Raw genomic sequence first — 72089 nt, forward strand, 5'->3', positions numbered from 1 at the left:
CAGTATGCACTTGAGTGTCTAGAGCCAAAAGTATTCAACTGGTGTGAGGTCTTGCTTTCTTCGCTGACATAACATCTGACCAAGGTAAAAAGTGGTAAGATGAAGTTATATTGTTTGATATTAATCACTTTTACCTTAGAGAGAATCCCATTGATGCAACCACAGCATGTATCACTGGGTGTAGCCGGTCCTAGAGATCCACTTATGCAGAGGTGGGTCGAATTGATGGCTCGACATGCGGTTCAGTCAAAAATCATTTTTTCCATTGCATTCTTCAGTTGGCTCGATCGACAAAACCTTATCATCGAGGAGCATCCATACTCACGAATGGATTTCCGTGGAGATCCATACTTGATTCTACCAATTGGAGCACAATGGGGTGCTATAGCTAAATTGTTTGACCAAAGTGTTTTTTTTTTATTTTTCAAGTTTCTACATGTTTTTGTGTTTTTTTAATGTTTCCAAGACTAAACTAAAATCATTCTCATGCTCGCAAATGTGGGTACTATTCGACCTGTGGGACACCAAAAAGGTGCAGGTGGGCCAGTGCCAAGAAACATTGGGAGAGCAATTCTCTAAGACTTGGATTTGGCCGAGACTTTGGCAAAGTTGCAGGATCACATAGAGGGATTAACCCTTGGTATTTCAGATGTCCAGATGGAGGAGTTACCTATGAGGCTGCAGCACCACACTATTGGTGTTCCTAGCCACTGGATTGGGGTCTTGTGCATGATAGCACAGGCTGTGACCTATTATCATGAACATCACTAAGTCTACTTAGGATATTTTGCATGCATTTTGAGTTTTTGGGTCAGATGACCAAACTTGTCTTGGACACAAATTTTGTAAAAACCTTTAAAACACCTATCTATTTTACTTTCAGAGTTTTCTATGGTTATGTGCAATCTTATTCAACTGATGATGTGAATTGAAAATATTACTTTTACATGTGTTGCAAATGTCTATTTAACACATAATTTTCTATAGAATCAATTAATGTGTTAAAGTTTCTGGAAATATGTTGATATTGAATGTATTCAAAATGTCTTTCCAAAATATGAACTCTAAGGAACATACAAAGAATTGTTGGGTTTCAAACGGTATACACACTTGTAAGTTGTAGTACAACGAGTTGTGAGTCTAGCCTAACGATGATTCGATGAATTCCAAGTGAAATGGCATCAGAGAGAAGTTCGATCAATGCGCTATACTCAGCGATGTTGTTCATTGATCGACCGATACAAATCCCTTGAAAACTCACTAACTCGCCACTTGGAGCGAAAATAACCCATGCTGCAGAAGATAGGTTCTGCGTACTACGACTAGCACCATCGGCGTAACCAACAAATGGTTCTGAAGATTCCAACATCTACAACAAATGCAAAGCGGATTACTAACCAGATAAAAAACTCTAAAAGACACACACTGACACACACACATGCAATGAAAGCATATATATAATGAGTTTTACTACACTCAATTAAGCATAGTAATGTTTGAGGTATAGCCCGTTTTGTGGCTGCGACAATGGAATCCCATCACAATATACTAACTCGTAGGCTCCTTTTGCCAAAACACGCTTGACAATATAAGGACCCATCCACATCGATTCAAATTTCCCTACTCCAAATTTATCAGGTTCCTGATCATAAAGCAAGACCAGGTCTCCTTCTGAGAAGATACAATGCTTGACATTTCTATCATGTTTCCCCTTTATTCATTTCTTGTGCGCTTTGTTAGCCAATGTGGCATCGCGACGGGTTTCATCCAGATGGATAAGTTCTAATAAACGTGATTCTTCTTCAGAAGTGTCAGGTAACAGGTCAATCGCGAGTTTAAGAGATGAAATTTCGCAATGTATCAGTAAGATTGCTTCTAATCCGTACACCAACTGAAAGGGTGTGAATCCAGTCGCATTTCTTGTCGAGGTTCGGTATGCCCACAAAGTAGAGTACAAGATTAAATGCCAGTTTCGTTTATGAACCCCTATCATTCTTTGCAACATCCGCTTCAAGACTTTGTTGATGGCCTCAACCTGTCGATTCACTTGTGGGTAATAAGGGGTAGAACTATCATGTGACAGTCCTAACTTAGCAGTCAACTCAGCCATCATGTGATTCCGAAAATGCAACCCATGATCTGTAACTATGGCTTTTGGTACACCGAACCGAGCAACCCCATGGTTAAAAAATAAAAGAGCAGTCGTTTCACCACTATTGTTTAATGTTGGCATTGCCTCGTCCCATTTGGAAAAATAGTCAACGACGACTATAATATGCCCATGGCCCCTAGCTGAGGTGGGGTTACATGTCATGAAGTCAATGCCCCATTTGGCGAATGGTCCAACAGCAACGACTGGATGCAATGGTGCAGGTGGCAATCTAGTTTTGCAGTCATAGGTCTGGCATGCATGACAGATTCTAATGGCAATAATACAATTTGGCCAGAAGTAACCGGCATGGAGAATTCTCTGTGCAGTAGCATATCCAGATAAGTGTCCACCACAAACAGCTGAATGGAAATCATTCAATGCTTTCTCAGCTTCCTCATATGTGAGGCACCTTCATAAAATCATATCAATACCACGACGGTAAAGAGTGTCACTAATGATCAGATAATCTTTGGCTTGGTATCGAATACGTCATTTTTTCAAGCAAGAAGTATGAGGCCGGAAAGTTTGGGTCTGGAGATAGATCAGTATATCTCCATACCATGGGTCAGATGATGATACCAGAAACAGGGACTCATCCAAAATCGATGGTTCATATGTTGAATCAATGAAGGTTGAGGGAAGGTCACAAAGTAGCTCAGCGAAAATGAGAAATTTCTTTGATTTCAAATTAATGAATTCCAGATCAAACTCCTACAAAATGACTATCCATTTTGAGTATTCCCCCCAGCAATTGACGTGACAAAATGTATGTGATAGTGTTGCAATCTGAAATGATGGTGGTCTTCTGGAGTAGGATGTAGTGGCGAAATCTCTGAAAAGCTTGCACAGCAGCCAAAGCAAATTTCTCGACATAAGAGTACTTACTTTCTGTATCATTAAGATTACGACTCAAATCATATGTCAGATGTTTAATCCCATTTTCCTCTTGGACTAAAACCATGCCAATGGTTGTATCTACAGCGGCGAGATACATGTAATATTCGTTTTGATAATTCAGAGAATACATTAATGACGCCCTAATCAAGGTATCTTTAAGAGCATTAAAGGAAGCTTGTGCAACCTGATCCCAATGGAAGGGTATCCCCTTTCTCAAAAGACATGTAAAACCTTTAGCCATTTCAGCATAATTGGGAATGAACCTCCTTAGAAAGTTAGCCTTCCCTTGGAGTCTTTGTAACTATAAAAGAATTGAAGGTGGAGGCAAGTCAAGAATTTCCTGAACCTTTAATGGATCGAGTCGAATTCCATCTCTAGATAATACGAATCCAAGAAATCGTCTAGAACCAACATAAAACACACATTTATGTGGATTGAGTCGTATCTTGTAGTGTCGGCGCCGTAAAAATGTAGCTCTCAAATGTTGCAGGTGATCAGTCCACTTTCGTGAATCAGCAGGTAAATCATCAAACTAAGGTTGAACAATGTGCTAGATGTCATGGAAGGCATAGTTCATTTCCATCTGAAATGTAGCCCCTGCATTCTTCAAACCGAATGGGAGTTTCCTATATGCGAATGTGCCCCATGAACAAATAAAATTTGTTTTATATTGGTCCTGTGGGTAGATATTGATTTGATTGTAGCTGGAAAATCCATCCATAAATGAGAATATTTCACATCCGGCACATTCATCAATAATTTGGTCGATAAAAGGAGTAGGATAATTGTCCTTCGGATAGGCCTGATTTACATCCCTATAATCGACGCACACATGAATTGTCCCTTGTTTCTTCATGACAAGAACAATTTTGGAAACCAAATTAATAAGAGGTATAGGGTAAATGAAACTAGCATACAGAAGCTTTTCAACTTCTGCTTTAATGGCAAGCGCTTTCTTTGGATGAACAGGTCGAAGCCGTTGTCATACTAGTTTGACATCAGGATACATTTTGATTTCATGTTCAACAATACTAGAGTCAATGCCTGGCATCTCCTCATATGACCATGCAAATATATCTTGAAATTCACAAAAGAGAGTATGGTAACTAACAAGTTCCGATGGAGAACAAGATTTGCCGACATGAATGTTTTCTACAACATTAGGTTTGGTCGAAATATTAATAGAATTCGTTTCTTCAATATTTGATAGGTTTTTCTCGGAATCCACTGTGTCTATGAAAACATAATTAGAAAGGAAATCAACAACTGAAGGGTGGTTAAGTTCATTTGAATAATCTTCTTTTTCATCTAGAAGATGGGAATTATGATGATAATCTTCCCAAGGTTCTTCTCCTATCATCATTGATTGGACGATTCCTTCATTCGTAGAAAATATACGTGAAAGAGGATCTGAAGAAGTACCATATTCTAATGAACAGTCAACCCATACAATTGGTGAAAGTGGATTTGGGTTTGCTGCACAATCCAGAAAATAAATAAATAAATAAATAAAAATAAAATAAATAAAATAAATAATAAAATAAAATAAAATAAAATAAAATAAATAAAATAAATAAATAAATAATAAATAAATAAAATAAAATAAAATATAAAATATAAATATAAATATAAATATAAAAATAAAAATAAAAAAATATAAAATATAAAATATATATATATATATATATATATATATATTTCAATGCAAGCTTAATGGGGATTAGCGGCATAACTTCAGTATTACTATCAACTTCAGAATCATTGGTAATGCTCCTGAAATCAGATGAGGTGGAGGAAATCATGTTGCAAGTCTCTACTCTTGCCACTTCTGCCAAATCAGATGGTGATGATAGCATAAGAATACCCATTAGGGAAGGATCTTTAAAGAGACCTACATCAACACTTTGAAGTGACAACAGGGGTCTGTGTACCAATGGAATGCTTCTTGTAGCCTGAGAACTAGATGCAAAGAAGGCAATTTGATCAATAACTGTGATCCCACCTTTATGAGGGTATGCAATCATACGTAAGTATGTGGAAACCACAACTACCATAGCATATACCCATGGCCTTCCCAGTAAAATGTTGTAGTCGAGGGGTACCTCAACTTTAACAGTAACTATTTTCCCCCTAGTTCAATTTGCAGGTTAACCAAAATCCCACAAGGCATATATGTTCATCTATCGAAAGCTTTTAACGTTGTTGGTGATCGTGACAATGGCGGTGAACCAAGTGTTTTCCAGCAGCTCATTGACATAATGCAAGTGGATGCCCCCTCGTCAATAATAGTTCGATGAACATTCTTATGGAGAGCCTTTACTTGAATTAGGAAAGCTAATTGTGCCGGTAACTATGGTGTATATCCCGCATGGTTAAAAACCACAAGATTGGAATCTGTAGGGTCTATTCCACCAATTGTTGATAGTAAATCCTGCTTCCGGGAGGGACAGTTTTGTAATACCTCAAGCGTTGACATAGCAGAAGGTGATTGAGAAAGGTCTTCTACTATGTTATAGTTCTGAGCTGCTCGAGCTCGAGGTTTAAATGTCGATTTATGCATAACTCCCTTTGGTGGTTTTATTATTAATTATGACGCAATAGGTGGTGGAATATTTTCAGATGAAGTCGAAGTCAAAGGATTAGGTTGATTAGTGGCCTGATTATTCAATGATGATGGTGGATTTCCATAATCTTTGTTTCGTGTTGACACCAAAACTTCATTTTGAGGCTTTTTAACGGATAGCATAAGTACTTGGGATGTGGAAGCATGGTCTGTCGCAACCAAATGTGTCTTTGGGTTTGGAAACAGATCAGTCAACAATGCAGATGTGTTAGAAGTCTTTAAAATCTTAGAGACTTCCGAGCGGTGTGGACAATCTCTTGTAAAATTCTCTTCATTATAGATTAGACATGGATGATGAGGTTTCCTTGCCGAAGTAGAGGAATCAGATGATTTCTCTTGAGGGGGATTATCTTGTTTTTTCTTGTTTTTCCCCTTCTTCTTGCCTCCTAGTTTCTTTGGATTCTTGCCTTTGTCAGATGACAAGGCATTGACTTCAGAAGCAAGAGTGTTTTCTGATGCATTGGTAGTTTTATTAGAAATGGCAAGAATTTTACCAGATGGTCTACCTACCATTTGTGTGCTTGAAGAACCAATCACACTATCGCCAGCATGAGAGTCCTTAATCAATTGTGGAGGAGGAGGAACAGTGAAAGTTGGTTGGGGTGCATTTGTAATCTTGTCGTAGAGCATGCCAGATTGTGTATATATCAAATCCAAATATTGGGCATGAGCAATTAGTTGCTCTTCTGTGACAACTCCACCTTTCACCACATCCTCGGTGATTGATGGCAATAAGGATTTTATGAACCACTCAGCCAAAAGATGATCAGGAACATAAGTCTTAACCATTCGATGACGACACCACCACTCATGAATGTGATCTGATATATGAGTAGTAGTAGTCTGTTTAAAGTTGGTTAGGAGTTCTGTTCCAATCTCATATCTGATAGGTAACTAGAAGTGGGTCAGAAATGTGGTGAATAAAGTCATAAAGTTGTCGATAGAAGCTCATGGTAATTCAATGTACCACTTTACAGCTAAACTAGTAAGCATTCTTTGGAAAAGACGAAATCTAACTGAGACATCATTTAAGGATTTTGATGAACACCACAAATGAAATTTCATGACATGATTCGATGGGACTTCTCTGGGATTTCCATTGAATTTCGAAATGTTAGAAGGTAACTTATGCAGAATTACCGGCCACCAAGGTGCATATAAGATTGGATCATTAGTGAGCCAATTTAAATATGGTAATTCAAGAGTTGCTACAAATGGCAACCGTCGATTCAAGTCAGGTTGAGCATACCTAGGATATGATGGAATTTCCTGAGCAATAGGTCTTTCCATACCAACATAGGGCATCTACATTTGGTAACCTTGATAAGGTGGTTGTGGAACAAATCCGACATAAGGTGGTTGTTGATAACCAGGTTGAATTTGGGGTTGTCCATAACCAACAAAGCCATGTTGGCCAGGACCTTGGTAAGCTTGATATTGTCCAAACCCAGGTTAAGCTTGTACGACATGTCTAAATTGGGGTTGGAATTGCTGGAATTGCTGGAATTGAGGTTGTTGATCTTGGGGCTACCACAGTTGTTGAATCAACTGTTATTGTTGTTGGTACAACTATTGTTGATTTAATGGTTGTTGTTGCCCAGCAATGTAAGGTTAACTAGGTTGTGAATAAACTATACCAGTGTAAGCCTGAGTCGCTCTGGATAAAGGTATACTAACCTGAGGTTTTTGGACCCCAGACACAAGTGGTTGTTGTATAATAGCTTAAGAAACTTGGACCTTGTTAGATACCTATAGTAATAGGTTTCATATTTCATGATTGATTATTGAAAATCCAAATATGCTCTGCTTTGCTACTACAAAGATCCCATATTTCCAGAAAATCAGAGGTGTGTGAAATATTTCAAATATTGAGGACCTTATTACAATTTTTTGGGTGATTCAACAGTTCAAACTGGATCATGCCATGTTTCAATTTTGAGTTGTAGAATAGAGAAAGAAGTCTGTCCAAACAGCTTAATCTTGGCAGACAAATAGTTCAGGTAGAGAAACAAAGGTTCCCAAAAGTCTAATCTGGGACCTTGGAAGAGATAAGGGTAGAAGTAGATAGGGAGAAAAGGAAAAAAGCCAAAGAAAAGAAAAGGCAATTGAGGGTTGCAAGTCCAAGTGCCTCTCCAAGAAGAAACAAAAAATGTTAGGGGAAATAGTTGGGTAGGCAGTTGTGGTTGCAGAAAGGACATGTTCACCATTACATAGTGGTCAAAGATGTTTTGCCAAGGCAATGGATATATTAGCAAAAAGGTGGTGAAATTCATGGTCTCACAGCAGAGCATCACTAACTTCTCTCTTCCCCCCTACTCCATTGCTAACACCCCCTTTCTGAATCCCCCACCTTCACTTATACTAACTCCTAATTCTACTATTTAGCTCCCCTATTTTACCCCTACCCCTAATAATACTAACACTAAGGTGTATAAAGCCCCAAATTTTATGTATATTCCCTCCCCTAGGCATAATAGCCATGCATTTTCAAAAGGGACCAAATGGCACCTGGCCACTTTGGTGAACCTTTTCCACCCCTTTCCCCTCTGCTGCAAGTTATTTTACCCTCAAATTCACCTCTGCATGGGCAAAACCCCTCTCCAAGACCCTTTAGCCTACAAAAATCTTTGCAAAAGTCCCTAAGGTAAAAAACCCGCCTCTGGCACGTTTCCCAATCCCACCACATTACGGGTTAAGCGAGAAAAGATGAAAAACCATTCAAAACCCACTAACCTATAGTTTTGCGCCCAAATATTAAATGGAATATTTTATTCCGCTGGCGGGACCCTTCCCCAACATGCTCGACCAGTCGGGAGGCCCGCCAGCCGTCAGATCTCCAGCGCCCAGATCTAAGGGTGGGCGGTCAATTTCAGATCTCGATGTGCCGACATTTAGCGTCCGGGGAAAGCGGTTTTACCTATCCCGTACAATGGACGCGTGGCAGGCAGTAAGGTTGTTCGGAGCCCTCCTCCCACTTACCGCCTTTGCCCAAAGGTGGTGCGGGGAACCCACTTGCCGCCACCCCGTATACCGCTACCCCACACGTCATGCCTACACGTCATGTCCACGCCGCTCTGACGTCACCCCGCCGGTGCCCGCCCCATCGTCCCTTGGTCCTCCACGCGGGCCCGCCTTTGCGCCCGCCCGCCACCGTGTCCTGCCGACCTGGCTAACACCTCAGCATCCACGTCACCCCTCACCTGGGCCCCGCCATGACGTCATGCTGACGTCATCGGCGGAAAAGCGCCAAATTCATACTTTTGCCAAATTTACCGATTTAAACGGCTAAACGCATATTTTTCGCTTATTTTGCATGCGAAGCTGAACTAGCCGTTGTCAAGCCTGCTGCCGCGAAATCTTGCATTCAGCCATCAAATTCGACAAGTAAACCGTTCAAAGTTCGAGGCTTGACTGCATTAAGCCTTTGCAACCCAGCCCGCAAGCTTCCAGGTCGATTTGCCAGGTATTTTGCCGTCTTCTCCCATTCTGCCCGTGAATTCCAATTTTCTGCAAAATCACCATTAAAGTCTGCTAAAAACTCTAAATTTAGCTCTACCTAAGCACCCAAATCAGACATAAGCAACCTGTGTCATCCATTAGCCCCAATTTAGCTCTGTACAAACCAGCTCGCGGGTTAAAACTGCAGAAATCGCCCTGAAGTACCCGGCATTGTTCCTTTTTGCCAAGTACTGGTTACCTACACTCTTCCTGTACAAATACTAATACCTCAGTAAGCATTCCCTTAGACAATCCACATTCCTGAAAATCATCAGTACTTTGCTAGCTTCAGAACAACTTCACACCAGAAGAAGACATCACACCAATTGCACCTACCTGCTGCTCAAAGTCTTCAAGAGATTCATCAAAGCTCTGCATCCTACTGCACACTTTCAGACTGTATCATGGCAGCATCTGCATCCTCCTCCCTCAGTGTCACTCCACTGAGTCAAACCAATAAGGAACTGGAAGCTATGCCATTAGTTGACAAAGACTGTCTCATAAATGATTTTGAGGGAAACAGAAACTTTTTGAAGACCTTCACCACATTAAGGGAAGACTATAAGGCAGGACTTGGTACAGATGGGATATGGGAGTCAAACCTGCCCTATTACTGCCTCCCAGCTGTGAATGTTTTCCCTGAAATCATTCACTTATGTGCTCAAAATTATGATCAGGAGCACAGAGCTGTCAACACTCAACTAGGGAGGATTTTGTTCTATATAAACGCTGACACCATCAACAAAATGCTGCACTTTGAACAGACAGAGTTATTAGTCCCTTTCTCCATGAGATCTTTAATGGAAGCAGGTGAGAAGATGACCAGTGAAGAGCTGCAGAAGGTCACCAGGAACTACATGTGGCCTGAGAACCAGCCTACAGGGCCACCTCCTTATCCACATGAGCACTTCAATGACTCAGGCAGGCTGCTCCTGGACATGATAGCCTATGTGCTAGGCTACCAGAACAGCAAGCATGTGGATCTAGCCATGCTCGTAATGCTATCTGCCTACAGCCCACGACAACCCCCTGCCCGAAAGTACAACTTTGCCAAGTTCATAGCCAATAGGATCCATGATCAATTGTGCAAATTGGACAGACAAGGAGTCTTTAGATATTTAGCATACATCTACCACCTGTTCATGTATCATCACTCTGAAGCTTTCCCATGCTACATCAGAAGGCTGGACAACAAAGGGGAGAGAAGATCAGTCATATTCTGGACCTCAGTCTATCATGAAATCACAAATTCACCCTACAGCTATTGTGAATTTGTAGATCAGTTTGTATACCCAGTCTCCAGCATACTTATGAAATCCCCTCCACCTAGAATATCAAATGAGATCAAGAAAGCTTTACAGCTTTCTAAGAAGTACAAAATAGGTGATTGGTACCTATATGAACACCACACTGTGTTCAGAGTGTATGGGTGTGAGCTCTGTCCATACAGACTACCCAAGTATGTTCCCATGAGATTATTTGCCTTGGAATATTACAGGCAATTAATCCAGTCAGACCTCACTCACTTCCACAGCTCAAAGAAAAAAGCACACCTTAACTTCAAAAATGAGCTGGGCCCTTTTATCATGAATAAGAAGGAAGGATGGGAGGCTGCAGATTTGATCCTAAAAGACAAATATAAGTTATCTTACAGTTTCCGGTGGGTCCCATATGACCCTCAAGGTTTCATCACTGCCAGGAGAACAAAGTACAGACTCCTAGCCATCAAACACTGCCACTATCCACATCTAGAACAGTATGCAAACTTACAAGAGTGGCAGTTGGATACCCTTGTTGAGAGCTTGTCTGAAGAGGAAAAAATAGCTAAAAATATGAAAGAACTTGAAAAAACTATTGACCTGGACTATGTGATCCAGGTACCTTTCAGGCTGCCTCAAACATCAGGAGGAGGAACCTCAGTTACCAGGACAGCGCCGCCAACAACAGCACCAGGCTTGGATAAGGGAAAGGGAAAAATGGACGCTGAAGATGAAGCAAAAAAGCAGCAGTCAGAGCAGGGAAAGCAACAACCAGAGCAAGAAACAGGGCAGCAAGAAGAACAAACCGGTCTGCCACAAACTGGGCTGCCAGAAACCACCTTATTGCAGACACCACCCCCTCAAGTGGAGCCCCTAACCACTTCAATTTTACAGACCCCGGCACATGAAGAAAGGGGGACCAAAAGACAAAGAGAAGAGTCCACTCCCCTCAGTGGATCCTCCCAACAACCAGAAGCTAAAAGGCAGAGGGCAGACTCCCCAGAAGTAGAAGACATTACTGAAGATGTCTTCAATGATACAGCCAAGGATAGGGAGGGCAGCCAACACACAGGGACTAGCTCCTTTCAGCAGGAGCAGAATTTACAACTTGGCTTGGAGGTATCATCTTCTTCTCAACAAAGCCAGAAGCTCAAAGGTGCTAAGGCCACCTTCAAAGAAATCAAGGCAGCAAATGAACTATTGAGGGCTGAGGTTTACAAGCAATTTATAGATGCCACTCCAGCCCAACAAGAAAGATTGATGTCGGTCTACGACTTCAAAGAGGAGAAGATGATATTCAGCCATTTCAAACCTAAGGGGCCCAACCCAATGTCCACTGTTGATTTCATCAAAACAAGGGTGGAGGTCTTGGCCAAAGACATACATCCTATGGACCAAATTGAGCTCCATAAGCAGACTGGAGAAATGGTCTATGCCACCTTGGTAGATAAGGCCACATTAGCTCATGAGCTGAAAGAATCCTTGAAGCACACAAATACTCAACTGGATTTTGAGAGATTGTCTTCCAGGGCCAAGGATAACAGGATAAAATCTCTTGAAGAGATTATTGTTGATCTAGGGCATAACCCTAGTGACCCAACCGGGGTAAAAGCCCTCCTGAAGAAAAAAGAGGATGATCTCAATGCCATGAAGAGGAGATTGAAGCTGTCACCTACAGAACATCCTCAGACAGCTGAACTGCAAAAAGAAAAACAAGTTGATCAACAACTTGATCTACTATTGCAGCAGGATCAAAGGATCCAAGAGCTAGAGGAGGAGCTGGAGAAGTCATTACAGGACAAACAGGGAGAATCCACACTACCAACTCCCCCAACAGATTCTACAGCAGCAACAGGCTCTGGGGCAGCAGTGGCCCCTACAACAGCAAATACAGTTGACCAGCCCAGCATAGAAGAACTAACTAAGGCTGTTAAGCAAATGGAGCTACAAGCAGATGAGATAAGGAAGGCAAAAGAAAAACTGGCAGAGATAGATGCCAAGTATGACCAGTCTAAAATGACAGTGGCAGAACAGGGCAGACAGATCAAGACCCAAAAGGACAGAATCAAAGCCCTGGAGAAAGAGCTTGATCTCAAAAACACCATGGCTGAGATCAAGAGGATCTTATGGAATAAAATCACCCAAAGCATGATTAAACAGTGGAAATCACTCAAAACAATCCATGAACATATGGATTTAATTGTGCAAGCTCAGATAGATATCCAGAGGGCTAAGACAGCACTAGGAAATAGACCTGAACAAGCTAGCCAACTGATAGACTTTCTGAACAGGCAAGACAAAGATGAGCTGGCAGCAGTTGGAATCACCAACAGAACGGAGGCCATCCTTATGACCAAAAAGGTGCTAACGCTCAGAGGATATGTGCAGACAGCAGAAAGGAGGAGCTATGAGATACAGACTGAAGTTGAAGACTTCAAGCTCAGAATGGGGATGCTACAGGCAAGAGGAATGCCTAGCCTATTGAGCGGTACAGGGAAATTGATCAACAGAGATCAATTTACAAATAGGATGGCCGCGTACATAGAAAATCAAATCACTGCATCCAGCAGTGCTTCTGAAGAAACTGTTCCTCCTACAGGACAGAGTTTGTACACTCAGCTTGAAGGGTCATTTTTTATTGAAAATGAAGTTAATCATCTATTTGAAACTCCTCCCAGTTTTTTCAAATACACAGAGCTTGATGAGACATTGATTAAAATGCGAAGGCATCAAATGCCCAAGGAGGACTGGTGGCAAGCCATGCTCCAGATTCTGCCACAGTAGTTTCAAAACTCCAGGTCAAAAGCCAGCTCAGGTCACCGCAAGACAAGTATAAAGTGGTCGGTGACTGGAAAATATCTAAAAAGTGATTCATCACTAACAGTGACAGCTAGCCACATTTTGAAACACACGCCTTCAGCCGACTACAACTGCTACAAATTCAACAGCATCTGACAGATTTTGACAGCTAAAGGACTAAGAGCTATTACTGCATTTACTTCTTCATTTACTTCTTTGGCTACTGCTCACTAGCAGTTGGCAGCATATTTATGAGGCATTTACTCTTCTTTCAGATATTTTTCCAAATGTAAATCTGTATATATACCCCCCTTAGTAACGCATAAGGGGTTGCTGGAATTTTCTCTTGGATAACTTCCATCTGCTGTAATATTTTCAGAGAATTAATACAAAGGAGGAATGGAACTTCCAGAAGTTTGGTGTATTTGATGTCTGGTGGTGAAGGATGCATGTTACAGGATTCCATGGGTGTTGCATAAAACTATAAGTATTTTCAAATCTTCTGTTATGTGTTTTTTTGAGTCTTTTGTTCTCTTTGGTTGTTTAAATGTCTTACACTTGATAGTAAGGTGAAAGAATAGTTTCAGGATTTAATCAAGCATTACCCTGAACTCAAACCTGAACTGTCATCTATGTTTTCTTCAGAAACAGTAATAGAAATTGCAATTCTTAACTGCTGCACTTCAATCTGTCTCTTTGCTGTAACAGACTATTCCCAGGGATTCAAATTATTGCCCCTGTGACCTCTGTTTTCTGCTCCAAATTCTGTCACGTGGAAATATGTAAACAATAAGTGGAAATTCTTAAATGCTTTCACTTCGTGCTGCCTGTTTCCTGTCACTTAGCCAAAATATGTTTTAACAAAGCACTCAAAAGGCCCTGTAAGTTCCATCTTTCATCTCACAGATTCAAACACATTAAGCCACAGACTCCATTGCCCAATGATATTCAACATATCTAAAAACTACATCACTGAAGTCTAAGGGAATTTCATCAACCGAAACACAAACATAACCTGTACTCAATACCTAGCCTAAAACACCATCACTGTAGATATAAATCATAAAGAGAGAGCCCTCTCTGATCACTGTTTGGCTAGAAACAGTGATTAAAAGATTGGTTAGTGGTTACCCCGGCCGTATTCCCTTGGGAGTCATAGGGAACAACCTGGGTGTTAACAGACCTCTTGACCTAAAACTTGTGGTTGTGAGGTAGAAGGAACAACTTGTATAGGTTGAGATACAACTATTTGAACTTGTGAATGTGGTACAGTGGTAACAACATTTGTAGTAGGAATAGTTGATACAGTTTGCATTAGTTGTGTTGGATACACAAGGCTTGGTTGAACTAGAATTATTGGTTTCCATTGATAGACTCACATTCCAGGCTGACCTGAATATTGTGGGATACTACCATATGATGGTCCTCCAGGATATGGATGATAAGGTGAACAAGCATATTGCTCTCCATATGGTGGAAATCTAGTATGTAATGGATACATAGGTCGTTGTTGACTAGATTGCCCAGTTTGATATTGATATGCGAGGTCAAACTATTGCGTTCCCATTAATGAAGAACCATCTAAAATTCTGGTTGAGGACATGGGTGATGACCATGGTGTAGAAGCAACCCCTGATTGGGTTCCAGATAAAGATTGATAACCAACCTAGATGGAGGATTCACCATATAGGTGTGACTCAAGAGTAGTAGAAAACATTGAAGAGGTTGCAATAGAAGATTCTGCCACAACTGCATCAGATGATACGGTCTGGGATGTTGATGGTTGTTCAGCCATAGTTAACTAACCCAATAGATGTCCAAAAGAATCAACGGGTACTTGAAAAGAAGCAAGATCAAAAGGAGCAGTAAAATAAGGAGTATAAGGATAAAGATAAAGCCCGGTTCCAAAATGGAATGGGGTTCCAAGTGTAGAATCTTCTTCAACTTCTTCCTCAACAGCAATTAAACCAGGTGGAAGAACTTCACCGTCTAGTCCATAATAGACTTCTGGTGTTGATAAAGTGGGAGTTTCAGTAATTACTGATGTCTGAGGGTTAATTGGTTGATCGTATTCTGGTAAAGTAACAACTTCTCAATGTTCAAATTCAAAGTCCAGATGTTCTGGTAAAAGAACAACAATTTCAGGGAGACATTCCTGAATAGCTTCAAGTTCAGAAGTAACTTTTGTTTGAACTGTGATAGCTTCTGGATTAACTTCTGGTTGAACTGATGCAAGTTTATAAGTAATTTCTTGTTGAGAAATTTCAAGTTGAGGATCAACTTGTTGTTGAACAACTTTGGTTACTGTTTCACTAGTATCAGTTATAGTGTCCTCAGGTAATTGTGAAACTTCTTCTTCAATAACGGACGTACCAGAAATAGTTGGAGTAACTGGAGTCTCAGTACTTATTGAAATTGATGATTCTGGTAATTCAAATGAAGAACCAAGAGCTCTTGATGTACTTGACTTAGTTAAGCGAGACCAATTTTACTGAATAGGTGTAGCCTCAGTGGGCAAAAGTGGTTTACTCATTGTTCTCTGTGAACAACGGGGTAAGGGTTGATGTTCCTCCATGATTGCTAATTAATTTTATTACAAAAAAGAAATAAACAAAAATGAGTAAGCTATGCAAAAGGTTTACCAAGCAACTGTGAACTGTAAAATACCTCTTGGCGAACCAAGAAGTACGGGCAGACAATCTCCCCGAATGTTGTGTTTAGTGTATCACATTGTACAAGGCGGCTGACTCGGTTACCTAAGAATGGATAGAAACCTAGTTTTTTCCTCCCATATATACCCGAAAGTATGTGGAGGCCCAATCCGTATAAGCGATGTCTAATGCAAAACCGCATAGTGAGAGCATTCCCATAAACTTTACGTACTGTAACATCGCCATATATACCCGAAGGTACATGGACAAGCTATGATATACTCACATATGTGGAATGAGGTGTCACACTTGGGATGTATTGTAGACAAGTTAGCGACAGCTGCTTTATTTTACGATGTCGGAACTTGTCTCTAGCCTAGAACTAGTAAATGTTTTTCATTAATGACAATGCCCCATTAGGTAAATTGATGTTAATTTTAAGTTGATATTGCTTAGGAATTTTCCTTTCAAGTTCACCACGTGATGTATTCTGAAATTCTTAGGAATGAAAATATTATGATAATCATTCTTTCCATTCAATTTAACAATGAAAATCTTAACTACTAGGGATAGAGCAATCAGATTTTTTTCAATCAAAGAGCAAAGAGCACAATCTAATGCAATTTCCCTAAACTATTCCTATGAGCACACACAAAATTTTTCAATGCAACATTCATGTATTTCTTTTCAATTTCCTTGATGTGAATGTGAACAAAAAGGAAACTAACGCACATACAATCAGTCAATCTTTAAAAAGAATTGAAGACTTTACGACAGTTCTGTTTCGAAATAAAAGAAGAACTTTACGACACTTTCTTTCGAACAAAGATTAATCGACTATAATCTAACTTTGACTATGGATCGATAATGACAAAGGAAATATTTAAGAAACATTAATCAGCCATGTCAAAGTAGGGCTAGAAAAGGAGATAGAAACTTGTTTTCTGATACATGACATTCATTGATCAATCAACAAGCAAACAAACACAGGAAAGTTGGCAAAAACTCAATCCAAAGGTTGGAAATTGACCCTAGGAGGATCAGCATAGCCCTAAATGGGAGAGAGTGCACTTCAGAGCTCTATCCCTAAGCCAAGGGTGCTTTGCAGCACACTGTGTCCCTCTCAAGCCTGCGTTGGTGACAGTGAGCCATTTCAAAAGGCAATTTGGCATAGTTTTGACCAAAATTCAATGCTAAAAAGCTTAAATACAATCAATAAACACATGTAGGGTTTGCAAGAGTGTCCTAGGAGGTGGATAAGCTACTAGGAAGGATGATCTTCCCCCAGTATGGTCACCAATTTGTTTTGGAGAATTTGGTATCTATGGATAAATACTAATTCCCTAGATAAGTAGCCATATCTAGAACAACATTTTAAAGCACTTTAGCCTTTTCCTATAAGAAATAGATAAGACAAAGAAGATGAGAAGACCTGCTTGTAGTTTCACTTTCCTCTTGTCCCCTTTGTATCGATCCTGTCGCTCTTTCCCATACTTAACATGCTTGAGAAGTACCAGTAAACACAAACAGAAGACAAAGAACCGATCAAAGCAAAAGATCTATTGAATACAAGTAAAAGGAATTAGATACATTCACACATATAAGCATCATATAACAAGATAAGTATATGGGAAAAAAGTTCAAATACTTTATTGAATAGAACAAGGAATTACAACCATCAAATCTGATTCGAAGTCACTCCTCCAGCTTGGATCCCATCCACATCACATCAAAAGAATGACAAACTTGTAGCATAACAATACTTGTCTCAAAGCCAATTCTCATAGCAACATTATCTCCTTACAATTCAACATAGTCCATCTCCTGATCACTTAGATGAGTGTTCAATTTATAACACGATGAAGGAGGATATGTCATAAATGGGGGTATTGAATGGCATTCCATACTTAGAATTAGTTCTGTTATCACCAAAATAGGACCCTGATAGGCTTCTGATCAGACTATCTTGGTGTAACTATTTCAAACCAATCTTTTAGCTAAGGCTTAGCCTCCTCAACCTGAGAGGGCTCTCTCAAAGGGTTAATGATTTAGATTAAAGATGTGAATAGATGGCTAACTCTATGGTTTGTAATTGTATATGTTTATAGGTTGAAAGATGATGGCTGGCTACCATTGGGCTATGGAGTCAAAGTATGTTTCAGTACCACATCAAGATCAGCTTAACATGAAGTCAGGGCATAGAGAGTTTTTATGCATCAACAAAACAAAGATACAATGCAAGGAAACACAGTTTATAAATACATGAAGGAAGTTAGAGCATGATTGATGAGTTCTAAGTAACATGTTTTCATACCACTACAAGTAAGTGAAAGAGGAAAGCCATGAGACAATATGACATTAAAAACTCGCTTTGAATCCTGAATAGTGAAGCCAAAGCATTCTACCTAGCATGGAAGTCAAGGCATTATAGAGTTCAAGTGCAGAAATGAAAATACAAAAGAGTGAAACATAGTTAGTTTATCTATGAAGGAAGTCAGAGAATCATTGATGAGTTCTAAGTATCATAACTAAACACCACTGCAATGTAATTATTGGAAGATGCCATCATAACAAGAACATACAAGAACTATTCATGAATCTTGAGTTGTCTAAGTAGAAATCTGCATTAGGTTAAAAATATACACAGTTTGCACATAGAGTAGCAGCTGAGCCAAAAAGTCTCCAACCCCTAGTAATTCGACCTCTTGCTATATATGAAGCATTTACAATTATGATTCCATCATCCCTCATCAAGAGAATTCGAATTTGCCATCAGTGACACCTATTCTAACCATTAATTAGAACTAGCTGTTAACTAGGAGTGCTAGTGACCTAATACAACTAGGAGTGTAACTTCTTATCATGATTACAACAAACTTATCTTAGAATTTAAACCATTATTTGACAACTTGAAACCTCAAGAAGTCGAATTTGATGAGGCCTCCCACGTGGTCATCTGATTGCTGAAGACAAACCCTAGAAATTAGGGAACATGTTTCCCTATTTTTAGGTTTAGGATCCCTGAAAATGGCACGTGGGACAAAGCCTTTATCTCCTCATCCATGACACATTTTTCTAAACTGAAGGCATTTTTTGTAGTCCATGATGTCTAGAACAAAAACCTCTCTTGGTTTTCTAAAATACTTTTCCAGTTGTCCCGAATCTATCCTTGAAAAACACATGTCAAACAGGAAAAATCCGTTCTCTGAATTTTGGGTTTCAAAGAAAGCTTATTATCTCCCAACTGAAAACACTTATGAAGAAAGTGAGATAGGTTATTTTATCTGGAGAGTTTATGAATAGAAAATTCCTTCATAATTCAAAAATAACTTTTCATGTGACCAAAAACTGATCTTGAAAAAGACTGCTAAAACCAAAAGACTAAGCTTGACTTTCAGCAGTTTCGTAGCGCAAGTTTAACCATAAATTCCTCCCAGCTCAGAATGAATTTGAAGAAACTGAAAGAGGTTTTGTAGTTCAGAATGGTAGGAAGAAAAGCCTCTTTCAGTTTTCAAAATTGAGTTCTCAGCTACTCAAGAAACCTTCTGGAAGTTAACTAGTAAAAACAGTTTTTCTGCTAAAACAGGCTGCTTCAAGGGTTTCGTAGCGCGCTACAAAAACTCCTAGTTCAGTGATTTCATAGCGCAAAACTGGTTTTTTACACTGTTTGCGCTACGAAAACACCTAGAGTGATTTTTTCACTATGAAAACCTTGACACAAGTTTGACACATGGAATTTTAGGTGATGTGGGACCAGTGATGGGCAAGAACGGAGTGTTGACCCTATTTGACCATACCAACAAGACTCTTTTATAGATCTTAGACACGAAAACAACCATGGAAAGACTAGACCAAGACTAACATGAATCCTTTGGAATCAAACTGATGTCAGAACACATGGTGAGGCTTTTAGGACATGGAATGAGGCTATGAAACTTTTTGGAAAAGAGAATGACACTTTTTGAGATGAGATGACTCAAAACCTATAAGACTATGACTAGAAACAAGGCAAACTTTCCAAAGCTTAGAAACAAAAATTTTAGGGTGATAACAGTGGCTCCACTAGGGATAGTGTGCCCTTATGGTATACTAAGAACTTGTAGCTCCAATGCCGCTATCCATCCTCTAGAATAAAACTATGAACGTATGCCCAATCTGCTCCTCAAGCCTTTAATGATTTCTAAAAATAGAATTCAAACTGCACCTACTGAAACAGATGCTCAATCAACCTACCTTGAGCTTATTTGCACATTCCTACCCACCCTATCAGCTGCAATCTCCACTTGTAGCTCAAGGAACATGAAACTGCCAATGAAGCCAGTCGTCAATCTAATCTGACACTTGAATCTCTTCACTGTGCTTGAAGCAAAAATAAGCAAGATACTGAAATAACCAAGGCAGCATGAGGTGTAACTGTTCTTCAAGATGAAAATATAACTGGAAGGCTGAACAGTAAATCTTTTCCATGTAGTCAACTATAGGGTCAGAAAACACATGGTTAGTTTGATGATTCCCATAACATTCTATATCTTCAAACAATTGATCCTCAACTACACAACATTTATTTGACAAGCTATCCAACTGCTTTTCTGAATGATTCCAACAAACAATGTAATTTTCCTCATTATTATCATCATTCTTTGGTGTAAGATGCTGCAAGGAATTACAAAAATGAACAACCTTTTCCTCTACCTGAGGGTCATAAAAAATTTCTTCCAGCATTTCTTCTTGGTGTTTGTAATCATGTTCATCTTGATAATGATCCGAAGACTGACAAGTCTGCTGCATCTCTACATCAATCTCAGAGGATGTAATATGATTTTCATAAGTAAACCCCTGCTGATCTTCATGCTGCATTTCATGGGATGTTATAGTTTCTTCTTGGTGTTGAAATGTATTGTTATGAAGAGCCTCTAAAATTTCTTCATCCTTAAATTCATCATCATCATAACAATCCTCCAAATACTGAATAAGACTTAAAGAATGTTTACAGCAATCTTTGAGCAGCAATAAGGAAGGATGAAATTCTTTATACATCTCATAGAATTCATCATGAAAATTAGCAAGCGAATATATTGAACCATTTTCCAAACTTTTATACCAAGACCATGCTTTTCCTTCTAAAGTGGTCATAAACATCCTCATGAGACAATCTTCAGGAAACTGAACCTTAAGATTGCGTACATGCATATGAAACCTAAGCAAAGGAAGAGCATCATTGTCTTTCTTTTCATCTTTGAATATCGGAAGATCCTCTAACCAATCAACCTTTGGCATAGGATTTGGAAAACCAGGGATATGAGACCGATTCATAGGAGCATACTTGGCATTCATTCTTGCAGTGGAACTCATCTTGAAACTTCATCAAGCTACTGATCTTCTAGTAGTGGAGTCACCTTCCAATTTCTTATTCGATGTGTGGAGTCGCCAAGGTAGTTTTGAAGCCTCAAAAATATGTCTGAGCTCCTGCTACCTTCAGAAGTTCAGCCTCTTAATTTCGGGAATGAATAGACTTCAGGCTCCCGGCAGACGCACCAAAATGTTATCACCAAAATAGGACCGTGATAGGCTACTGATCAGACTATCTTGGTGTAACTATTTTAAACCAATCTTTTAGCTAAGGCTTAGCCTCCTCAGCCTGAGAGGGCTCTCTCAAAGGGTTAATGATTTACATTAAAGATATGAATAGATGGCTAACTCTATGGTTTGTAATTGTATATGTTTATAGGTTGAAAGATGAAGGCTGGCTACCATTGGGCTATGGAGTCAAAGTATGTTTCAGTACCACATCAAGATCATATTAACATGAAGTCAGGGCATAGAGAGTTTTTATGCATCAACAAAACAAAGATACAATGCAAGGAAACATGGTTTATAAATACATGAAGGAAGTTAGAGCATGATTGATGAGTTCTAAGTAACATGTATTCATACCACTGCAAGTAAGTGAAAGAGGAAAGCCATGAGACAATATGGCATTAAAAACTCTCTTTGAATCCTGAATAGTGAAGCCAAAGCATTCTACCTAGCATGGAAGTCAAGGCATTATAGAGTTCAAGTGCAGAAATGAAAATACAAAGCAGTGAAACATAGTTAGTTTATCTATGAAGGAAGTCAGAGCATCATTGATGAGTTCTGAGTATCATAACTAAACACCACTGCAATGTAAGTATTGGAAGATGCCATCATAACAAGAATATACAAGAACACTTCATTAATCTTGAGTTGTCTAAGTAGAAATCTGCATTAGGTTAAAAATATACACAATCTACACATAGAGCAACAGTTGAGCCAAAATGTCTCCAACCCCTGGTAATTCGACATCTTGCTATATATAAAGCATTTAAAATTAGGATTCCATCATCCCTCATCAAGAGAATTCGAATTTTCCATCAGTGACACCTATTCTAACCATAAAACAAACCATTAATTAGAACTAGTTGTTAACTAGGAGTGCTAGTGACCTAATACAACTAGGAGTGTAACTTCTTATCATGATTGCAACAACCTTATCTAAGAATTTAAAGCATTATTTGACAACTTGAAACCTCAAGAAGTCGAATTTGATGAGGCCTCCCACGTGGTCATCTGACTGCTGAAGACAAACCCTAGAAATTAGGGAACATGTTTCCCTGTTTTTAGGTTTAGGATCCCTAAAACTGGCACATGGGACAGAGCCTTTATCTCCTCATCCATGACACATTTGTCGAAACTGAAGGAGGTTTTTATAGTCCATGATGTCTATAACAAAAAAATCTCTTGGTTTTTTAAAATACTTTTCCACTTGTCCCAAATCTATCCTTGAAAAACACGTGTCAAACAGGAAAAATCCGTTCTCTGAATTTTGGGTTTCAAAGAAAGCTTATTATCTCCCAACTGAAAACACTTATGAAGAAAGTGAGATAGGTTATTTTATCTGGAGATTTGATGAATAGAAAAATCGTTCATAATTCCAAAATACCTTTTCATGTGACCAGAAACTGATCTTGAAAAAGACTGCTAAAACCAAAAGACCAAGCTTGACTTTCAGCAGTTTCGTAGCTCAAGTTTAACCATAAATTCCTCCCACCTAAGAATGAATTTGAAGAAAATGAAAGAGGTTTTTATAGTTTAGAATGTTAGGAAGAAAAGCCTCTTTCAATTTTGAAAATTGAGTTCTCAACTGCTCAGGAAACCTTCTGGAAGTTAACTATTAAAAACAGTTTTCCTGCTTAAACAGGCTGCTTCAGGGGTTTCGTAGCGCGCTACGAAAACTCCTAGTTCAGTGATTTCGTAGCGCAAAAATGGTTTTTTACACTGTTTGCACTACGAAAACACCTAGATTGATTTTTTCACTATGAAAACCTTGACACAAGTTTGACACATGGAATTTTAGGTGATGTGGGACCAGTGATGGGAAAGAACGCAGTGTTGACCCTATTTGACCATACCAAAAAGACTCTTTTATAGATCTTAGACACGAAAACAACCATGGAAAGACTAGACCAAGACTAACATGAATCCCTTGGAATCAAACTAATGTTAAAACACATGGTGAGGCTTTTAGGACATGGAATGAGGGTATGAAACTTTTTGGAAAAGAGAATGACATTTATTGAGATGAGATGACTCAAAACCTATAAGACTATGACTAGAAAAAAGGCAAACTTTCCAAATCTTAGAAACAAAAATTTTAGGGTGATAACAAGTTCCATGGATGAAGGGATGAGAGGATAGGATGCATATTAGCTCATTCCTCGTCCATTTTCGAGCTCATAGGAGTTGATAAGTGAGGGAAACTTCTAGATGACTCCAAAAGATAAGAATATTCCCCAAACCCTATGTGAATTTCACTCAATCTCGCCTAGCATAGGTGAAAGAGGGCCTAAGTTCTCTGCATAGCACCCTAGCATGGACTCAACTACTCTACAACGCACCCTTACATGGGCCTACCTATGCTGATCCCCTTTAAGGTCATTTCAGGATGTCTTCATGTCATGAAACTATCTGGGAATGAGGCATTCAAAAGGATGACTTGTTTAGGGCATGTAGCAACTAAAATTAAGGTTTAATGAGCCCTAAAACACTAATCTAGATGATGGGAGTGATGTGCCCAAATGGATCTGTAACAATCCTTCCATTCATTGTCCAAGGATTCCTAGGCCCACTAAGTTACAAAAAATCATGCTTTAATGCAACCCATGATTTGTTTCAAGGGTTACTAGGCTAAGGCTTTACCACAATCCATAGTCCGATTCAGGGATCACTAGGCCATGTGTTCTTTCTTTCAAATACCACCTCACTCAGTTTCTAATCCATTCGGAAATCTAGCTCAACCAAAAACATGATAACCCCATCACACCATGGCTATCCAGAAATGGAAAGGTTAGGTTGAAATACACTATCACACTTAGAAAAGCCCATGCCAAGGACAAAAAGAGAACCAAATACATGTACCATGCATTCCAAATATAGCAAGGAAATCACACTTATAAATCAATAGCTGCAAATAATCTCGTTGTAGCTGCTTGATCATGCTCTTCCTAGCTTGATCTTCGCTTTCCTTTGCCTTCTTGGTCTTTCCTTTTCTTTCCTTGATCCAATGATAGAGTTCTCCAAGAATTATCTAAGTTTCCAAGAGTGAGAGAGAGAGAGAGAGAGAGAGCTCCAAAATTGAACAGACAAAAGAGGTACCGATTGATCCTCTAAATCCTTTTTATTAATGAGGCCTCTATTTTCTTCAATTTTCCATTATTTTCCTTCATTTTCCTCCTCACATGTAACCTTTGACCTTTCACCTTCCTTTTCTCCTAATTTCCACTACTTTCATAAATAAAATGTCAATTAATTCCTCATTCCTTTCCAAATACTTTTCCATTTCCTTTGCCAATTTCCTTAGCCATAATAAACCAAATGAACACCCACACTAGGATGTGTTTCCCAACATTCAACTTGGAATAAGTGTCCCATAACCATGGCTATTATTTTACCTTAATTAACTTTTATTTACATGGACTTTTCACCGGGGTTATTATAGAACCCTCCCCCTTGGGGGAACACTATCCTTGGTGTTGAATGACACCTACAACCAGCAAGAGTGTTGAAAGAAAAACATACTACCCATGGAGCTTTATAACTTAGCTCGATGCAGTATTTACAATGATCAACCTGTTGAGAAGAAAACCAACATAACACATAACAACATAATAACCATAACAACTTGACACCCATACCACTTATTCGAGCTTTATAACACATCTCGTGGTGGTATTTGTATCCAAATACATATGTACATATACCAAAAACATCACACCAAAACATATGCCAAAAATATTTGCTTAACCAACGAATAGAGAAGGATACATAGCCCGCATTTGATCTTCCATCTCCAATGTAGCTTCATTAGCCCAAAGTGCTTCCACTTCACTTTAACCTACTCGATTTCTCAGTTCTGAAGCATGAGCATATTTCTCTGCAATATACATTGAGGTTCCATCTAGAATTCTCCTTCTGGATCCACCTGCAATACTTATCAGTCAATCACATCATTAACATCTTTAACATGCTTCTTAAGCAATGACACATGGAAAACATCATGGACTTCCACTGTCAAAGGTAGTGCAATTCACTATGCTACTAGTCCAATCCTATCAAGAGTATTCAAAGGTCTACAAAATCAAGGTGCCATCTTGGCACATGATCCAACCCTTAAGGTGCTCTTCTTCGACTTGATGCACAAGTACACATGTTCCCCAACCTTAAAATCCTTAAGCAACATGTTCTGATCTGCATAAATTTTGTACCTATCCTATGCTACTTTTAGATACTACTTGATTACCTACATTTCCTGTTCCATCTCTGCCAACATGTTCGGTCCAATAAACACCATGTTTACTAGCACTCCAATGGATGGGAGTACTATAACTCCGACCATATAGTCCCTCAAACAAACTCATACTCAATGAATCCTAGTACCCATTGTTGTAAGGAAACTCAACCAACGGAAGGTACTCTTCCTAGATCCTCTATTGATGCATCACATACATCCTTAACATGTCCTCCAGTATCCTATTGACCCTCTCTATCTTTCCATTTGTCTGCAGATGATAGGATATACTGAAGGCCGGCATTGTACCTAAACCTGCAAATAACTCTTTCCAGAACCTAGAAGTGAATTTAGCATCCCTGTCTGACACAATATTCCTTGGAACACCATATAGCCTCACTACATCTCTAATGAATACCTGTTCCAGATCACTAGATGAATACGTAGACTTCACAGTAATGAATTTTTCTACCTTTGTCAACCTATCCACCACAACCATGATGGAATCATATTGTCTAGATGTCCTCGACATACTTGTGATAAAATCCATGTAAATTACCTCCCACTTCCACTCTAGAATAAGAATTAGCTATAGTATTCCACCTAGATTCTTACACTCTGCCTTTGCCCATTGGTAGTCCAAACACCTAGCCACAAACTTTGCTACCTCCTTCTTCAGATTCATCCAATGATATAACTTCTTCACTATTGTCAATGTATTTTGTTATCCTAAGAAACCTAAATATGGTTTTTCATGAAACCCTCTTAAGATAGTCTTCTTGAGCTCACAATTGTCTGACACATATATCATGTCCCTATACCCTGTTGTAACCTATGCATAAGCTCCATGTACCTGACATCCTATTGTCCTCCCTATAAGATTTGATCATGTAAGTTTGTCCAATAAGAACTCATAGCTTCTATGTGATTTACCTATACTTCCCTGCTAAGAGCATGTGCAACCCTGTTCTCATTACCCTTGATGTACCTTATCTCAAAGTCAAACTCACTAATCATGGCCAACCATCTAGATTATCTGGCATTTAGATTCAGTTGATCAAATAGATACCTCAATCCATTGTGATCACTCATCAATAAAAACCTCCTGCCAAGAAGATAGTCCCTCCACATCTTCAAAGCATGGATGATCGTTGCTAACTCAAGATCATGTGTCAAATAATTCTGCTCATGCTCATTCAGTTTTTGTGACTCATAACATACTACTTGTCCTTCCTGCATAAGGACTCCACCAAGTCCTCTCTTGCAAGCATATGTACATATCACAAACTCTTTGTCTTGATCTACAATATTTAACACTATAGCATTTGTCAACAACTGCTTCAATTGCTCAAAACTTGTTGCACCTCTATCTATTCAAATTTCTTGCCTTGCCTCTGTAGTGATGTAACAGGATATGCAATCCAAGAGAAGTTCCTGATGAACCTCCTATAATGGCCTGCTAGCCCCATGAATGATCTTACCTCATCCACATTTCTAGGAGTTTCCATTCCATGATAGCTATTATCTTTTTTGGATCCACTATTATGCCTTCCTTGGAAACAACATGTGCCAAGTAATGTACCTTCATCTAAAAGATACTACATTTGCTAAGATTAGCATACAACTGATTCTCTCTTAGCAATCTCAACACTGCCACTAAATTCTTGGCATGCTCTTCATAATTATTAGAATATATAAAGATGTCATCAATGAATACAATAACAAACTTTTCTAGATAAGGACACAACACACTATTCATCAAGCACATAAAGTTGGTTGGAGCATTATTCAATTCAAATTGAACTACAACAAACTTGTAATGCACGTACCTGGTCTAGAAAACGGTCTTGTATATGTCCTCTTCCTTGATGCGTACCTAATGATATCCTGATCTCATATCAATCTTCAAGAACATTGTTGCTACCTTCAACTGATTGAAAAAGTCAGCAATCCTCGGAAATAGATACATGTTCTTGATGGTTACCATGTTCAATTTCCTATAATCAATGCATAGCCTAAGAGTACCATCCTTCTTCTTCACAAAAAACTGCGGTTCACCCCAAGGTGATACACTTGGCCTAATGTATCCCTTTTCAAGCATTTCCTTCAACTGTAACTTCAACTCTATTAACTCTAGAGTGCTCATCATATAAGGTGCCTTTGATGTTGGTGCTGCCCCTAGTACCAACTCAATGGAAAATTCCACTTCGCTGTGAGGTGGAAACTCTAAAATATTTGTTGGAAACACATTGTGGAACTGCTACAAGATCAGGTACTTGCTCAATACCTCTGCATCCTCAACATCCTTACTTTTATCACTATAAATATGCACTACAAATAACACACACACTTTTCTGTGATTGTGTTTCACCTGCATTGTTGTCACCATTCTAACTAATGTTGCCTTCTTCTTACCCTGCAACATTCTATGTTCTCCATTATCATCCAAACATTCAATGGCATTATCATGAAATTTCACCTTAGTCCTGTGAAGATACAACTATTCCATACCTAAAAGCATAATATATGATCCTAGTGGATATACATTTAGATGTGCTGAGGTATTTATACCATTCAACTTGAATGCACAAGCTATTATCCAGTGATACACTCTCTTCTTTGTACCTATAGCCAACTGCACTAACCAGGATTTTTCATGCATTTTTTAATTCAAACCACATGTATCCATTAGATCAGAACTAACATAACTATAATTATATCCAAGGTCAATCAAAATGGAAACAATTTGATCACAAAGCTTACGTCCATCTCGATAACAATTTCTTGATTCTCCTTCTGCTTGTCATCCAGTGCTACATAAATTCATGGAATGCTCTTCCCAACATCCCCAACTATATGTGCTTCTTGTGTACTATAAATATGATGCCTACCACCCAAATTCTATGGAAAATCCCTCTTAATATACTCTGTACCACATGTCCAACACTGCAATTGTCCTGTACCATCACCTTTATTTTGTTTCCCTCCATGTTGTGACCCATTAAACTTCTTATAAGGTGCAACATTTTCTTTCTCACCTGCATCCTGAGGCCTTGTTCTTTTCGAATACCATTTACACTTAGCCTTTTATATCCCTTTCCAACATTTTTGAGATTTTGTCTTACGGTTTGATTACTCATAACATTGTTTCAATTTCCCCATAACTTCCTCAAGTGGACGAGGCTTGTCATACTCAATATGTTCTTTAAAAAGTAATTGAAATCCACTGACAAATCTGTAAAGGCTTTAACTTTCTCACCCTTAATATATAGTACATACCTCAATAACTCTAAGAAATTAGTTGCATGCTCCGCATTTGTCACCTACCCTATATTTAGCTCATATAATTCCTTGGATTTGTTGTCATAATACCTTTCTGACAAGTATTTCTTCTTGAAAAGTCTCTTGAATTAGTGACAACTCAAGTCTTATGTACTGATGTCTCTAACCCATTTTACATGGTCCCACCAGATGTAGTCTTTCCCTTTGAGGCTAAAGATGGCTATTCTGGCCTTCATATTCTCTGTCTATTCATGCAACTCAAGGAATTTCTTCATCCAAGTAGTCATGCTTTTGCATCCTCTAGTTTCTTCAAATCTCCATCAAAGGTAGGTGGCTTAGCTTTCTTGAACTCATCTAGAAAGTATTCCCTGTCACTCCTCCTCTAAGGGTGAAAATGATGACGATAATAGTGCCCATTAGAACTATAATAGTACATGTGTCCATCACCTCTTGTATCCAGAGTATCCAATAGTTTTCCATCTCTAACTGTGTCATCCCTATTCGATGTGAGCCCACCATGAGATCTACTTCCATATGCCGCATTAGTTATGTCCTCCTGCCCCTAGCTGAGTTTAAATGGTCCCTGTCTCTGTAACTCTAACAAACTCTGAAGGATTAGTGCATTGACTTCTACTTGTTTCTCTTATTCCTGCATGATTCTGTCATTGTCTTCCTTGCAACTTCTTATTTCTTCCTTCAAAATTCTCAATGTGTCTGCTAAGTCAAAAGAATACCCAACGCCACATTGCTCATCTGATCCATAGGGAGAGTCTCATGAATTTTAGTCTACCATCTTACTAGTCATCTTTGATATCTTTCCTGCAAGTACACCATGTTAGCTAAAACAAAAACCTAACATAATCAACATAACTCGATATAGTTTAGGGAGGATATTTCATCTACAAGATCAACCATATTAGCACAATATATGTATAAACATAATCATAATAGCATATAGACATCATCCTAACTATACTCCAGTCATCAATGCATGACCATATTGACCACACATCCTGACCTCATGCATGACAACTATAACCATATCAATGTATGCTTAACTACATGTAAACATTGTCGTGCATAAATAATTCCTAACCGACATATAATCATGATGACACATGCAACAACAACACCATCAAATTTCACATCGAGACACAACTGCAAACATCATCAACACCATACATATGCAACAAGCACATAGACCACAAGCATAGAGAGCACATATATGTAATTGGCATGAATGCATGATGAACACACACCGGTCATCCTATCCAAGGGGTGAACCCTGCCCTGATACCACTCTGTAACACCCTCCTCCCACATTTACCCAAGCTACTCAGTCCACTCAGGTAAACATGTGAAGAGAGTCTACTATGATCTGATTCAACTCTCCATGTACAGTTAAGGAAGTGGAACTGACAAAACACAACTAGTCTAACCTTCTACACATGTTACAGAACCTTGAGGAGCCAACCAATGAATTGCAGGTAACCAACCCCTGAGGTAACTTGACATTTTAATAACCTAGAGCCTCAGTCACTCCCATGACATGGACATGCATGTGACTAGGACCCTCCAATCACTCCCACGACAAGGGCATGCTGGCGGTTGCGGACTTTTTCAGGTCATTTCTAGCCAACAACCCTAGATTTTATGCCACTTTTATAGGGCTAGGTCTCGAGCCACTGCCCAGAACTTCATAAAACTTCCAGAAATAAAAAATAACATCAAAAAAATGATACTAATGCAAATATTTGAACGAATACTTGATATGAACCCTACTAGACACGACAGAAATTTCATCAAACATGTCACAAATATGCAGTCCATAGGTCATAACAATAGATCTAAGCATAGGGTTCTCATACTTATCTAAGAATCATTAAGAAGAATTAATGCCTTATCACATTAGTTGCATTATCATCAATTAGGTAATATATTCATTGTTCATTGCTTTACTAATAAAAACATGATGAGAGCCATAAATTATCATTTTCATAAAACATACTCATAACCAGCATATAAACAATATAAAGGACAAGTATACAACAACCATAAATTCCACATATAAACTAGTACATTTACACACGAAATATCGAGGAGAAAGATATATTATTAATGAGTTTAAAATCAAACCAAGTTCGAGACTTCAACATACCACCCGACCATATATTGGTTGAACCAGATATTTATTTCATCCAATCACCCCCATGCCATATTCCAAGCATGAATGTGGGACTCATAGCCAAAAATCAACCAGGGCTTCCCAAGGCTAAACCACCTCACCCTTATCAATAGAACCAAGAGCTACCACAATCCCACCAGATCACTAGGCCCTAAAAAATCATGGATGCCACCAGATTTATCCACCTACACCATGATAAATTTACCTGTCTCCTAATCTCTAGGATTTACCATACATCCTGCCATACAATGTTCGAGGATCCCTAGGTCTAATCAAAACTCCACCCACAAGGATTTACCATATATCTTGTCATTCACTGGTCAAGGATTCCTAGGCCTAATCGAGGGCACCCACCTCTAGGATTTGTTGTATATCCTGCCATTCACTGGTTGAGGATTCCTAGGCCCACTAAGGTACAAAAAATTTGGCTTTGCCACAACCCACAATCTAGTTCAGCAGATATTAGGCCAAGGCTTTACCACAATCCACAGTCTAATTCAGAGATCACTGGGCCATGTGTTCCTTCTTTTAGAGAACACCTCACTTAGTTTTGAATCCATCTAGCAATCTAGCTCAACCAAAAACATGAGAACCCCATCACACCATGGCTATCCAAAAATGCAAAGGCTAGGCTAAAATACACACTCACACCTAGAAAAACCCATGCTAAGGACAGCAAGAGAACCAAATGCACACATGCACGTACCATACATGCCAAATCTAGTAGGGAAATCACACATCAAAATCGATACTTGCAAATAATCACATTGTAGTTGCTTGATCCTGCTCTTCCTTGCTTGATCTTTGCTTTCCTTTGCCTTCTTATTCATTCCTTTGATTTCCTTGATCCAATTCTAGAGTGCTCCAAGAATGCTTTAAGTTTCCAAGAGTGTGAGAGAGAGCTCCAAAACTTAAATAACAAAAAAGGTACCAACTGATCCTCAGAAGCCTTTTTATTGATGAGGCCTCTATTTTCTTCAATCTTCCATTATTTTCCTTCATTTTCTTGCTCACATGCAACTTGTGACCTTTCACATTCCTTTTCTCCTAATTTCCATTATTTTCATAAATATAATTTCAATTAATGCCTCATGCCTTTCCAAATCCTTTTCCACTGCCTTTTCCAATTTCCTTAGCCATAATAAACCAAATGAACACTGACACTAGGATTTTGTTTCCCAAAATTCAACTTATAATAAGTGTCCCATAACCGTGGTTATTACTTTTCCTTTATTAATTTTTATTTACATTGAATTTTCCCTAGGGTTGTTACATTTATCCACCCTAAAAGGATCAAGATGGATGAAAACAAATATAATTATCCAATACATATCATATATTCCAATTTTTTGAGGTTTTTGGTCCCTAACGCCTTTTACTAAATGAGGCGAGGAAAATTTTCCTCTACCCTCTCCTTGGAGTACCATTTAGCCTTGCCTAGAAATTATCCTTTCAACCCAATCTACCAAAGTTGATGCTACCTCTATCTTGTAGTTCTAGACTTCTTGTACAAAAGTATATCTTCTATAAATTCTTCTTAATAATATAGAGCTAAGTTCTCATGGAAGGTAGGACTTTCTCATCTTCCTAATCCAACATGGATGGCTCATAGAGTTTTATATTTTCCACATTCATCATTGAGTAAATTCACATGTATGGGGGTAGAATGATTCTATATAAATTATCTCCCTTTTCCAGCATATAAAAATAACCATATTGAATTATATGGTTTCACTTTAGGTAGGTAATCAATCAATTGGAGTTTAGTTAGTGGAATGGTTTGGTTGGGAAACACTAGTTAGAACAAACCTCGACAAATCTGGTCGGGAACAAATAAAATAGGAAGACAATTCAATAGTCAATTTGATAGTTCAATAATAAAGTAAGAGGATAATTTACCTCAATTGAAGCCAATGGGTAGTCAAGAAGCCAATAAAATTTTATAGCTGACTGGAATAGTCGAATGAATTGTAGTTAAGTGCAAGCACGTAGTCAACTTAGACTAATGGTTGAAAATAAATTGACTATAATAAAAAATGGTTATGAATCCAGAGATTCATGATATCTTTCCCAGTCATATTCATCCAATTGTATTGATTTGATATGCTCTTAATTATGGTTTCACTCTCCCTATAAATAGACCATGATGTGAGGCTAATGAGAGATGCTAAAATGTTGAAAAATTTAGATATGTATGAATGCATTAGCCTTAGGTGTAGACTCTAATTGTAGATTGGTTGTAATATTTAGTTGAGAATATAATATCAGTGGATCTAAAAGGTTAGTTGGTTTTCATGGTTAAGGGTTTCCAACAAAAAATCCCTTTGTGCCATGTAATTCTTTATGGTGTGCCATTGTTATTTTATCTTTGAATTCTTTCATGATATTTAAATGTTTATGTCAATTGATTTTCTAGTTTGGTTTAGATGTCTAGTCATCTATGTAATTGAACTTGTGTATATATAGTATAAATCAAGTTCCTTAAGCCTAGCATTTGGTTTTAGAGCTCATTTTGACTATAAAGGGACATCTCTATTGTCAAAGATTGAGGATAATTAACCTATATCTATTCAATAATGTAATTCCTGATTAGATCTAAGATCAACCTATTTGATTGGGAGTCATAAGACCAAAATTAATTTAAAGAAAGGTGGATAGCATAAGAATATTCAATATTAAAGAGTTTATTGGCCAGAATTTTGAGCTTTAGAAGCTTAAATTGGAAGATCTCCTCATAGATTGAGAACAACAAATCCTTGTCCATCTTGAAACACCTTCAACTCGAATGTTGATGGAGGATTTGGAGAAACTTAAAAGAAATTGAGGATTATAATTTAAATTTGTCTTGCATATTTGGTGTTGCTAAATGTCTTAGGGAAATACACTTCCAAGAAACTATGGGATAAGTTAGAAAACTTACAAGAGTCGAAATCATTGGTAAATAAATTGTTTCTTCAAAATAAAATTTACCTTTTAAGGGTAAGAGAAGATGATTAGGTTAGAGAACACCTTCATACATTTAATATGTGGCCAATCAATTATTGAGTGTGGATATATGTGTTACAAAACAAGAAAAGCGTATCATTTTGTTGTGCTCTTTTCCAAACTCATGGGATAGTCTAGTCATTCCCATTAGGAGGAAAAAACCACAGTAGCTCATGATTTGTGGTGGCATATCTATTATTAGAGAATATGAGGGAAAGGAATATGGAAGGATTGACCAAATATGCTCTAGAAGTGAGAGTTCGATTGGTTGAAAAAGGTGAAGTGAATTTTCCAAAGGAATATCTAGATCAAAAGGAAGATCTAAGTCTCTAGATAACTTGACAAGAATATGCTAGAAAAGTGGCAAATTAGGACATTATAAAAGAGAGTGAAAGTTGAATATTGCTAAGAAAATCAAGGGGTATGATAAGTAGTTTACCAAAGAGAGAACTTATTCATATGAAGGAGAAGATGTGTGTTTAGCTTCGACAAGTACATAATCAGGTCATGAGGCATGGTTGATTGACTCAAAAGCATCCTATAATATGACACTTTATGGGAAGTGGTTATGAAGGTATGAAGAATATAATGAAGGGTATTTATATCTAGGGAATTACTCGACAACTAGGATAGTCTATTGAGGTTGAGTTCAACTAGTGTTGAAGGATAGTGAAAGTAGAAGTAAAACATTTTTGTAGGTACTACACATTCCAATTTTGGTGAGAACCCTAATATCTATCACTTGAATGGGTGATGTGGGTGTGCATATCATATTCAAGAAGGATTCATGAAAAATGGTTCATCAGGTGATGGTATTGATGAGAAGTGTTCATATTAGGACATTGTACAATGTATTGGGGCATAGAAACATGAGTGGATGCAATAGTGCATTCATCTCTAAAACTAATGGATCAGCCTCTTGTTTAGTCAATTAAGCCATGCTGTGGCTTAAAAGAGTGGGATACATTGGAGATAAAGGACTTAAATATATGAAAATAAAAGGTATGGTCAAATATCTACCTGGTAAATCTCTGGAATTCAATTTTTATGAACATTATGTTCATGGGAAATAGAATCATATTAGAATCCCATCCAGCTCTACAAGGGAAAAAATAATTTTGGAGCTAATTCATAATGATTTATTTGGGCCATCACCAATTTAGTAACTAGGTGACTCCTATATGTTGTGTATGCTTAATTGATGATTTCTCTAGGATGAACTGGATAATTTTTCAAGAAGTTTGGGGACTTCAAATCTCTTTTGGAGAACCAAAAATATAGGAAGAGAAAGGTGTTGAGAACTAACAATGGAGGAGAATTATGTGGTAAAGAGGTTTAGAATTTTTTCAAACAACATGGGATAGTATGCCATACAACTACTCTATACACTCCTCAACGAAATGAGTTATAGAAAAAATGAATAAGACATTGATGGACAAGGAAGGGAGCATGCTCAGTAGTGTGAGATCAACACAATAGTTCTAGGTGGAGATATCCAACACTACATGCTACTTGGTGAATATATCTCCATAATAAACATTGATCCAAAAAATCCATATGAAGCATGGTTTGGTAAAATTACATCACTTACACAACTCAAAGCCTTTGGCTCTGAGGATTTTTTCCATATCCCAAAGGATAAAATGACATAGCTAGATAGTAAGGAAGTCAAGTGTATTTTCATTGGCTACAAGGATGGAATGAAAGGATATAGGTTGTGGGATATAGTGACAAGGAAGATAGTTTATATTCAAGATGTGAATCTTCAAGGAAATTAAGTGTACTTCCAGGACTGAAGAGACTCTAGAAAAGGAGAAAAGAAAACAAAAGTTGATGTTTGACTTGAAGTTAGAAGAAAGTGACTCAGGTGAGTCAACTAAGTCATATAAAGAGGTGAAAATTAGTATTTTTTTTTCTAAGGAGGTCTAGTCAAGTAAGGAAATAACTTGAAAGATATTCCCCATCCAATTTCCTATATAATTTTTCATTTTCTACAAACAATGATGGACCTAGGTTAGTCGAGGAGGTAGTGGACTTGACAAAGGGTAAAATCTGGTTGAAATCCATCAAGCAAGAAATGGATTCTTTGCACAAGAATGAGTCATAAAATTTGGTAAAAATACCTAGTGGAAGGAAGCCTATTGGTTGCAAGTGGGTGTTCAATAAAAATTTGAATGCAATAGGCCAATTCAAGAAGTACAAGGTTCATATAGAAACAAAAGCTTATTCCTAAGTTGAGGAAGTTGATTTTGACGATATGTTTTCCTTTGTTGAAAAATTAACCTCCATTAGAGTACTAATTTTTATAGCTAAGACATTTAATTTATAAATATTGAAAATGGATGTAAAGACAAAATTTATGCATGGTGATTTCGAAGGAGAAATCTACATGCAAAAATATGAAGGATTTGTAGTAAAGGGAAAGGAGAAGTTGGTCTGAAAGTTGAGGAAGTCCCTTTCTTGTCCAAAGCAGTCACCTAGGATGTGGTACTAGAATTTCAAAAATTTCATCCAAGGATTGGGATTTGTGAGAAGCCAACCTACACAATGTGTGAATCTCAAGTTAGAAGGCAAGTGCTTCATATATGTAGTGATTTATTTCAATGACATGTTTCTAGTTAGAAAGTTACAACATAGGTGTAATAAAAGAGGTGAATATGCAGCTCATTTCTAATATCTTACAGTCACACATTTCATTCTTGTAATGGATTAGGAGAGACCACGTAGTTAGGAAACTTTAGATAAATTAAATGAAGTAAATTGAAATAATTCTAAAGTGTTTCAACACGTAGGATTCTAAATCAGTGAAGGTACTAATTCCTACCAGGGAAAGACTTATTTTTTAATAGTGTTCAAATACATGGTAAGAAATAGAGGACATGGACCATGTTCCATATGCAAGTGTAGTAGGTATTATAATGTATGTTATGGCTTACACTTGGCTGGATATTGCTCATGTAATTTGAGTATTGAGAAGATACATGAATACACCTGGAAAAGAGCACTAGTATGTTTTTAGGAAAGTAATTAAGTATTTTTATGGCACAAGTAATCATTTGATATGTTATCATGATGGGCCTGAGGATAATAGTGAAGTAGATGTACAAGGATTTGTCAATGTTGACTATATTGGTGATCTGGGTAGAAGAAGGTTGACTAGAGGATATGTGTTCAATTTTTTCTACAGAGATATTAGATGGATGAGTAAGTGGTAGTTGGTTTTTTCACTATTGAAAATGAAGGATGAATACATGGAAGCCACTCATGCACGTAATGAAGAAATTTTCTTACAACTATTTGTGTTTAGAGATTGGATTTGCTCAATAAGAAATAAGGATATGTTGTGATAGTTAAAGTGAGATCTTCCTGGAAAAGAAATTGGATTACCATTCAAGGACAAAACATATTGATGTATAGTACCATTTCATCAGAGACATGGTGGAAAGCAAGAAGATGTTGCTAGTAAAAGTACACATAATGAAGAATGTTGCTAACTTTTTAACAAAAATGGTTAGTACGGGTAAATTCTCTTCATACAAAAAGGAGTTGGGCTTAAGAGACGTAGTTCACTAAAATCATAGCATTAATAATTCATAAAAAGAAGGAAACAAGTGGGATAATTTTGAGGTATTGTACTCTTTGCATATAATTAATCAACTAGAGTTTGGTTAACCAAATGGGTTGCTTAGGCAACATGACTAGGAATGAACCTCAACAAATCTAGTTGGGAACAAATTGACTAGGAAGATAAGTCTACAATCAAATTTATAGGTCAATAGTCAAGTTGGAAGATTAGTTACATTTGTTTAATTTAATAAACAATTGAGAAATTTATGGAAGTCGGTAGTCAACTGGAGAAATCGAAAGGATAAAAATCAAGCACAAACGCACAATTGATTTAGAGTAATGGTTTAAAGTGAATCAACTATAGCTAGAAAATAGTTATGAATCATGATATTCCTAGGATCCTATCCAATCATCTCCATCCATCTATACCAATTCAATATGCTTTTCATTATGGTTTTCATATGCCTATAAAGATAATATGATGTAAGGATGATGAGAGATGTTGAGATAATAAAAGGTTGCAAGATGTATGAGTGCATTACTCTTAAGTGTGTACTAAGGTTGGAATTCATTATATATTAGTTGTAATATTCAATTGAGCATATCAAGGTGGTGGAGCTCAAATATTAGTTGGTTTTCTTGGTTTAAGGTTTCTAAGGTAAAATCTCTCTTTGTTGTGTAATTCTTTATGGTGTGCCATTTGTTTATTTTCTGGTCTATAATTTCTCTCATCATATTTGAAGGTTTATGTTAATAGAGCTTCTAGTAAGGTTTAAATGTCTAATCATATCTTTATTTGAATTTTTTGTACATGGAGTGTAACTCAAGAACTTTAAGCCTAACATTGAAAAGCCTTGATTTTCTTACTATGACCTTATAGCCTTTCCTTGTTCAACTATAATCATACGATGTCTCCTACTATGAATAGCTTCTCCATTATTGTTATCAAGAAATCTAGTGTCTATGCAGAGTTGCTAGTCCCACTAAGATGGGTAGCTATCTTAGAAACAAACAGATTAAACTTACTTTCATTTTCCTTTATGAGAAGTAGATAGGAGAGGGTCAAAGAATACCAACCTCGATCTTTCGCTCGATTCTTTGCTTGTTCCTTCTCCTCACTGACAGGTCTTTACCGCTTCTCCCTTGACCACTCCACTTCAAAGAGTACCTGTAAAGTCAAAGCAGCATAATACCTTCAAAGTGCAAAGATCTACAATCATAAGCAATATAGGACCAGATATATATTGACCACAAAAATGCATATATTATCAGATATACAAGAATGTGGAGGAAAACATGAATAGCTTTATTGATATAAAGATTAGAAGAGAGGATTACAACCCATTGATCTGACCCAGCATCGTCCTCCTAGCATGAAAGCCCTTCTTCACTTCATGAAAAGCTTAGATCACCCAACACTATGATATTCCACCAAGAAACCAACAGCACTTCCTTACAATATACAAAATTCCAACCTCTGGATCTCTGGGATGAGGGATCCATATATAGATGATTGCAGGGAGGTGAGTCAACTTCTGGGATTTTGATTAGTGTCTTCTCTCTGATAGTTCTTGATTCCACTTGGAGATTGATGATCTCTTACTCATCCCTAGGCAAATTCAGAGAGGCAAGTGTCACAGGAGAAGTTTCTGGAAGATTCCATGATCATCCACCTCACAAACTGTCTCTGCCATTTGTCCATTCTCACCCATCGCACCCTACAGAAGGGCTTTCTAGTATGCATCTCACCTTTTACACTGGGCAGGTGAGATTCATCGTACCCTTGGCACTGAGCAACTTATATGGTCAAGTTTTGACCAGTTCTGAGCAGTTTTCTATGGAGAACTTCTGGGAGATGATGTAATTAGCTGACATTGTTCCTTTAGGGCATGAAACAACACTTTTAGGGACTCAGGAGCCCTTGGTTTATGGACATATATGATTGGGGTTGTAGTGCCCAAAAATGTCTATAACAGTTGCCCCCTAAAGCATGAGGTTGTTAATCTTTTGATGTCAGGCGAAATTCTGTATCATGAGGATCCGAGGTCTTTTGAACCAGAAGGCAACCTGTAATAAGATACAATGCAATACTTATCTTCATAATATTTTCATGATCTAGCTGAGACGGGCATTTCCATGCTCAGCTTTATAAATTCATTTTCATGTACATGGGACAGACAACTGTCTTTTTGGCAGACTAATGATTCTGATAGATCCGTCATCCTTTGATTCGGATGATCATCTGTGAAGCAATGATGTACATTTGATGTCTTTATTTTCCTGAATAGATTGCGGCCTGGATGGATGAAAATACTCCCTTTGGTGCCTTTATCTTTAGTTCAAGAATGATGGGTGGCACAACTTCGGTCGAAGTTGTTGTCGAACTACTAGGTTGATCATTAGCCTTATTGTCCGACAGCTGTGGATTCCCGTAATCTTTATTCCTTGTCGATATCAAAGCATCATTTTGTTGCTTCGAAACAGACAACATTAGCACTTGGGATGGGGAGGCATCGTTACTAGCAACCAGATTTGTTCCTGGATTTGTAAACGAATCAGTCAATACCACCAAGGTTTTTGAATTCTTAAAGAATTATCTAAGCTCAGCTTTATGTGGACAATCTTTTGTCCAATGATCCTCATCACATATGAAGCATGGATGACTTGGTTTCCTATATTCACAAGGGCTTGCAGAAGATTTTCTAGGAGACGACTCCTCCTGTTTTTTCTTCTTCCCTTTCTTTTTCTTCTTGCCCCTTGGTTTCTTTGGTTCTTTTCCTTTGTCAGTCGACACGGCATTTATCTCTGAGGTGAGAAGCTCCTCATTTGAATTTTGACTCGAAACCGTACGAGCCTTCTTTGATGTAGCTTTTATGGTTTTCGTACTAGTTGCACCTATCACGCCATCACCACCATGAGAGTCTTTGCTTGATTTAGGAGGGGGAGGAACGGAGAATTCCGGTCTAGGAGCATCGGGGATTTTATCATAGAGCGTGCCAGACTGAGTATATATCAGTTCTAGATATTGCGCATGAGAAATGACTTGCTCTTCAGTGACGACTCCTCCCTTTGCCACATCTTCTGTAACAGACGGTAATAATGACTTAATAAACCATTCAGCTAGCAGCTGATCAGGGACATATGTTTTCACTATTCTACGACGACGTTGCCACTCATGAATATGATCAGATATGTGAGTAGCCGTTGTCTATTTGAAATTGGTAAGAAGCTTTGTTCCTATTTCGTACCTTATGGGTAACTGAAAATGGGTTAAAAAGGTTGTGGCTAGGGTGCTGAAGTTATCGAATGAAGCTCTAGGCAATTCGATATACCATTTTGCTGCCAGACCAGTTAACGTTCACTGAAAAACGCAAAGCCTAATCGAATCATCATTTAGAGTGTTAGATGAACACCACAGATGAAAGGTCATCACATGATTCAATGGGGCTTCACCCGGATTTCAATTAAATTTAGGAATATCTGACGAAAGTTTATGTGGAATCGCTGACCACCAAGGGGCATAAGCAATTGGATCATTTCTCAGCCGATTTAGATCTGGTAACTCTAAAGTTGCCACAAAGGGCAACTGTCGATTCAGGTTCGATGAAGCATACCCAGGTGTTGATGCCCCGAAAATCGTTGTATCAACATTGGGGGATAACCACCCGGTCCGGACCTTAATACCACTCCTCTGTTTGGAATGGTGGCTCCGACTGGGTATAATGGGACCAGTTTCCCAATAATGAATAAAAGGGGTGGATGAACGATTGATTATCTAATCTAACGATAGGTGAATAACTTAATCTATCAGCGAAAAATAAAAGAACTACTACTAATCCCGGGAACTATTATTCTTTGAAATGTAGTGCTTGATGATCTTTCTTTATTGACAGGAATATAGATGACTCTATCTAATAAACATAGACACTTATTCATTCAATGATTACTTTGTTTAAATAGTTAAACAAAGTGATTAACACAATATTGCTACACTTATCATTTATATTATCGATACATATATGATCAAAAGAAAAGCATACTGTAAACATCCAATAGTGGAAGGAATAAATAATGCTGTTAAAAACACATGCATATATCCTATAATAGCAAAAGCGATCAAATGACAATTCATATAAAAAGAATGAACTCAGACACAGATAATAGTACCATATGAGCTGCTAATCACTCCCAATATCAATCGCTATTTGAAATTCTTCTTCCGACTCAGAAATACTTTCAAACAAAGACAGTAGTGCACATTCGCATAAAAGCTTCTTTGTCAAAATCAGAATGATTGGCCCAGTTTTATAAAATAATATGCCTGAAGTATAGTAGTGAAACTTCAGGTTTTAAGTCATATACAAAACTTACGACTCTTTCTAAATACATGAAAGGGTCTATAAATACTTCAATAAGCTAACTACCTATGAAACGAAAATCCTACTTAATTGGTATAACTTGATTCTGAATATCTCCTTCACAGAAATCTAGCAGTCGACGGCATGAATCATCACTTAGGCTGTTTGCCTTTAAACCTAAGCTGGCATATCGCAAGCATTGGTTCCACTTCTGGTGGTCTGTTGAGACGAGAATTGAGTTGGGCAGCATAGGTGGCATCCTGTATATCGGGAATGATATACCCGATTGCATCTGTGAGGCATTTGAGGGCAGCTCTCTGGTTGTATGGTTTGACTAAGAAAAACCAATAGGTGTCCCATGTCAAACTGTTAATTCCTGTGATTAATCTCCCATTTTTCTCTAGTTTCAGATAACATGACTGCTCCAATGTTTTGGCCGCTGTCAATTTACCTGGGGTACATTGAGAAATCATGTTAGAAAAGTAGAGAGTATCATTAACCAATTCAACCAAATTACTTGTGGTTAATTTGCATCTTGAAATTACTCTCTCTGCTTTCATTAACTGGGACTGACATTCCGTAAATAATATCTCCTTATGTGATTCTAGGATTTTTGGCAAATTAGCCGCCTGTCCCTCATCGGTGTCTTGCCACTCAAGAAAATTAGTTAGTGTTTCATCGGCTTGATCCAAGTCTGTTCTAGCTTTTTCCGATCTTTCACCTATTGATGTCATCAAATCACATAAAGGTTCCGCCTGGGCGATTTGTTGACATAAAAGCTTTATCTGTGTTATCAATGCCTTGTTTATCTGTAATGCCTCTGCTCTGAATTCAGCTAGCTGTGGAAGATTCTTTGTTTTCTATAGTTGGGCTGATAGTTGAGCAATTTGCTCATCTTTCGACTTCAGCATTTGTTCATTTGCTTCTTTTAGTTGTGCCAATGCCTCAGACAGCTCTTTCTGCTTTTGAACTGCACTGTAATCAATCCTCTATTTCTCTTCCTGCAATTTTTTAGTCAATTGATTATTTATTTGTTGTTGTGTAAACAATTGCCGTTCTGCTTGCTCTGCCTTCTGTTGTGCCTCCGATAGTTGTGCTTGTAGCGAAAAGATCTCGTGGTGTTTTCCTTTTAATAAATTACTCACCTCTGATGCCTTGTCTATTGTAGCTGCCGAATAGGCTCCAGCATATTGGGATAGTTTTGTTAGGTCATCAAGGGATCAAATTCCTCTTTCCAAACCACGTTGCCTGTCACTGTTTGTTCAGGGAATAGGGAAGGTTGATCAGTCCTTCTCCTTTTCCGTTGTCGTTTTACCACAGCCTTGTGTCTTGGGCTGTAAAAGACATCTAAGGGAGGAATTTCTTCTACTTGCAAAATAATCTGATCGGAGGGATCCTTAGGGATTATCTCTACTTCTTTACAACTGGGTAGGCCACTGGTTCCACTTGGAACGTGTTTTGAAGTTGTCACCTGCATGTCAGCCGCTTTTGATGTTTTGGCTTCCTTCGAGCACTCAAGATTGCTGATGATTGAGTCGAATTGCTGCCATTCCTGGAGCAATTTCGGGTCAATATGGGCATCTACATTCACCTCTGTGTTGCTCTGTTCCTGCTCTTTTGTCTGGGCTTCCTCTTGTTTTTTCATATGCACTTCCTCTTGTTTTTTCATATGCACTTCTTCTTGTTCTTTTGATGTAACAGGAGGTTCCTTAGTGAGTCGCTACTCAGGCTCACTTGATTCTGTCGTTGGGGTTGTTGCTAACAGATCTAGAGGCAGAGTTTGCAACCTCTGTTCTCTAAGTCTGTTGAATTCAACTAACCGGTCATCTTTATATTCCATTCTGGCCAGCGATTTAACTTGGGAAATTGACTCGGCTGAGGAGAACAGGTCATCAAACTTATCTTCTTTATGATCAAACTTTGTCAATTTTGCCTGTTCAAGTGCATTATAGGTGACTTTGTTTGGATCAAATCGCCTATTAGGAAGAGTTGCTAGACTTAATGCCTTCATTTTTTCAGCTTCTTTCTCTGCATGTTTAAAGTCATGCAAAGCGTAGACACCGCATCTTAGAGGAAAAGAGGGCCAAACCTACTTCTTTTTGTTCTTTAGAGTTTGTGTAACTCCTTCGGACATAATCTGATAGGCTATCTCCCTAGCCAACAGTTTATCAGGTACGTACAAAGGGAGGACATGAGGTTTGGCTTGGCTGCCGAAAATTCTTATATAAGTAAATTTTTCCTCTCTGAACCATCTTCCTATGGATGTCAAATCAACCCCTGCTTGGTAGGAAATCTTAGGAGCAAGTTTATCAAAAATAGAGTAGTGAATGGGTAACATAAAACCATTGCAGACTTGATATAAATGGTGCTTATAGTAAGTTTTCCACAACTTCTGATGGTATATATGAATGGGGATGGGGTCTTGTGGAGTCCACCTCCATCCAAGCACAGGAAATTCAGAATTAAAACACAGGGTGTCCAAGATATAAGCATTGTAGTAGAATGGGGGAATAAACCTTTCAGTGATGCGGGTTTTACTTCTAAAATCAAGAACTGCGATTGCTAGCTTATCTGACAGTACAGTTGCCCAATCCATTATTTCACTATTACATGCCACCTCCATCAGAGGAACCATTTCTATAGTGAAATTTGTGGAATCATGTAACCCCCACAATCTACACATAATTATCCCAGCATAACAATAAGGAGAACACAGAGAATCAACAGAGTACTTACCTGAAGACTCATGCTTGTGTTTTGCTGGATTTTGCCTCCAATCCCGAATGGGTTCAGATTCAATTTCGTTTTCATCTCTGAATTTCTCCAAAAATGCCTTGTTGTACTTCTTCTCCGGTACAGTCAAATGATACATTTGCCTCAAATCATTAGGTTGAAATGAGCCGAAGATTCTCCCATCCATGGTGCAAAAGGTTCTGTCTAGCCCACCTCACTACATCCGTATATGGGAGAATTTGTTCCCAGGCTGCTATCCGATGAAGGAAAGAGTCGGTTAAATCCTTTAGAGTAGCATCAGATTTTTGAGTTATATCTGTTGTGGCTTGTACTGTTGTCACCTCGGGTTCTTTGGCCTCAATCAAATTATAGGTACTTTGCCAAGTAGTTTTGCCGAGTCCTAGACATGTAGTGTCGGATATCAATCCTTTTCTTTTAGTTCTTGGATCAGCGATGAGTTGTCCTATGGCTGCCGAAGCAGAGGCCATTGCAATCTTCTTAGACTTCTTCCCATTCTGCTTAAATCTACTACTTCGGAAGAGTTCTGCACAGGAGTGAAAATGAACGTAATACTGAGAATTGGTAGCGCAAACCAAATATGAGCGAGATATATTAATCAATGCATGATGAAGGATTAACTTAAAGTGGCCGCGGATACAATCTGTGAAAAGATTTTTAGACTTACTATTCCATTAAATGGTCATTAAAACCTGTCAATCCTTTAAATGCCCATCATATCGTTTATTGGCCGAATGATTCGTTTAAGCGTGCCTTGGATGTTTTGGCGGTTGAGCACAAGTGAATCACTATTGGGAAGATAAGGCCTTTAATACGAATTAATCGTAATATCCCTGCTTTATCAATTTTTTGAAATTCGCGCTTTTAGCTTTATCGCAATCGGCCGTCGGGGAAAACTTAAATCGTTATATTGGTTCCTTTTGGAATCCCCGATTGCCGATAGCGATATCGCCAATTCGTATCGGGAGTATTAACTGAGAACTTTGAAAAGAATGCATGGTACATCTCCAATCGCCGATAGTGATATCGCATCGCATCGGAGCGAAAGGGACTTTTGTTATGATAACTCGTTATTGCCGATATCTGATAGCCTTTTGCATGTTGTCGCGTCAGAGAAAACCAATGGGTCTTTAAGTTATGCCTCCTTTGTCATTGCGATATGCGATCTTGCGATCGCTTTATCGCAATGATAAAAGATTACTCATTTATATATTATAAGACCAATTAATTGGTTTCTGAAAAAGGTTTTGTAATGTTTTCATTTTGTTTTCGGATCTTTTTGAATAATACTAAGTTGATACCAATGAAAATAAAAAGGGACCCATTTCATATTATAGTTTTGAGAATAATCTTGATATGAAATGGGGGGTTGTTGTAGAGCACAACAATTGGCGATTCGCTGGAAGAAACAGTTATCTCTGAAAAGTACGAAAATACTTAAACTTTTTCAAAATAGGAATCTCATCAAAGGGGAAAATTCTAATATAATTAGGTATATATGCATTCCAAATAAAATGAAACTATCTTTGCTAATTTCCTCTCTTGTTTAAAATTAGATACATTCTAAGTTTTAAATTGGCCTCTATTGGTTGATAATGATAAAACAGAAAACCTTTCCAAATCAGCTTTTAGAATTGACTCCTTTGTCATAGGTAGAGCCTCTGCTGCCAGCAAACGTTCATAGTTTCGACAGGGATACCTTTTAACCATGTTATTGTCCATTGTCCCATCCATTTCAAAGTATGATTAACAGAATGAATTCAAAACATGCTTTTCATATTTTGCATTTCTTTTTTACTTTTCTATTCTTTTGTAAGATAAAAAGCCATTGTCCTGGTTTGGTGACCAGCTGAGTGACAATGCCATTCACTGGTAGTAATTTAACCGAACAAGCTGGCTCGTGATGAGACCCCTTGTCTTATAATCCTAAGCCATTACCCTGTTTTGGTATGCAGTATTGGTAATTTTGGTTAAACTATTTCCCTATGATCATGGTAAGCAGGCTTGTAATAAGACCTCTTATCTTTTATATCAAATATTTTAGAATTACACTCTGAGTAATCATAAGCTTTGGTGAGTGGGATGGACAATTTTCTCCTTAAGAGTAAATGGATGACAGGGTAAGAGCTAAAGATGCTGAAGTTGGATTAGTTCTTGTTTTGATATTGATAACCTTTTTGTGACCAATTTGAAAACATAAAATGATTTACAATACTTCTAAACTTTGAGAAGGGTTCACAAAAATTGAAGTGTGGTTTCAGAATGCAATTATTCCTAGTTTCTTAGAAATTATCCCTTTTGTTTAAGACTTCTATTATTTTAAAAGCAAATATCAACACTACTTCTTTTGAGCAACTCTTAAATACAGCAAAGGTCAATGGAAGTTACCTTACAACTTTATTTTCTAATGGTCCTACAAACTACAAAATTCCACTAAACTAATAAATCTCTCAAACCTGATAAATCTTGTAATATGAAGGTCCAATGGCCTATCTTCTCACAGATCTGAAATGGCCCAAGCCACATCTTCTGGAACTTGGTGTGTTTTCCCTTATCTTCATGGGCTTTGTCCCATTTCAGAACTAAATCACCAACTTGAAATTTTTTTGAACCGGATGAGGCTGAATCAAAGGATGACTTGATAATTTGTTGATGTTTTGCATGAATAACCTTGGCTTTTTCTCTTTCCTCTTCTAATTTTAGAATTTGGTCATGTCTAAGTTGAATAGAAGAAGAAGGGCTTTCCTCAATAAACTGAACTAGGGCTAGAGAAGGAAGGACAAGATTTGTTGGTAGCACTGCTTCTTTTCCATACACGAGATTGAACGGAGAAGAACCTATGGAAGCCTTCTGCGTTATCCTATCAGCCCATAGTGAAAATATTAAGGATTTGTGCCATTTTTTATGATTCTGTTCGATAGTCGGCTTAATAATTTTAATCAGATTTTTATTTGTGGATTCTGCTAAACCATTACCCTGGGGATAGTAATTATCAGAATATTTCAATTTAAATCCTCTTTTAATAGCGAAATCAAACATAGCATTGCCTGAGAAGTAAGATGCATTATCAAAAACAAGAGCATTTGGGACACCAAACCTAGTAATGATGAATTGATCTATGAATTCTATAATTACCTCAGAATTTGTTGTCTTTAAAGGAATTTCTTCAACCCACTTAGTAAAATAATCAGTAGCGGTAAGGATATACTTATGCTGTTTGGAAGAACGTGGAGTAATTTCTCCAATGATTTCCAATCCCCATTGCTCAAATGGTTGTTCAATGTTGACTGGTTGCAAAGGGAAAGCTGGCTTTCTTTGTCTTCCACTAGAAGTTTGACAATTTCGGCATTTCCTTACATATTCATGAGAATCTCTAAACAGAGTGGGCCAATAATATCCAGCATGAATGATTTTGTGGGCTATTGTGTCAGCTCCAAAACGTCCTCCTGCTGGTCCATAATGTAATTCCTGCAAAACCTTTTGTGCTTCAGGTTTTTCTAGGCATCTTAATAAGATTGAATCATATTTTTTCCTAAAAAGCACATCATCAATAATTGTGAAATTTTTTGCTTTTAATCTAATGGCCCTTTTGTTTTTGTAAGACAGGTTAGGAGGTGCATATCCATTTTTCAAATAAAAGATCAAGTCAGCATATTGTGATTCAAAATCAGTAATACTTATCTGGTTGATCGCTTCGGTTTGATCTGTGTCGCCTGATTCTTGAATGTTGGATGCTCCTGCCAATAACCTGCAAAAACCTTGGCCTCTAACAATCTTTGCTGGTTTAATTTCCAAGTCATATTCTTGAAGTGTTGTAACCCAATTTGCCCTTTTTTCACCTAATTCCCTTTGGATTAATAGTTGCCTTACTGCAGGGAAAGGAACTATAACTTTTGTATGGGCTTTTAAAAGGAAGGGTCTGTAATGTTTGACAGCTTTATATACAGCAAAGGCTTGTTTTTCTACTTCAGAGTAATTCAGTTCAACACCTTGAAGATTTGAACTATATAATGAAATGGGTGCTTCCAAGTTGTGATTGTTAATCTGTGTGAGTACTGCTGCATAAGACAAATCGAATGCAATAGTATACAATGTGAAATGATTAGAAAAATTAGGAGTATTTAAAGTGGGGGCATTGATTATTGATTGTTTGATTAAATCAAACGCTTCCTTTTCTGCTGATCCCCATCTAAAGACTGAATTTTTCTTAATCATAGTTTGAAGTGGCAAAATGATTTGAGAAAATTCTGGAACGAATCTTTTGACAAAATTGATTTGGCCTAGAAATGACTGCATGGATTTTTTATTATGAGGGAAAGGGATTTCAGAGATTTCTTTAATCCTATCCGAATCAATATAAATGCCATCTTTAGAAAGAATAAAGCCTAAGATCTTTCCTTGGTCAAGAGTGAAGAAGGATTTTTTGGGATTAAGTGAAATACCGTACCTTTTGCAGCGTTGAAATATTTGATTTAAATCATGCAAATGATTGGATTTCTTTTTAGAAAATACAGTAATATCGTCTAAGTAGACAACTATTGTTTTGCTAATCAATCCTTTGAAAGCTATATCCATCACTCTTTGGAACGTGGCTCCTGCATTAATAAGTTCGAAAGGCATTTTCTGATAAGCATAAGTTCCCTATTTTGTTCTGAATGTGGTTTTGAGTCGGTCATCAGGATGGACCAAAACTTGGTTATATCCTGAAAAACCGTCTAAAAAGGACATCAACTCAGAGCCTGCCACTGATTGGAGTATCTGCTCCATAGTAGGTAATGGGAAATTATCTTTTAGGCTCGCCTTATTCAGATTTCTGAAATCTATACAAATCCTGATGTCGCCATTTTTCTTTCTGACAGGCACCATATTGGAGACCCAGTTTGAGTGCCGAACGGGAAAAATAATCTTAGCTTTCAAGAGTTTATTGAGTTCCGATTTTATTTGACTCTCTAAGTTCAGATATATTTTCCTTAATTTCTGTTGAATTGGTTTTTGTTCAGGAAGCATTGGAATGGTATGCTGGATGATAGATGTATCGTATGTCTTTAAATCGTCATATTTCCAAGCAAAAACATGTTTATTTTTTCGTAACAGTCTAATGAATGCTTCCTTTTCTTCCACGGAAAGTCCTAATCCTAAATTAATGTTTTGAGGATTTTGCTCAGTGCCAAGCTTTATCAATTCAAACCTTAAGGTGGAACTTTGGAGCTTTGTATTGGTCACAGGTTTAAACCTGTCTTTAATATCATAAAGATCCTCAAGCTTCACCACAAGCTTTGGTATTGAGTTTTCCTCGTGTTTTCCTCTCATTTGAAGGTCATGCTCGTTTTCCTCAATGATTTGATCATCATAGGACTTTTCGGAAGTTAAAAATTGTAAAATGTCTTCATCGTGATCGAATACTCTTCAATTAGTGACATTGTCAGGAATTGATGGCCTAAAAAGTAATTCTACTGAAAATCTATCTGGGCTATAATCTTCAGAAGGTAGGAGCTTGGAAGAAACATTGGCTAGCAAGTCGGCTGCTGAATTTTGAGACCTGGGGATGGAAGAAATATTGAATGCCGAAAAGTGGGAGGTGAGTTCCTGCACCAGCGACTGATAATGTTTGAGATGGCTAGAAAGACAATGAATTGTATTCCTTACCTGTTTAATAATAATTTCGGAATCTCCAAACACTTTCAAATATTGAACCTTGAGTTCAATCGCTTTATATAGTCCTTGGACTAAGGCTTCATACTCAGCTTTTTTATTCGTGCATTCAAAATCCAACCTACAGGACAGCATTGTTTTTTCTCCCTGAGGGCTAACCAAAATACATCCTGCTCCCGAGCCTTCACTAGACTTAGACCCATCGAAATATAGTGACCAAAATAAATAAGTATTAACAATTTTATTTACAGTTTCCTCAGTATCATTAAAACATCTTGACCTATCTGTTTGTGAATAATTTTCGATTTGAGATGTAGAATTGTTTACTGAGAAAGGAGATGGTTGGGCAGTGAAGTTCCCAAAGAATGACTCAGATGAATAATTCCCCAAAATGTTGTTATTAAATGCTATTGGTTGATTTTCTTGTTCAAATTCTGTAACTGTATGGGTCATGTGTTTTTCCCGATCGATTTTTATTTGATTTGGCTTTCCCTTGTAGGGAAGCCACATATGGGACCAATCGGTAGAAATATACCCATGGAGTTTTTCAGACCAATCCCTACTCAAGATCAAACCATAAAATTCAGGTATATCAGCGATTGAGATATCAATTCTTTGAACTACTCTAGGATCAGCTGATAGCCTGATAGTTACTGAGTTGATTTCTCCTAAAACCTAGACTTTAGTCCTGTCTAACTGCACAATATGAATAGCGGACTTTTGGGGTTCAATGTTCAGTTTGGAACAAACTGAAGCTGGCATTATATTAGAGGATGCCCCTGAGTCAATCAAACAGTTGTGCAGGTTTCTATTGTAGATCTCATAGGTTAGAAGGAAAGGTGGAGTATGAGAATTTGATCTATCTCCAATCAGAGCTGCATCAGTAGCTTCGACCATACCAGAAGGTGGTTGACCTGCATCATTTGTAGCTTTAGCACTGGGAAGGGGTGAAGTAGGAACAACATTCAATTCTTTGAGAAGCAATTTTTGCTGATGTTTCAATTTACTAAGTTCAAACATGGTAATGTTTGCCTTAGTCTTTTTCATGGCATCAACAATATTGTAATCCATTGAATCGGATACTACCAATGTCTTAGATGTTGACGGAATATTTGAGGTTGAAGGTTGGTTTTGTGGAACTGTTGCAGGTGGCTTCTTTGGGGGTACCTTTTCCTTTGTTGTAGTAGCACCTGCACCCCTTTTCTTTGAAGTTGTCTGAACAGGTTCGGAGGTACTTTTACTCCTAGTAGTGACAGGAAATGCTTCTTCTTCATTTTCTGTATCGGAGTTAAGCAACATAAAATCCCACATTCCATGACATTCAACAACTTCCTCTTCTTCATCAGTTGGTGAGACTGTTTCTTCTTCTCCTTCTTCAGGATCTGAATCTGCATTAGATATAACATTTGGTGGTTTTGATTCAGTTTTCTTGTAATTCTTAAAGGGCCTTTTGGTTGAGGTTTCAGCTACTTGTTTTTTTATTTCAACCATTTCATTTGACATAGTCTTGAGGACCTTTTGTAGACCCTCCATGTCATATGGATCTTTAGGGGTTTTCTTCTTTGAATCATCTTTAAAAGAAACTTTTTTGGTTTTTCTATCTTCAAGATCAGCTTTCTTTTCTATAGCATTAATATGTTTCTCCACAGCAAGTGCTTCTTTCATGTTTTCAGCTAAAGTTGGTTTTCCAGCCCTGTCTACAAAAATAGCTATATAGGCGGGTAGGGCAGTTATATACCACTCGCTTCTGATTTGCTCACTTGGTTTGGAGGCCGTTGGGATTTTATTCAAGAGTTTATTGAATCGTGCATTAAATTCTTTAATCGGTTCCCTATGATCTATCCTAAGATTGGAGAGATCATTTATTAATGTAGCTAAAGACCTATCATCACCATACTTAGTAAGAAACTGTTCTTGGCAAGTCATCCAACTGGTAATGGAACCAGAAGGCAAGGAAAAATACCAGGATCCTGCTGATCCTTGCAAAGTATAAGGGAAAAGCCTAACGACAACATCTTGCTCTGTTACTCCCTTCAAATTAACTGCTAACATGAAGTTATTAATATGTTCCTCAGCTTGTGTTCCATCATCTGGATTAAACTTGGGTAGCCATTTCTCAGGAGCATCAGGTAATGCATGCAATGGTGCAGGCATGTTGACTGCACCAGGCCTGGTCCATGGATCTACCATTGTAACCGTAGTAGTGGATGATACTACTGTTGAAATTCCAGATGTCTAGGAAGGAGTTGATATTGAGGATTGCGCAGGTTGGGATGTTGAAGTTGCTAATCCCTGATGAACAACAATGTGTGATGAGGGAGTGGATGGTTGACTTCGCACTAGGGAAGATGAGATGGAGGATGTGGATGAAAGTGCTTCACTGTCAGATCCTTCAGTGTTTTTCTTCGCCTTTTTCCTTTTGGGTAAAGGGAACTCAGTAGGTTCAATACCGAGTTTTCCACTCTGAAGTCTGGTGAGAGGGTGAGGTAAATTGAATTGCGAAGTCACACTACTTTGAGATACCTCATATTTCTGTGGTGATATCGAGAAGCTCTGAATTTTATGGATGAGAGACTGAACTTCAGGAGATTCAAGACTTAATTGTTCTAGAGTATTGTGAGTTTGAGCAGTGGTAGTTGATTCCTCTTCTTCTTGTTTGGATACTGGAGAACCAGCATGCAATTGGGAAGTACGAGGTGATGTGGAGGGAGAATTACTCTTACAATGGTCTGTAGATTTGGGTTTGCTTGCTATTCACAGTTGAGGCCATCCTTCTAGCGCCAAAAATGTTGATTCCTCAAAAATCGGTGTATCAACATTTGGGGATAACCACCCGGTCCGGACCTTAATACAGCTCCTTCTCCGTTTGGAATGGTGGCTCCGACTAGGTATAATGGGACCAGTTTCCCAATAATGAATAAAAGGGGTGGATGAACGATTGATTATCTAATCTAACGATAGGTGAATAACTTAATCTATCAGCGAAAAATAAAAGAACTACTACTAATCCCGGGGAACTATTATTCTTTGAAATGTAGCGCTTGATGATCTTTGTTTATTGACAGGCATATAGATGACTCTATCTAATAAACATAGACACTTATTCATTCAATGATCACTTTGTTTAAATAATTAAACAAAGTGATTAACACAATATTGCTACACTTATCATTTATATTATCGATACATATATGATCAAAAGAAAAGCATACTGTAAACATCCAATAGTGGAAGGAATAAAGAATGCTGTTAAAAACACATGCATATATCCGATAATAGCAAAAGCGATCAAATGACAATTCATATAAAAAGAATGAACTTAGACACAGATAATAGTACCATATGAGCTGCTAATCACTCCCAATATCAATCGCTATTTGAAATTCTTCTTCCGACTCAGAAATACTTTCAAACAAAGACAGTAGTGCACATCCGCATAAAAGCTTCTTTGTCAAAATCAGAATGATTGGCCCAGTTTTATAAAAGAATATGCCTGAAGTACAGTAGTGCAACTTCAGGTTTTAAGTCATATACAAAACTTACGACCCTTTCTAAATACATGAAAGGGTCTATAAATACTTGATTAAGCTAACTACCTATGAAACGAAAATCCTACTTAATTGGTATAACTTGATTCTGAATATCTCCTTCACAGCAATCTGGCAGTCGGCGGCATGAATCATCACTTAGGTTGTTTGCCTTTAAACCTGAGCTGGCATATCGCAAGCATTGGTTCCACTTCTGGTGGTCTGTTGAGATGAGAATTGAGTTGGGCAGCATAGGTGGCATCCTGTATATCGGGAATGATATACCCGATTGCATCTGTGAGGCATTTGAGGGCGGCTCTCTGGTTGTATGGTTTGACTAAGAAAAACCAATAGGTGTCCCATGTCAAACTGTTAATTCCTGTGATTAATCTCCCATTTTTCTCTAGTTCCGGATAACATGACTGCTCCAATGTTTTAACCGTTGTCAATTTACCTGGGGTACATTGAGAAATCATGTTAGACAAGTAGAGAGTATCATTAACCAATTCAACCAAATTACTTGTGGTTAATTTGCATCTTGAAATTGCTCTCTCTGCTTTCATTAACTGGGACTGCCATTCCGTAAATAATATCTCCTTATGTGATTCTAGGATTTTTGGCAAATTAGCCGCCTGTCCCTCATCAGTGTCTTGCCACTCAAGAAAATTAGTTAGTGTTTCATCGGCTCCAAGTTTGTTCTAGCTTTTTCTGATTTTTCACCTATTGATGTCGTCAAATCGCATAAAGGTTCCTCCTGGGCGATTTGTTGACATAAAAGCTTTATCTGTGTTATCAATGCCTTGTTTATCTGTAATGCCTCTGCTCTGAATTCAGCTAGCTGTGGAATATTCTTTGTTTTCTCTAGCGGGGCTGATAGTTGAGCAATTTGCTCATCTTTCGACTTCAGCATTTGTTCATTCGCTGCTTTTAGTTGTGCCAATGCCTCAGACAGCTCTTTCTGCTTTTGAACTGCACTGTAATCAATCCTCTGTTTCTCTTCCTGCAATTGTTTAGTCAATTGATTATTTATTTGTTGTTGTGTAAACAATTGCCGTTCTGCTTGCTCTGCCTTCTGTTGTGCCACCGATAGTTGTGCTTGTAGCGAAAAGATCCCCTGGTCTTTTCCTTTTAATAAATTACTCACCTCTGATGCCTTGTCTATTGTAGCTGCCGAATAGGCTCCAGCATATTGGGATAGTTTTGTTAGGTCATCAGAGGGATCAAATTCCTCTTTCCAAACCACGTTGCCCATCACTGTTTGTTCAGGGAATAGGGAAGGTTGATCAGTCCTTCTCCTTTTTCGCTGTCGTTTTACCACAGCCTTGTGTCTTGGGCTGTAAAGGACATCTAAGGGAGGAATTTCTTCTACTTGCAAAATAATCTGATCGGAGGGATCCTTAGGGATTATCTCTACTTCTTTAGAACTGGGTAGGCCACTGGTTCCACTTGGAACGTGTTTTGAAGTTGTCTCCTATGTGTCAGCCACTTTTGATATTTCGGCTTCCTTCAAGCACTCAAGATTGCTGATGATTGAGTCGAATTGCTGCCATTCCTGGAGCAATTTCGGGTCAATCTGGGCATCTACATTCACCTCTGTGCTGCTCTGTTCCTGCTCTTTTGTCTGGGCTTCCTCTTGTTTTTTCATATGCACTTCCTCTTGTTCCTTTGATGTAACAGGAGGTTCCTTAGTGAGTCGCTGCTCAGGCTCGCTTGATTCTGTCGTTGGGGTTGTTGCTAACAGATCTAGAGGCAGAGTTTGCAACCTCTGTTCTCTAAGTCTGTTGAATTCAACTAACCCGTCATCTTTATATTCCATTCTGGCCAGCGATTTAACTTGGGACATTGACTCGGCTGAGGAGAACAGGTCATCGAACTTATCTTCTTTATGATCAAACTTTGTCAATTTTTCCTGTTCAAGTGCATTATAGGCGACTTTGTTTGGATCAAATTGCCTATTAGGAAGAGTTGCTAGACTTAATGCCTTCATTTTTTCAGCTTCTTTCTCTGCATGTTTAAAGTCATGCAAAGCGTAGACACCGCATCTTAGAGGAAAAGAGGGCCAAACCTACTTCTTTTTGTTCTTTAGAGTTTGTGTAACTCCTTCGGACATAATCTGATAGGCTATCTCCCTAGCCAACATTTTATTAGGTACGTACAAATGGAGGACATGAGGTTTGGCTTGGCTGCCGAAAATTCTTATATAAGTAAATTTTTCCTCTCCGAACCATCTTCCTATGGATGTAAAATCAACCCCTGCTTGGTAGGAAATCTTAGGAGCAGGTTTATCAAAAATAGAGTAGTGAATGGGTAACATAAAACCATTGCAGACTTGATATAAATGGTGCTTATAGTAAGTTTTCCACAACTTCTGATGGTATATATGAATGGGCATGGGGTCTTGTGGAGTCCACCTCCATCCAAGCACAGGAAATTCAGAATTAAAACACAGGGTGTCCAAGATATAAGCACTGTAGTAGAATGGGGGAATAAACCTTTCAGTGATGTGGGTTTTACTTCTAAAATCAAGAACTGTGGTTGCTAGCTTATTTGACAGTACAGTTTCCCAATCCATTATTTCACTATTACATGCCGCCTCCATCAGAGGAACCATTTCTATAGTGAAATTTACGGAATCATGTAACCCCCACAATCTACACATCATTATCCCAGCATAACAATAAGGAGAACACAGAGAATCAACAGAGTACTTACCCGAAGACTCATGCTTGTGTTTTGCTGGATTTTGCCTCCAATCCCGAATGGGTTCGGATTCAATTTCGTTTTCATCTCTGAATTTCTCCAGAAATGCCTTGTTGTACTTCTTCTCCGGTACAGGCAAATGATACATTTGCCTCAAATCATTAGGTTGAAATGAGCCGAAGATTCTCCCATCCATGGTGCAAAAGGTTCTGTCTGTGATTGGGATTTCTTCAATTACCCACCTCACTACATCCGTATATGGGAGAATTTGTTCCCGGGCTGCTATCCGATGAAGGAAAGAGTCGGCTAAATCCTTTAGAGTAGCATCAGATTTTCGAGTTATATCTGTTGTGGCTTATATTGTTGTCACCTCGGGTTCTTTGGCCTCAATCAAATTATAGGTACTTTGCCAAGTAGTTTTGCCGAGTCCTAGACATGTAGTGTCGGATATCAATCCTTTTCTTTTAGTTCCTGGATCAGCGATGAGTTGTCCTGTGGCTGCCGAAGCGGAGGCCATTGCAGTCTTCTTAGACTTCTTCCCCATTCTGCTTAAATCTACTGCTTCGGAAGAGTTCTGCACAGGAGTGAAAATGAACGTAATATAGAGAATTGGTAGCGCAAACCAAATATGAGCGAGATATATTAATCAATGCATGATGAAGGATTAACTTAAAGTGGCCGCGGATACAATCTGTGAAAAGATTTTTAGACTTACTATTCCATTAAATGGCCGTTAAAACCTGTCAATCCTTTAAATTCCCATCATATCGTTTATTGGCCGAATGATTCGTTTAAGCGTGCCTTGGATGTTTTGGCGGTTGAGCGCAAGTGAATCGCTATTGGAAAGATAAGGCCTTTAATAGGAATTAATCGTAATATCCCTGCTTTATCAATTTTTTGAAATTCGCGCTTTTAGCTTTATCGCAATCGGCCGTCGGGGAAAACTTAAATCGTTATATTGGTTCCTTTTGGAATCCCCGATTTCTGATAGCGATATCGCCAATTCGCATCGGGAGTATTAACTGAGAACTTTGAAAAGCATGCATGGTACATCTCCGATCGCCGATAGCGATATCACATCGCATCGGAGCGAAAGGGACTTTTGTTATGATAACTTGTTATTGTCGATATCCGATAGCCTTTTGCGTGTTGTCGCGTCGGAGAAAACCAATGGGTCTTTAAGTTATGCCTCCTTTGTCATTACAATATGCGATCTTGCGATCGCTTTATCGCAATGATAAAAGATTACTCATTTATATATTATAAGACCAATTAATTGGTTTATCAAAAAGGTTTTGTAATGTTTTCATTTTGTTTTCGGATCTTTTTGAATAATACTAAGTTGATACCAATTAAAATAAAAAGGGACCCATTTCATATTATAGTTTTGAGAATAATCTTGATATGAAATGGGGGGTTGTTGTAGAGCACAACACCAGGATAAGATGGGATTTCCTGAGCAGTGGGTCTTTACATACCAACATAGTGCATTTGATGCTAATAACTTTGGTAAGGTTGATGGGCATAACCACTATGAAATGGTTGATGTTGACCGTTTTCAATATACGCCTGCCCATTACTTGCAAAGATTTGGTGCTCAGATCCTTGGTAAACTTGTTGGAATTGCGGTTGTTGATATTGCACCAGCCATGGTTGTGAAACCATTTGCTGTTGTCCAATACTGGCCGTTTGACCAAGATGAGGGGTGATGATACTCATTGGAGCCTGGGTCATTCCAGTTAAGGAGCCACTAATCGATGATTGTGGTGGCATCATAGAGACAAGAGGCTATTGAATTACAACCTGAGAGACTTGAGGTTGGCATACAATAGGCAATGCTTGCACTTGCGACACCGTCACAATAGCTGGTGTAGTGGGATATTTGACATAGGTAGACTTTGTTGCATTGAGTATACAACTCTTGGTTTTTGAGGCAGCATTGGCACCCAATCATTGGATGTAATCCCAGCATAACCTGAATTCTGTTGTGAAATCTCGTATGTTTGTTCTCCCGGAGGAGACAATGAAAGGGTATATTGCCCCCTATATGGCAGAAATCCAGTACTCGAAGGAATGATATACCTTTGAGGACCGGACTACCCAAATTGACACTTCGAAGGATCAATTTGTTGAGACTCAACATAAGAGATTCCAGATATTATTCCGGACGAACAAATGGGAACAGACCATACTGTCAAAATAGCCATTGGATGGATTCCATCCAGCGATTGAGAGCTAGTTGGGACAAACAGTACACCGGTGAACATTGTTGGAGTAACAGCAAGAAGTTCTGCCACTGTTGTGTCAAATGACACAGTCCTAGATGTCGACGGTTGTTCAAACATATCTAGTCTATCCAAAAGATTGCCTAGCAATTCTACAGGAACTTCTGATGATGGGAGACTAATTTTTTACGAAGAAGAATATAGGATGATCCCAACTCCAAAATGCGATGGAGTACTAGATGGGGGATCCTCCACAATCTCTTCTATAGCAATCAATCTGGGTGGAAGAGGTAGACCGTCAGGTCCATAAAATATTTCCAGTGCCAAAGAAGGTATAGATTCTGTAGCAACAGATGTTTGGGGAATAACACCTTCCAAATCAGTTGTAGATGGGGCCGGTTCAGGAATAGAAGTGTTTACCTTCACACTAGGATCAGTTCTACTGTCCCCTTGTGGCTGCAAAACTTCTTCTGTAGAGGCAGGGATACCAGAAATGTTTGGAGTAACTGGAGTCTCTGAGGGTGTCAGAACACTTGTTCCAACCAAACCAGGGGACTTTGATCTGGTTAAATGAGTTCTCTTTGTCCGAAATAGTTTTGTTTTTGGAGACAAAGACGGTTGACTCGTAAGTCTCCGCGAACGACGGGGTTTTGATTGACTTTCCTCCACGATTGCGGATTACTCGATCAACTGAAAATAAAGGGGAAAATGATTCTGAATTAAATGAATTTTAGACGCTTTGACACAACTTGTTTTTTCAATTTTTAAGAGTCAAGAAAAAAAAAGATGACTCTAGTCGCCTTCGATTTTTAATGAGCCTAAAGTGACAAGTGCTCAAATGGACCTTTTCCTTTAAGGAGTCTGAAAAGGAACAAAAGAGACTACTCTGGAAATCTAGACAGAGGGATTACCAAACCAATCGCAAAACTACAGAATACTTTTTATGGTATGGCAGTCAATCTTCCCGAATGTTGTGTTCAGTGCATTGCGATCGATAGGACGGCAGACACGGCTTCCTATGGATAAATGATATAGCCTATTGTGGTCTCCCAATATATACTCGACGTTACGTGGGAGCACAAGTCCGTACTGGCACTTGTTGTCTCAAAGAGGAGGAATCACCCAACCAACAATGAAAGCGATAGTTACCAGGCTTCACGACGCCAGAATACGTCTCTAGCCTAGACTTCTAAATGTTGTGAGTTAGGTTCCAAAGCTTTTTTATGTTCATTGAATTTATTTTACAGTTGATCTTTCTTGAGAAATTTTCCTTTCAAGTTCACCGCATGATGTAGATATATAATTCCTAAAATGCAATCTAAGATGATAAACAATCGTTTAATCTTCTTTTTGCAATGAAAATCCTAGCTACAAAGGAAAGAGAGATGATATTCTTTCAACATAGAGCAGAGAGCACACACTAGATGCACTGTCCTAAATCAAAGCAACAAGCAGTCTAAATGCAAATGCACATGCATGTATTTGTTTTCTGCTTTCTTAATGTGTGAATGACATAAAGAATGCTGAGTATAAATCTGAATTATCTTTTCAAAGCGACAGCACTAACAAATTTCTCTTCAAAAACGAAAGGAAGATAATGACAACACTTTGCGACTTTGAATTGAAAACAACTTTTGACACTTGAAAAACTACTAATTAAAATCAAATACAAGAGTAACCATATAATCGACCATCAAGAACAATAGAATTCTTTTCTTTGACTGAAAACAACACTTGCGACACTTCCAAATCAAAAGATGACGGTTTGATTACGCTACTTTTTTGCAAAAGAGAATTGTAAATGGCACACAATACATAAAAACATTCACAATTCTTTGTACTATGGAGGTTGAATCATGCAAAGGAAGGGAGTTTCCATAGTTCTATACTAATCACAAACAGCAAAACTCCTGAATAATGCTGGAGAGAGTGAACAAAGAAACCAAAATTTGGAAGCAGAAGAGGTCTTATCTGATCAGCGCACCTGCAACACAGGGAAAGTGTGATGCAGTGCACCTACTGCACACGCGAGGTGCGATACATCTAGATTCCCAAGAGGAGAAGGTGCGATGGTCCAGGGACGAGACTTCAACTTGGTTCTTGGTCACAGTTTGCAGCTTAGTTCAGGGATTTAGGCCGAGCTAATGATAGTCAGTAAATAGAAATCACAGGGGCTGATCTAATGAGGTTACTAGAGCCACCACTAGGGAAATTAGGATGTTTGCAAATCGATTGTTTACTTTATAAACAAAACCCAGAGATAGACTGAAGCAGCATTGATCTACTTTTCACTTGCATAGAAAATGCAGTTCGAAAGCTAGTTGGCTTAACTTCAGGCTCTGTCTGTAAGTTTATAAAATAAACAAATATAGACAAGCAAACAATCTATTCGCTCCCCAGTGGAGTCTCCATTTTGTTATCAGGAAATCTAGTGTCTATGCAGAGCTGCTAGTCCCACTAAGACAGGTAGCTATCTTAGAAACAAACAGATTAAAGTTACTTTCGTTTTCCTTTATGAGAAGTAGATAGGAGAGGGTCAAAGAATACCAACCTCGATCTTTTGCTCGGTTATTTGCTTTTTCCTTCTCCTCACTGACATGTCTTTACCGCTTCTCCCTTGACCACTCCACTTCAAAGAGTACCTATAAAGTCAAAGCAGCATAATACCTTCAAAGTGCAGAGATCTAAAATCATAAGCAATATAGGACCAGATATATATTAACCACACAAATGCATATATTATCAGATATACAAGAATGTGGAGGAAAACTTGAATAGCTTTATTGATATAAAGATTAGAAGAGAGGATTACAACCCATTGATCTGACCCAGCGTCATCCTCCTAGAATGAAAGCCCTTCTTCACCTCATGAAAAACTTAGATCACCCAACACTATGATATTCCACCAAGAAACCAACAACACTTCCTTACAAGATACAAAATTCCAGCCTCTGGATCTCTGGGATGAGGGATCCATATATAGATGATTGTAGGGAGGTGAGTCAGCTTCTAGGATTTTGATTAGTGTCTTCTCTCTGATAGTTCTTGATTTCACTTGGAGATTGATGATCTCTTACTCATCCCTGGGAAAATTCAGAGAGGCAAGTGTCACAGGAGAAGTTTCTGGAAGATTCCATGATCATCCACCTTGCAAACTGTCTCTGCCGTTTGTCCATTCTCTCCCATCGCACCCTACAGAAGGGCTTTCCAGTATGCATCACACCTTTTACCCTGGGCAGGTGAGATGCATCACACCCTTAGCACTCAGCAACCTGTATGGTCCAGTTTTGACCAGTTCTGAGCAGTTTTCTGTGGAGAACTTTTGGGAGATGATGTAATCAGCTGACCTTGTTCCTTTAGGGCATGAAACAAAACTTTTAGGGACTCAAGAGCCCTTGGTTTATGGACATGTATGATTGGGGTGGCAGTGCCCAAAAATGTCTATAACAATTATGCGTTGATCATAACTAGCCTTGTACTTTTTTTTTTGACTTCTTTAGTGTCTCTTGTACTTGCAAATTGATTTGTTTAATCTTCTCAACATTCTTTTCTTCCACCATGGCATCCCTTATGATATCTTCACTCACTCATCCTTGTTGTCCATACGAAATATCCAAATTTGAAATGGAAAATATCCAAAACAAGTTTAAAATGGGGATTTTCGAGTATAATTATGGATTTCTCTATTATAAGAGTGTTATTTATATACCATTTTTGCATCCCAAGTCTTTGGATGCTTCTGATTGTAACCCCTCAAAACTTGTGCCAAATTCATGTTAACTACTTTTTCTTTCCCATCTATTTGTGGATGGAATGTTGTATACCTCTTCAAATTTGTGTCCACCTTCTCCCAAAATGTAGTCAAACCATTGATAAATCTAGTATCCTTATCTCAAACAATGATCCTTAGTATCCTAAAGTGTACCTAAACCTGTCCAAAGAAAAAGTGTGTTGCCCATTTCCTACTAATGGCCTTTCCATAGGGGACAAGAATGCACATATTGTTGATTATGTCAACAACCACTAACAGGTAGTCATGCCCCTTCGTCTTTGTTAGTAAACCTCCCACAAAGTCCATGGAAATAATTTTCCAAGGACGAACGGGTATAGGTAAGGGATGGTATAGACCCTATTTCCTATTACTAATATTTTTAGTAAAACAAAGAATACATCCTCTTATGAATATACTCACGTCTTCTTGCATTTCAAGGCCAGTACACATACCTTTGTACGTTGGTCATCATTTTCCCTACACCAAAACTCCCTGCAACATTAGATGTATAAGCCTTTCTGATTAGATGCAGGTTATCATCTTAAGGAACATATAACTTGTCCATTCTATATAATAATCCATTATATAGATGATAGTAAACTATACTATCTCCACTGTCTACATGACTCTATCTCTAAAACTATTGAAAATTGTCCTTGAAGTCCTCATCCTTTGTATATGCTTCTATGTATGCATCATGGGTAAAAGGCCCATGTGCATCAAAGTCCTAATGCTATAATTTTTGAAGTGGGCGGCCTTGAAGTCATGTCATCCAAATTGTTTATGCACTTCTTGTACTTGATCACTAAATGAAACTTCTGCAAATATTCCATCCACATTTAATGCCTAGTCTTATGTAACTTACTTTGGGTCTACATGAATTTTTATGACTAGTGATGTGAGTGAATGACTATCTCCTTTCCTATAAGACAATGTTTCCACTTTTGGACCACTTGTACTAGAGCATAGAGCTCCTTGTCATAGGAAGGGTAGTTGAGAACCACCCTGTTGTGGAGGTAAATCCTCTATGTGGACAGAGACGATCCCTACTAGCCCATACTGGATCTAGCAACAATCAAACAATGTTATCATGCAAGTTCCTAATTGCAAATTAAAAGTGGATGATGAGAACCTACTTGGATTCCAACGCTAATATTCGTAGAAGAGACGTCGCTTTCGTTCCTTTGCCTCGGCCAGTCACGATCCCCATGATATTCATGATTGGACACCTGTACATGCAAAGAACAACACAAATACAAGCATAAAATCCAATAGATGCAATTATATATCAGTCAAAAAAGATATAACTCAACATCAATCATAGGACAATGAGAGTGGAACCATAATGATAGTCATCTATTACTGATAAATAACAAAGAAGAATACAACCATCGTTCTGACGTCAAATCCTCCTTTGGCTGGGTCGTCAGCTACACAAGTCTTGCAAAGCTTGTTGGGATGGGAAAAAGCCCCTCTCTCTTGGGTGACAAGAATCTCCTTACTTAGATTTGGCCTTATGGGTGCAAAGAAGGCTCTTGCAGCTTCAAACTCTTGAAACCCCTAGTATTCTCTATCACTATGCTGGAACTACTGACTAGCTTGCTCAAGGCATAGAGGCAAGCTTTTATAGATAGAGAGGAAAGAGATAGGATCAACCACATTATTCATGGGATTGGATTTATCACTTGGAAACTTCCATGAAAGGTGGCAAACCACTTCCCTTCTATGGAGATTCGAAGCCAGACCATCCTAGCTCAACATAGATTCAGTTGGTGAATGGGTTAAGGAGAACCTTCGGAAGCTTATTCGTTGAAAAATTTACTCAATTCGGTTGGCACGAGTGCAACTCTGAGATAGAGCGCCAATGGCGCGCCCTTTTTAGAGGATTTCCCTCATTAGCGCGGGCAGTGAACTGTGGACCCGCGCTAATGCAAAAAGAGCTGTTTTCATGGGTATTTTGCAGGAGATGTCTTCAGGGCATATGAAGCTCATACTTAGAGGAATATGATGCAAGTGGTTTCAGGTCATGTCACTTCTCACAGGTCCCGGAATGAGTCCTCCAGTGTGCGGGTGAGGGGTAACAGGGATGGTGATAAACGGTGACAAATTGCTGTGTAACAGATGCCCCCTAAAGCATGAGGCCCGAGAGAGAGAGGGGTGAAATGCTTTACAAGAACATGCGTAACTGAAAACACGGCCGCCGGAGAACCTGCGTAAAGAAGTACAACTGATATCTCAAGTACATGATATATGCGGTATGGGCGCAGCCATCCATAACAGAGTATATAATAATCTAGATCCAAGGTATGGGCGCAGCCATCCAGAGAGGATCGATAAATAGACTCAGGCATGGTCACAGCCATCCAGTGAATGAGTCATTTAATGATCATAATAAGCCACAAATCGCAGCCTGGATTCCAACAAACAAAATCCAGGGTCTTGCGCTCCATCTCGACCCGAACAGAGTACAAGTTCAAGCATGTGAATACATGAGTTGGAGTCGAACATGCATGAACATCGTCTGATTACCAATCACTAATGAAAACTGTTAACAGACGCGAGAGGTACCACCAATAATGACAATGGCCCTCAAGGTACTATAGGTACAATCTACGGCATGCAAATAAGTGAGCTGGCATCGAACACCCGTAGAATCATTCGATCAGAGGTCAATGATGAAAACCTCTCGTCGAACACGAAGAACCTGCCACTGAGGCATGCAGGCTCCAAGGCACCGGAAAGGAGTCTCTAGATCAGCTTCATGGATAATGAACTAAAGTCGACAGGAAGTGACCTTGATCAAAGGTGGGCCATAGTGTTTCCCACATCATTGACACGAGACAGAGGAAGAATGTTGTGGTGAATCAGAATTATGTGAGGTATCAGAGGAAGGTTATAATTCTATAGAGGTCAACTTCTCTTGAACATATCGGCAGCACGACAGTGGACTTGGCAGTATTTGACATCAAATGAGCAGAGGTCATGGTGACAAGGCAATGAGCAAATGAGAGGTCAAATAGGATCACCCAAACCCACGGAGACAAGTGTAAAAACAAGATGAGATGTCCCCACCCAGACACGAATGCAAACAAGTGCCATGTTCAAGAGAGACATACTGCCGACACGACAATAATTATGGGTCTATTTTCCCCACCATTTCTGGCGAGTACCCCAGTTATTTTTAACAAGCTTGACGAGGATAGCATATTCTTGTGAGCGTCATTTCGACGGAATCCAATGTCATTAAGTTTTAACGAGTCTGACAAAGGAAGAACTCGGCGTCTTTTCCTGTTTAGAGAGTCTGAAAAGACAACAGAAAAGAAAACTCCAGGGGGGTCCTTTTTCGTAAAGTTGTGTCTCCCGAGCCTGAAAAAGTATAAAACAATGCTCGAAAGAACTACCCGACCATTACGATCGAGGAGTACTTTTTATATATAGTGACATCGACCTCAAAAAGTAAAAAAGTGATCAACATCACATCATTTCGTAACCATTAACGAACCTAAAACGACAAGGGTCCGACGATCTTTTCATTTTTACACGGTCGGAAAAGGGTTTAGAGACGACCGCCTCTTATTTACGTTTAACGAGTCAAGAGGGATAACTCAGCGATCTTTTCATTTTTAGCGAGTCAGAAAAGAGCTGAAAGATGACTCCACAGTGACTTTTTCGTGTATTTACCGAGTCCGAAAAAGTATAAAATACAACTCGTTTCACCATCGAAGTTGCGAAAAAGACCTGTCATGGCACCAAAAGCAAGCGTAAAATCCATTTTCGACCAAAAATATATTAAAATATTCAAAAAACAACTTTTAAACCTAAATACAAGTCAAAAAGTCTATAAATATGGTGAAAATGTAAAAAATATAATTACTTTTACTTTTTACCTCTTGCATAGTAGTAGTGGTCCATTTCGGGAGCAAACTTCGAGCAATGATTACCGCCAATCCGTGCAACCATTTGAGATTCCACTAGTTCCAGGTAAGAGGCGCTTCCCTTAGCTCCATTTTCATACTCTTTTTATGCATTTTTTTCCCTGATTGAGCCTCTGCAAGGAGGATTTTAAAATTTAGGGTTGCGCCCCATTGGCGCGGGTATCCGGCACGGGTCCGCGCCAATGGGGTGATTTGCCCAAAGTTGTCGCGCCGTTGGCGCGACTATTTTAGAAACAGTCGTGCCAACCGCACGACCTAATTTTTACCTTGAATTTTCTCATTATTTTTGAAATTCGTCTGGTTTGTAAGCTTACCAGTGTTTTAATAATGATTTATTCGTCCTTGTGAGTACAGGAAACAAGCAAAAATGGTGGTGGAATGGAAAGAATGGGAGCATGATGCCGTAGATGCCTTGGCCATAGAGGATGAGGGATGTATGAATGCATTGAGAGACTATGGTCTCAAGAAGTTCTTCCTCACATCTTATCTGCGAGCTCAACCGGAGTTATTACAGTTCATAGTCGATGCTTGGGATGTTGATGACCAAGTATTTCGCTTATGGGACCAAACCTTAGAGCTCGATTTCTCTGATGTGTACTTCATTACTGGGTTGTCACAGAGAGGGGCGAGCCCTATTTTGACTGGAAGCAGACCTTCCGGAGAGAAGATAGGTGAAGTGAAGGCCCAAGTGTGTCCAGAGGCACAATTTGGGAAAAACAGTGCCAAGGTGGATATCGCCACCATCCAGGACTTGGTTCTTAAGGTGATACTGCTCACCATCACGCGTGCAACTAGGCTACAAGTGCCCCATGAGGTGAGCAAGAATCATCTTTTACTAGCAACAGAATGCCTCAGCCCCACCATTTTTGACTGGGCTACAGCGGTGACTACAAATATCAAAAGGCAGCTTACAAAGTGTAAGCGCGGGGGAGTGAAACAGTTCGGGTATGGCTCGATTGTGGTGTCGTTCTTCTTGGAACGATTACCCCTCTTCCAGATCCAGGGAGCTGTAGTGGCAGACCCATTGCCACGAGAGCCTAGGTTAGCTCGCTGGGTAGCATTGATGCCCAGAGGAGGAGGGGGCCAGCAGATGTCTTGGCGGCCCGAATTCTTCATATGGCTTCATCGTCAGCTGATCGTGGTAGAGGATTGGCCGTACGCGGAGACCAATTTCATGGGGGATCCAGACCTCCCACTGTTAGAGGGAGAGGAATGGGAAGAGGAGTTAGGTACAATCTCTTCGTTTTTGATGTTTTATGTATTTTCATTTTTTTTTGTCAATACATGCATGTTCTCATAATAGTTGTATGTATATGCAGATGTAGGCCCAGAGAGACCAGTCGGCTTCTCTCCTATAGCGCGGAGGGGCCAACCCGCAGCTGACCCTCAGGCAAGGGGTGCCCTGGGGGAAGAATTGGTGTAGAATCTCGAGGGACTCACCCAAGGGATTATGGGTTACGCTAGATTGGCGGACGTGCCTTTTGCATACCAGAGGCACATAGTGGGGGTGCCGACTCGCATCCATCATCTGTTGAGACGCTTGGTGCACGCGGTGACGTGCTATCACGAGCACCACCGTGAATAGACTTCTAGGCTTATTTCATGCATATTTTTTGAGGGACATGTCGTCCCAGGATGTATCAGGATGAACATGTATTATTTTTTGAACTATGTAATGCACGCGGTGCAAACATTGCGACACATATATATATACATATGCCTATGGTTTATTATTGTGCTTGCTTGTATGATGTTTTGATTATAAATTACACAAATGTCTATCTAATACATGATTAGCCAATGCATCAGATAATGTGTTTAATCATCGTGGAATATGTTGATATGTGATAAAGTCAAAATTCCTTTCTAACAATTTAACACGTAAGTACAACCTTAAAATGTGACGGTCTCTGACGGAATATTGCCCATTGAGCTGATGGACGACAAGTTGAGAGTCTAGGTTAACAAGCAATGTACGAATACCGAGATTGATTGCCTTGGCTAATAATTCAATAACAGCGCTATATTCAGCAACATTGTTTGTAGTACAGCCTGTTAGCTACCTATACCAATAGGTTTCATATTTCATGATTGGCAAGGAAAGGCCCAAATATGCTCTGCTTTGATGATGCAAAGATCACATATTTCCAAGAGAATACAATCTGTGCCTATAGCTTGATGTTGTCTAAATTTTGATGGATGGTCCAACAGCCTAATCAGGATCATGCCATGTTTTAAATTTTCAGTTGTAGAATAGAGAGAGAAGTCTGTCCAAACTGTTTAATCTTGGCAGACAAGTAGCTTAGGTAGAGAAGTAAGATTCCCAACTGCTTAATCTGGGACCTTGGAGGAAATAAGGGTAGAAGTAGATAGAAAAACAAAAGAAAAAAGCCAAAGAAAAGAAAAGGCAGATAAGGGTCTGCAAGTCCAAGTGCACCCTCCAAGAAGAAAAAAAAATGCTAGGCAAGTAGATGGGTAGGCAGATGGGGTTGCAGAAGTATCATTCATTACAATTGAATGTGTGTTGACCTATGTTCACAAAGAAAATTCAATGAATTGAGAAGTCGTTCCTCTCCACCAGGTTGCAACAAGAAAAGAAGCATGTCTAACTTCCCAATATTCCCCTCTCCATTCATTACTAACATCCCCTCATCAGTTGAGATTCATGTAAGAATTTATGGTTTCATGGTGGCTCTTGATCCTTTAAAAGCCACATTTCTTGTCTAAAATTCTTTTCATTTTGATCTACTCCCTAAGCTAAGTGATTTTCAAATAAACTTAGTGATATTCCCCCTCATCCACCCATTTCATCCATATTGACCACTAATTCTATTATATAAATCCCCCATTTTACCCTTTCCCTAGTATTATAACACCATGGTGTATAAACCCCAAACATGGTATAAATATCCCTTCCCTTGGCATTATAGCCATATGTTCTCTGTCAGGGATCAAAATGACATCTGGTCACTTTGATAAACCTAAGCCTAACCCCCTCCCCTCTTCTGAATTCATTTGGCCCCTTAAAACCTTCGTTTGTAAAGAGAAACCTTATAAAAACCCCTTCCTACCCATAAACCCCTTTGAAATTATGAAAAAACCCAAAAACCCACCTTTTGGCGCTTATCCAAAGTTTCGGCGCGTATGTCTGATTTTTCAAAATACATTGAAAGGCCTTACAAAACCCCATATCCTAATGTTTTTCTGCCGGGCGCATATTTCAAAACAAATAATAAATTAATCCCGCCCCCCATCCGTATTGTTCGATCACATCACCCTTCCGTCAACCGTCGGATCAGACCCATGTGATCCGACGGCCCTCGTTGATATTGGAGCGGCCCCGACGTCCGACAGATACCTTCCGATATCTGTCAGAAGGTGACGTCAGGTGACCGCCACGCGCCTTCCCCACAATGCATCGGAGGTACGCCTGACGCATTCCACCTCCGTAGCTATAGCAGTGCGATACAAAACCACCAACCATTTCCGGTTTCTGTCAATCCGCTCATCCAGCGTCATCCCCACGTCATTGCCACCCCGCCTTTGCGTCAACCTTTTTGTCCGCCCCCGTGCCAATGTGTCTACCACCGCATCATCCCCGTGGACCAATAGCAGCTCGCCACCTCACCCGATGACATCATGCTGACGTCATCCGGCCCTGACCCCACCTATGACGTCATGCTGACGTCATCAGAAAAACGCGCCAAATTTCCAAAAGTCAATATTATAGCCAAAATGTCGCGTTTTTTGCACTTTTTCTATAAAAAACGACTGTCGCTCCTGCATGCAATTTCACGTCCAACCGGGCACCAACCTGCACAGCGCAACCTGGAGACCACCAGCGCACGATTCCCACCTACATCCCCCTCCATTGCTCTCTGAAAAACCAGGTATTTATCTTCGAGACTCTTCCTTCACCTGGCTTGTCTGTAAATTGCCAAGAAAGCTTAAAAACTATGAGAAAACATACAATTCACAGGAGAAATCCTTGTGCCTAGCCCCATTTATAACTGTGAGCTTGAAAAACAACAGCTGAGCCTTGTTTGCCCATATTTTCACAAAAAAATTGCACTTTGTTCGCGCAATCGCGAAACAACGTACTCAAACTGAACCTACCTGCTGAAAAATAGAGACTGAGACCACACATTGGTCTTATTTGCACTCCAAAGCAGTATTTCAATTGCTGCAGTTGTTTCACTCACCCTCTGTTCCATACAATTCACATTTCTTCCGTTGAAGAGAACTTCTTTGTGTTGCCCTGCATAGCAACTCCATCCTTAAAATCCTAGAAGAAAGCATGGACCCACCAGTGGCTCCCATAGCCCTTAATGTTGCCCCTTTGAACACCCCTCACAGAGAATTGGAGTGGAAGGCATTAGCAGACTTAGATTATAAAATCTCAGAAGAAATGCTAAGCCAGAGCAAGTTCCACCTTCATCTGTTAAATGAATTAAAAATTAAACATGAGACTGGAACAGATATATTGGGCATTTGGGAGTCCTTCCTCCCAATCTTCAAGCTCCCTCAGGTCAATCAATTTCCTGACCTGATTCACTTATGTGTTGATAGGTATGATGCCACCCAGAGGGCTGTGCTTGACCCTTCAGGGACAGTTCTGTTCTATATTACCCCTGAGGCCATCAAAGAGATGCTGCAGTTCAAAACAGAGAAGAAGTTGGTTCCTCTATCACTGGTTAACTTGATAAGACAGGGAGCCAAATTGACAGATGCCCAAATCACCAAGCTAAACCAGTTGTTTATTGATTCTGATACTGTGAAAAATCCTCCCATTAATCATGTTTACCTTAACCAATTGGGCAGGGACCTTGTTGATATGATCAGTCCCATTCTGGGGTATGACTCAATTGAGTTTGTGGATGAAACTGTGCTGCAAATGATGCTCATGTTCTCTCCTGGCAAAAATCCAGTCTGTTATGACTATGCCACTTACATATCAGACAAAATGCATGAGCAATTGATGAACCTATCAAGGGAAAGGGTGTTCAAATACACCTCCTACATTTACCATTTGATCTTATACTACCAACATGAGAAATTCTCTTTTGCTATGAGAAGAGAGGATGCACAGGGCAATCTGAGGTCAGTAGTGTATTGGACTTCTGCTTTCCACTGCAGTTTCTATTCTCCATATACCTACTGTGAATTCATAGATCTCTTCATCCATCTAGCCATGACTCTGCTTCTGGGCTCACCTCCTCCAAGATTAACCGATGAGATGCAAAGACTCCTTCACTTGTCAAAAGTATACAGCATCGGGGATTGGTATTTTTACCAACATCACACAGTCATTAGAATTTATGGCTGTGAACTACCCCCATACAGACTACCCAAATATGTGCCCATGAGGCTCTTTGCCCTAGAATACTTCAGGCAGTTCGGCAATGTTGATGTGCTTCACTTTTCAGGAAAGGGCAAGAAGGCACAGTTGAAGGTCAAGAACCAACT

Source organism: Pinus tabuliformis, chromosome 5_1 (assembly GCF_031772625.1).
Source record: "Pinus tabuliformis cultivar Carrire ecotype Pingquan chromosome 5_1, CPIR1, whole genome shotgun sequence".
Classification (NCBI taxonomy): domain Eukaryota; kingdom Viridiplantae; phylum Streptophyta; class Pinopsida; order Pinales; family Pinaceae; genus Pinus; species Pinus tabuliformis.